Source organism: Bos indicus x Bos taurus, chromosome 9 (assembly GCF_003369695.1).
Source record: "Bos indicus x Bos taurus breed Angus x Brahman F1 hybrid chromosome 9, Bos_hybrid_MaternalHap_v2.0, whole genome shotgun sequence".
Lineage (NCBI taxonomy): Eukaryota > Metazoa > Chordata > Mammalia > Artiodactyla > Bovidae > Bos > Bos indicus x Bos taurus.
Window position 1 is genome coordinate 76,941,851 of NC_040084.1, and position 72,089 is coordinate 77,013,939.

At 39.6% G+C, this 72,089-nt stretch overlaps 1 protein-coding gene across 3 annotated transcripts; it reads right to left on the bottom strand.

The window, feature by feature from the left end:
- Positions 1-1,332: 1,332 nt before the first annotated feature.
- Positions 1,333-57,828, bottom strand: TXLNB (taxilin beta). 3 transcript variants are annotated; one of them, XM_027551714.1, is made up of 10 exons: positions 57,690-57,828; positions 54,516-54,968; positions 43,764-43,855; positions 38,084-38,254; positions 28,719-28,913; positions 26,700-26,819; positions 22,243-22,317; positions 10,643-10,735; positions 6,021-6,116; positions 1,333-4,791 (listed from the first exon to the last, which is right to left on the bottom strand). In XM_027551714.1, the coding sequence occupies exons 2-10, from the start codon at positions 54,952-54,954 to the stop codon at positions 3,856-3,858; spliced, it is 2,217 nt and encodes a 738-aa protein (XP_027407515.1). In that variant the 5' UTR covers positions 54,955-54,968; positions 57,690-57,828; the 3' UTR covers positions 1,333-3,855. The 3 variants fall into 3 exon arrangements, with proteins under 3 accessions (XP_027407515.1, XP_027407517.1, XP_027407518.1); XM_027551716.1 differs by lacking the exon at positions 10,643-10,735; XM_027551717.1 differs by lacking the exon at positions 54,516-54,968 and having other exon boundaries at positions 57,690-57,827.
- Positions 57,829-72,089: the final 14,261 nt, after the last annotated feature.

Below are 72,089 nucleotides of genomic sequence, written 5' to 3' on the forward strand. Positions count from 1 at the left end.
AATGTTTCTATCAAATATCCTTATTCATGCAGGAAATGATTCCTTTTTATACTTTGTCCAGGAAAAATGATGCTAAGTATCCTTTGAAAATACAGGTGCAAAGACTCACCCATAGGAACAGAATTAAATCTATATCAGTTTTATACATGTGTGCTGTGTGTGTGTGTATTCACACACATCTGCATCAGTGGATGCCGATGGAACTTCTATCTGTGGAACTTCTATCAGGGGATGCCACCAAGGAGACTCAACTTTAGGTATTGAGGATACAACTGAACAGTGCTAAGGAAAACCTTTCATGCTATCATTTGTGAATGTTTCTATTCTCATGGCATGCTCTCATGGATAAGCTAATGATAACTTTTAATTTTCAGGTTCAGAAATGACAATTATTTAAGCCTTGTGCAAATTTAACCCATATACTCTACTTGCTCACTTCCTTCCTAAATCCTACTTGCCAGCTTATGATGGGAACAAATTTTAGAGACCAGAGTTATCATTTTTATTTCATATCTTCTTTTAGAGAATTCTTTACATTTTAATTACTTTTATTTTTTCTAAATACTGGATGTAACTACTGGTTAGAGAAGGGGCTAAGGAAGTTTTCCTGAAATGATCTCTCTCCTAATGGTATATCTTAGCCTTACTGAAAAGCAGCCTCAGTTTTGCAATGAACACATAATACTTTCATCATTTCAGAAAAAGGAGATATTTTAAAAGTGTGTATCTATACAATACAAAAAGGGCAAGGTTTAATCTTTCTTTGCATTCTAGTTAAGCAATCCTCTTCTCCAAGTGTGCTAGGAAATGCCATGTTCAAGAAGCCCCTCCTGGATCAAGATGGGTTGGGGAGAGGGAATAAGCAAAAGGCAGAACAATGGGCCTCTTCTGGTCTTACTAGAGAAAATGCTTAAGGCAGTTAGAGGAACTGGGTAGAGAAAGGAAAATAATCTGACACCTTTGTTCACTCCCTCCCTCAGGGTATTTCAGAGAGGGCATCTTACAGAGAAACCTGTGGAAACCTAGTCTCAGGGGAGATTGGCACTGAAGTGGATAGGTCTGAGGCAGTGATGGACACCCACTGGGTTCTTTGTTCTCATTATACGTGGGTCGTCAGGTTCTCTCCATCTCCCTTCCTCCCTCCCTCTTTCCTCTCTCTCACACACACAAACCAAGATTTCCAAAGTCTTCATGTACATCCTATTCATAGACTAAAAATTCAACCAAGAGAATATAACCACAATCTGTGTTAGGTAATACTGAAACACAGGAGTAACAAAGGTAAAAATAAATATAAATAAAAAATTTAAAAAGAAAACCACTACTGGAGCATGTGGGAAGAGAGGTACCTTTTTAATAAATACATAAATTATAGTTATTTAATTTAGAAACCACCAATAACTCCAGTGTTTCTGGAACGCAGACTTATCACCTCTAGAATCAGTTACATGACCTTGATAAAGGAGAGAAATTCCTTATTCTTTTGGGTCTTATGAGTTATTGTTATAATTAGTAAGGCCAAAGGACTATAATAAAGCATTCTTTGAATATTAAAATAATTATTTCAAAGCCTATATTAAGCCTTGCAAATTTTAGGCAAGTTATTGTATCTGAAATTTTGCCTAAGATATACACTGTCGTGAGTAATGTGTTGCCATGAAAGCTTTTGGATTAAAAAAATGAACTTTAGGTATTAGAATATTTGATTTACTAGATTTTGGCTCCTCTCCTGCCTCTTCCTCTTGCTAAACATTCAGACTGAGACTTTACTATGATTATCTAATCTTACCCATTCTTGGAAGTTCAGTTGCTGAAAATAAAGAGGAAGGAGACCCTCCTAGATTGTTCTAGTGCATATTTGGCTCTGAATTAAATGAACATTTAAATCTCGAAGATTTTCAGTTAATGTTGAATTTGGCTGGATATCCTGTGGTTATAACATCTTAAGCCTTTAAAAATACATGGGTTCTCAAATAGCGATATGCTTTTTTCCTGATTTTTTTCCCAACTAGCATTTTGTTATGACTCTCACTGTCTACATCAAACAAATTTTATGCAGTTTACAATGCTTATAGCATACGGTTGCCACCTACAAGTACTCTGTGTGCCTTAGCAGACAGCCACGTGCAACACTGAAGAACGATTTCTTGGATGAGTAGTAGAGAATCTTGCTTCTATCCATTTTTCTACTTTCAAGGTAGGACTGGGCTAGATGTTTTTTCTTCTTCCTCCCTTTCTCTCTTCCTTTTTCCTACCTCCCTCTCTTCTTATCCTATTTCTCTGTTGCAGTCTCTCTTTACTACAGATACAGTAATTCATGCTGTCAGTATTATTAGAGGTTCTTATTATGCAATGATAATGTCATACTCATGTAGACAACCCCAGGTGTTTCTAGCTTTTGCATCTCCTGAATCTTCACCTATTTTTCAAATCATTTTGAGTAGGAATCCATTTGTCTTTTGCTTTGTACTTCTGGCTGTACAGTATTCATTAAAGCAGAAAATGTGTTAGCTTGTACACCTTATCACTCATATTGAGACCCTGTGTAGGTTTCTGTTTCAGAAGAATAATAGCTTTTACTAAGCCATAATTGAGATGAGGGCTGAGTGTAATTTTCTGCTGCAAAGGAGAGGATTGGAAAGAAGGAGCAGAAGCTCTGAGAATTTAGACCACAAAAGTGACAGCAGGAGGTAGTGGGGAACCCTCTGGAGAGAGTGGTAGACACTCTCTCAGGGAGGCAACTGACGAGTTGGCAGGGTCATGTGAATATGGTCTCTTGAGACCTCTAGCTCAGAGTGGGGGAGGGGGGAGCGGGGATCAGAGCATAGCGTCTCAGTCTGAGGGCCCTCAGTGCCTCCACCCCCTAGTTCCCTTTCCCACTTCCAACTCTTTCCTTGTAGGAAGCTGCCTCACCACATGAGCACATTGCAAAGCAATGGGCTGAGTTGTGTAGGAGAAGCAGATGGAAGAGGTGAGCAGTCCACTACTGTGATTGTTCCCCCCCTTTTAGGGCCTCTTTTGGCTATCTTTGTGTCCACACACTCTCTATAGCCTTGCAGTCTAACTCAACTGCTGTTCTGTCACTTAATCCGTTGGCTGAATTTATTGACCTATCATTGGGTTACTTATTTTTACCCAACATTACATGGCCTAATATTTGTGTTCTGAACCTATTTCTGATTCACAGAACATTAATCTACTGTAGTCCCAAGTGCAAGTAAGAGATAATTTTTTTTGATTAGCATCTAAATATTTTGCATGAGAGAAAGCCAAAAAGAGGTAAGAGAAATGTGTATGCAATATTTGCTTGCATACATGTATATAAAATATGCATGCATATATGTGCATAGACACATATATGTATATATTCACACATATACATTATAAGCATACATACATATGCATATATTATTATATGTATATAATGTCTAACTGGAAACTGATCATCCATTTAACTTACTGTGGAACTTACTAAACTCTATGGAAATAAAGCATTACATTTTCAGTATTTATGTAGTGGAAGTCTTTAAACACCAAATCTTACTGTTGATTAAGAAATTGAATTCAGTACCATCTTAATGGCAAATTAATATAGATTTGCTATGCTGTATGTTTTGTTGTCATTTGCGAAAATTATACTATCAACCAACGTTAAACAGAAAAGCTCCAAGTCAATTATAAATTGAGAACAAATAGCAAAGGCTGCAGATACTTTACATAATATTTAAAACTGTATTGATTCTAATTAAGCCTCTTCCATTAGACCTCCCTAGCCCTTAATGCCTCCTTCAGGAGATAATCCGTTACCACGATGATGGAAAGTCAGGAAGAACAGCCTCCAAAGGCAGAGGAGTCTTAGTCTACTCCTTCCAGATTGGTGTCAGCCACTTTGGGCAGTGGGGGTCCACCTGAGGCCCCTCCCGGCAGCCCCTCTGCTGTTGGTGGGGGCTGTGTCATGGGCTCACATCCAGACTCCCTAGCTGGCAGGTGTGCTCCCACTGCAGGTGGTGGGGCGGAACATTTGGCCTCCATCACACATAAGAAGGTCTCAGCTGGGGGCTCCAGGGCTTGACCGGAAGTCGCTGCCTCAGGCTTCCGGGACTGCCCGTTCACTTCCATCACCGGTAGCGAGGCCTCGGCTGTGGGCTCCTGGGCCTGACCTGAAGCTGCCTCCGGCTTCCAGGGCTGCTCATTGGCCTTCACCACCGGTAGGGAGGGCTTGGCTGGGGCCTTCGGGGCCTGACTGGAAGCTGCTGCCTCTGGCTTGCGGTTCTGCTGATCAGCCGGTGCTGCACCAGGGAGACCATCGTCTTGGGCCTCAGCTCCTGTCTCTGCTCTCAGGGTAGGTTCTGTCTCACTGACTCTCTTGCCCTCAGCTTGAGGATTTGGGGGAGGCAGGGGTATTTCTGAATGGCATGCGGGACTCAGAGGAGCTTGTTCCAGCCCCCTGAGGGCCGTGTCGCAGTCCCCTGGAGGACTGTCGACCTCTGGGTGGATTTCTTTGGATACGTCAAGGGTTGACTCTGGACAATGCATTATCATGAAGGCCGCCGCGAGATTTTGCACAGCCTTGTGAACGTTGTTGGCTTCCTCTGCGTCAGCCTCTTCATTCACAGAGGTGTTTGGCTCGTCATCAGAGGTGTGCTGACCTTGATCATCCTTTTCAGGCATTTTTGCTTCTCTGATTTTTTTATAGAGTTCATTTCTCTCTTCTTGTAAAGCTCGACAGAGGTTCTCTAACCTTCCAATTTTCATCACGAAGCACTCATATTCTTTAGCTCTCAATGCTTTCTGTGATTTAAATACACACAAACAAAAGGGTAGGAAAAGTAAAACTGCCAGGTTTTACTGGAGTAAAGTAAAATGCTCTCTGGAGACAATCAAAATCATTAATCCAGGAATTTGTCTGTTAGGCTCTGACCACAGGGTGGTGGCTGAACAGATCCTTGGTCAGGGACATCACTTCTATTTTTGCATTATGTTGGAGACTTTGATAGAATTTTAATCCACTTTTTTTTTTTAAGGAAAGAAAGATAGCAAAGCTTCTTTCTGCTTCAGTCTAAGGCTTCTAAAAATCTTAAAATAGATGCATTTTCTGCTTCTAAGACTTAGAAGGAATAAGCAGAGGCTTGCGGCAAAATGACTGAGATGGACTGGGATTTGGCGGTCAGCAACGCCTTATCTGTCCCATAGATAAACGGCTATATGCTAATCCAGCAACTGTTTGATTTCTGTTTATGAATAATAAGCACATCTCTTTGGAATTGGTTGTAGTTTGGGATGAATTGTTAAAATAGTAATTATATCCAGAGAAAGTAACCACACTCTTTCATGATGCTGCTCAAACTATTCAGTTCTCCTTTTCTCTAGAAATGTTGGTGTGTTTGTGCATGGAATCATCTTACTTCTCCACCCCGCCCCCCCACCCTTCTGCTTTGTGCTACTCTGTACCTTTTAAGACTTTTTTTTTCACCTGTAAGCCCTGCCTCTCATGTTAAGGGTCATGTATCTTTGCTTTTTATGATCTCAAAACCTCCAGAGCCTGATGTAATATCAGTATTTAAATGCCTGTTGGAGGAATTAAACAATGCACATGCACATCTGTCTGTAAATTAGCACATACCCTGGGTGCTTGGGCTGGTGTTTTCTCTCAGTATGCTTGAATCAATTAATAAATTTATTCTGCATATGTTATGTGTCCGGCACCACGGAAATTCAAAGACAGGTAAAACACTCATCCTAGCTTTGAGGAATTCACAGTCCAGCAGGTGTGGTGCTGTCTTGGGCACAGCTTTGGAATCAACAAGTAGGCATGTGACTTAGGGTCACAATGCTCTTTGAGTCTGGACCCAACTCTAAATTACTTTTGCTCTGATTATTTTTTATTAGAGTATCATATACCACACCCTAGAAAAAACTCAGCTCTTCAGAGGTCATCATTTGTGCTATTAGGGCATAATTATTTTCTGAGTATGAATGTATTGACAAGGGATGATAAGCAAAGGGAAAAAGTTCCTCACCTCTTCAATCATGTCCAACAGAGCTTTGTTACAGTTCTCAAACCGAGCTTTCCATGTGGCTGTGTCCTTTTCCAGCTTCTTCATTTTCTTAGTGGTCTACAGAAATTATAGTGTTTTCATGTTAATTCTGAACAGTTAATATATCAGAGAAACTATCAGTTCCATATGTGACATCAAGAAAAAGTCCTTTCATTACTAGGTGCTGAAGCAAGCAAAAATCCAATGTCAAGGAATGAAGATTGAGTGGAAAGAGTCATGATTTATTTCTGAAGCATCTAAGTCAGTGGTGAACAAACTTATTTGCACCAGAGCCAGTTCAGGAGAAAGAAAACTACTTAAGTCCTTCCTTTTTTGTCATTGTGTTTTCTTTTGTTTAAAAGTAAAAATAACTTTATTGAGTTCCAAGAATAAGCTTGAAATTTAGATTATTTACTGTATTGAATGCAAGACTGTTAATGAGAAAGTTGGACCAGCTTTTTTGCTATTAAAATGTTGATAGTATCTGGGCACATTTGAGAAGTAGCCACAAAAAGGCAACTTTCAGTTTTCTCAGCTTTTGTATTTGCAGAGTGCAGTAAGATTCACAGAATGTGATTACATGCATTATTCATTTCATCCTTGAGACAGTCCCCCAAGGAAGGTTGTTTTCACCTCTACTTTATAAATGGGGAAACTAAGGTTCAGAGAGATGGAGTAATGATTCAGGTGAGTTTTCAGAGGAGTAGGGCTGGAGTCATTTCCATTTAATGCAACATATGCAGAGTGCCTGCTGGTGGCTAGGCAGAGGCTGGGTGTAGGGTATACAGAAATGAATAAAATGCAACCTAGCTTTTGCAAATCTGAAACTACTCTGCATTCCTGGTTATAGGATCTCCTCTCTGTTTGGATGATGGGAAGGACAGGGCTTGTATTCAGGGACAGTTACCCTGGATTAACTACACATGGTCACTGGTTGCTTCATGCTAAAAAGCCTAAGGTTGGGTCTGCTTGGAGGCCCAAGTTATTGGCTTCTGGGCTCTGTAGAGAAACTACATGAGCCTCCAGTGCTTTTTTATTTTCATCATTTCTTAACTGAGTTAATAGTTTATTAACTTTTTTAATGTCATCAGCCCCTTTAGGAATTTAATGAAATCTATGAAAAGTAGAGAAGGAAATGGCAACCCACTCCAGTATTCTTGCCTGGAGAATCCCAGGGACAGGGGAGCCTGGTGGGCTGCCATCTATGGGGTTGTGCAGAGTCGGACATGACTGAAGCAACTTAGCAGCAATAGCAGCATGGAAAGTGGAAGTGAAAAATAGATTCCAAGGGATTAGATCTGATAGATAAGAGTGCTTGAAGAACTATGGGTGGAGGTTGGTAACATTGTACAGGAGGCGGTGATCAAAACCATCCCCAAGAAGAAGAAATGCAAAAAGACAAAATGATTGTCTGACAAGGCCTTACAAATAGCTGAGAAAAGAAGAGAAGCTAAAGGCAAAGGAGAAAAGGAAAGATATACCCATCTGAATGCAGAGTTTGAAAGAATAGCAAGGAGAGATGAGAAACCTTCCTCAGTGATAATTGCAAAGTAGAGGAAAACAATAGAATGGGAAAGACTAGAGACCTCTTCAAGAAAATTAGAGACACCAAGGGAGCATTTCATATAAAGATGAGCACAATAAAGGACAGAAATGGTATGGACCTAACAGAAGCAGAAGATATTAAGAAGAGGTGGCAAGGATACACAGAAGAACTATACAAAAGAGATCTAATGACTCAGATAGCCGTGATAGTGTGATCACTCACCTAGAGCCAGACATCATCGAGTGTGAAGTCAAGTGGGCTTTAGGAAGCATTGTTTTCCTCTACGAACAAAGCTAGTGGAGGTGATAGAATTCCAGTTGAGCTATTTCAAATTCTAAAAGATGTTAAAGTGCTGTACTCTATGCCAGCAAATCTGGAAAACTCAGTAGTGGCCACAGGACTGGAAAAGGTCAGTTTTCATTCCAATCCCAAAGAAAGGCAATGCCAAAGAATGTTCAAACTACCTCACAATTGCACTCATCTCACACACTAGCAAAGTGATGCTCAAAATTCTCTAAGCCAGACTTCAACAATACATGAACCGAGTACTTCCAGATGTTCAAGCTGGATTTAGAAAAGGCAGAGGAACCAGAGATCTAATTGCCAACATCTGTTGGATCATGGAGAAAGCAAGGGAACTTCAGAAGAACATTATTTTTGCTTCATTGACTATGCTAAAGCTTTTGACTGTTTGGATCACAATAAACTGTGGAAAATTCTGAAAGAGATGGGCATACCAGACCACCTTACCTGCTTCCTGAGAAATCTGTATGCAGGTGAAGAAGCAAGAGTTAGAACTAGACATGGAACAATAGACCTGTTTCAAATTAAGAAAGGAGTACGTCAAGGCCGTATATTGTCACCTTGCTTATTTAACTTCTGTGCAAAGTACATCATGTGAAATGGCTGGGCTGGATGAAGCACAAGCTGGAATCAAGATTGCTGGGAGAAATATCAATAACCTCAGATATGCAGATGACACCCCCTTATGGCAGAAAGTAAAGAGGAACTGAAGAGCCTTTTGATGAAAGTGAAGGAGGAGAGTGAAAAAGCTGGCTTAAAACTCAACATTCAAAAAACAAAGATTATGGCATCCGGTCCTATCACTTCATGACAAATAGATGAGTAAACAATGGAAACAATGAGAGACTTTATTTTCTTGGGCTCCAAAATCACTGCAGATGGTGAGTACGGCCATGAAATTAAGACACTTGCTCCTTGGAAGAAAAGCTATGACCAACCTATACAGCATATTAAAAAGCAGAAGCATTACTTTGCCAACAAAGGTCTGTTTAGTCAAAGCTATGGTTTTTCCAGTAGTCATGTATGGATGTGAGAGTTGGACCATAAAGAAAGCTAGCACTAAAGAATTGATGCTTTTAAACTATGGTGTTGGAGAAGAAGACTCTTGAGTATCCCTTGGACTGCAAGGAGATCAAACCAGTCAATCCTGAAGGAAATCAGTCCTGAATATTCATTGAAAGGACTAATGCTGAAGCTGAAGCTCCAATACTTTGGCCGCCTGATGCAAAGAACTGACTCATTAGCAAAGACCCTGATGGTGGGAAAGATTGAAGGCAGGAATACAACAGAGGATGAGATGGTTGGATGGCATCACTGACTCAATGGACATGAGTTTGAGCAAGCTCTGGGAGTTGGTGATGGACAGAGAAGCCTGGCATGCTACAGCCCATTCGGTGGCAAAGAGTCAGACATGACTGAGCGACGGAACTGAACTGATGGGACTACACCTAAAGATGCAGTATGCATATCATTTTTTCTTTTTTTGCTAATTCTACTAAAAGTCTATAAATGAACTTCAGATAAAAATTTTTGCTCTAATATTTAACTTAATCTTAAAACTATTTAATTTTGAAATAATATTTTTCTACTCTAATGTTTATTCCAAATTAAAACTCTGTAATTAAAAAAAATTTTTTTAAATGGTTGAATCCTTTCTGGAATGGGAAAGTTGTAACTTTTAAGAAATGTTGACCTATTAAGTTTGCTTGTGAATGGTGAAATTTATCATATATGTTTGTGAAATTTTTTTTTAAAAGAATGTTTTCTACAACTTAAAAGAGGTTAATGCTAGTTCCTGTTCAGAAAAACAGTTCTGATGCTGATTTTGTTTTGGGAAAACAATGAATTAAATAAAATTTAAACATTATGTCCAATAATAAAATTAGCAACTTATATTTGTAAAAGTGGACTTCCCTGGTGGCTCAGTGGTAAAGAATTTGCCTACCAATGCAGGAGACATGGGTTTGATCCCTAGGTCAAGAAGATTCCCTGGAGGAGGAAATGACTACCCACAACAGTATTCTTGCCTGGAAAATCTGTGGACAGAGAAGCCTGGTGGGCTATAGCACATGGGGTTGCAAAAGAGTCTGACATGACTTAGCGACTAAAACAACAACAAACAATACAATTTGTAAAAGAGTTTTAAAAAGTTAAAAATCCTTAAAAACACACTAACTTATTTGAACTTCACAATCTTGTGACATAGGCAAGAAAAAATAGCATTTTAATAAGGGAGAAGTTAAGTGAATTGTTTACTGCTACTTGATGAGTAAGAGCATGCCCAGAATTTGAATTCAGACTTCTCATTAAAGATTGTCTTAGTTATATCATATTACATATATTCTCTTCTGAGAATATTCTATGAAATGGTATTTTCTACTCTAACATTCTGTTCTTGCATATTTGTATGAAAGTTTTTTTTAATCATTAGAAGATTTGATATTTTTATTTCAGCATAAACAACATAATATTATATTGCTAGCTCTTTTCTTTTTAAACCTCTCCATGGACTAGAAAAAGAAAATATTCTTCCTCAGGGTGAAAATGTATCCTGGTGTTTTTTGATTCTTCCTAAAATTAATCTGCCAGATATTTAACCAATAAAATACAGCCCAGATCTCATTTGCATGTATAAATGTTTCATTACTTCATGAAATGCACTGAAATATCTTAGTGAGAGAAAAATGAACCCAAAGGAAAATTGCCTGTCAAAATAGAAAATGTCAGTATTTCATGGGAGATAAGCAATACTCACTTTATCCATTTCTTGTTTGAAAGTGGCAAACACCTCATTGCTTTTTGTCAGTGTGCTCTGAAACTCTTCAAACCTTCCAGAGTAGAGAGTAAGCTGTAAACAGGGGAAAGAGTAGGTTTGTTTTAGGCCTGCTTTCCTGTTTTAGGAATGCTTCCAAAACAAAACCACCTGTCGTTGTTTGTTATTTGAAAAGGAAAATGATTTAAGAGAATTCTCAATACAATGTTAGTGATATGTTCAATTCTTTTTACTTTGCGATCAGCCTAGGTCAGTGAGTATGACTGAGGTACTTCTTTAAAGAAAAATGACATAATAAAATGTATCATCACCATTTCATTGTATCATAATTTTTACCAACAAACATTTATTGAGCTCTGACTGAACATAGCAAGGACTATTATGTACAAAAGCATTTAACCTGTATCTGCTGTTTTTGAGGGAATCCCAAAGACAACTTGATTACAGAACAGTGAACACAAAGTACCAAAGTAGTTAAGTACTGATCAGAGAATGAGATAAATGTGGCAGGTGATCATATAAGTCACATTTTTGTAGAGAAGGTGAGCCTTGGGCTTGGTCTTGAGGGAAGGGAGATATGGGCCAGATATGGACTAGGGATACTGCCATTATGTGGTTGTGCCATTATAAGCACGTGTCATTTCCCTTTTTGACATTGTGGTTTTGTGTGTTTTTGAATACAGTGTTCTAGCCAATAGCAGTTAAATGTTCCTTTTCAAGGAAATGAGTTTATTATACCAATTTTTAATAGAAATTATCATTGGAAGGACTGATGCTGAAGCTGAAGCTCCAATAGTTTGGCCACCCAATGCAAAGAACCAGCTCATTGGAAAAGACCCTGATGCTGGGGAAGATTGAAGGCAAAAGGAGAAGGCGGCAGAGAATGACATGGTTAGATAGCATCACCGAGTCAATGGACATGAATTTGAACAAACTCCTGGAGATAATGAAGGACAGGGGAGGGGCCTGGTGGGCTGCAGTCCATGGGGTCGCTAAGTCGGACACGACTGAGCAACTTCACTATCACTTTTCACTTCCATGCTTTGGAGAAGGAAATGGCAACCCACTCCAGTGTTCTTGCCTGGAGAATCCCAAGGATGCGGGAACCTGGAGGGCTGCCGTCTATGGGGTCACACAGAGTCGGACACGACTGAAGCGACTTAGCAGCAGCAGCAGAATGGTTCATTCTCACATGATTCAGAATAGCAGAGGTTTTACTGCAGTACATGGGCTTCCCTTGTGGCTCAGCTGGTAAAGAATCTGCCCGCAATGCGGGAGACCTGGGTTTGATCCCTGGGTTGGGAAGATCCCCTGGAGAAGGGAAAAAGCTACCCACTCCAGTATTCTGGCCTGGAGAATTCCATGGACTGTATGGTCCATGGGGTCGCAAAGAGCTGAGCAACTTTCACTTTACTGCAGTACACGAGAACAGTAAAATAACATAAATCCTTTCATAAGAAACAGATTTTCCAAAGAAAAATCAAAACAACAGCTCATCAGCATTTTGAAATCAGTCATTAACAATGTGAATAGGTGATAAATTTGGGGTAACTCTAGTGGCTTAAAAGTTTTCTCATGATTCCTTGCCATACAGACTGAAAAAGACTGGGTACCGTGTCATCAGGGAATTCACGGCCAGGAAAGCTTTCAGACACATAGTTCAAAGAACAACACAGTTAACCCTTGAACAAAGCAGGGGGTTAGGGGCATTGACCCTCCATGAAGTGCAAAATCTGTGTATCATATATAGTCAGCCCTCTGTATTCCCAGTTCCTCATCTCTGCAGTTCCCTATCCATAGATTCAGTCAATGTCAGATACTGCAGTACTATAGTATTTGCTATTGGAAAAAAAAATCCATACATAATCATCTTCACAGTTCAAATATGTGTTGTTCAAGGGTCAAAACTAACTCATTATGTGCAATGCACTCTTGACATATTCTGTTTAATTTAATAAATCTGTTTCATTTTCTCCACAGACAAGTGGCTAGGATTCACTAAGTTGATTTCAGGGTGCATGAATAAGTCAAGTCCCTCAGTTTGAGGATAAGCCCCTGTGGGACTGCCTGCCTGTGGGAATAACTATCCCAGCTGATCTTCACCTATCACAAAATCCATTCATTTGCATTTTGGACCCAGTCTCCTGTTAACTTCTTTTCCTTACTCTCCTCTTTCTTTTCCCAACTTTTCAGTAATTCCATTAGGATTACAGTGGTTGTATAGATGTGGTCTCCTGAGCTGGTCCTCCCACCCTCTCTTGCAGTCCTATAGCTGCAGGCTGCAGACAAGAGGGGAAGGCGGGCCATGTGTGCTCTGTTTCACCTGCGCAGCCTTGACAGGGGACTTCCCTGGTGGCTCAGCAGTAAGAATCCGCCTGCAACGCAGGAGACGCAGGAGACATAGGTGAGATTCCTGGGTCAGGAAGATCCCCTGGAGAAGGGAATGGCAACCTACTCCAGTATTCTTGCCTGGAAAATTCCATGGACAGAGGAGCCTGGTGGGGTACAGTCCATGGGGTGGCAAAGAGTTGGATATGACTGAAGCGATTGAGCATCCATGCATGCATGCTACCTTGACAAGATCAGCGGGAGCAACCACACCCTCCCCGGCCAGCTATCTTCTTCTTTGGGCTGAGTGTTCTTTTGATGTATAAACTGGGCGGATTTTGTTTTCCTCCTCTATGTTTTCTGTGTCATGGAGATGACAGATACACCAAAGTTCGAGGGATTAGTGTCTCACTTCATCACCACTTTGGCCTTTTTCTAGTGACCCTCAACTTTCTTGTCTTTTAAATTGGGTAAAATACATATAACATTCACTGTCTTAACCATTTTAAGTGTACAGTTCAATATTGTTAAGTAAATTCACATTGTGCAAATGAATTTCCAGAAATTTTCATCATGCAAAACTGAAACTCTGTAACCCAGTAAATGATAGCTCTCCATTTCTTCCTTTCCTTCTAGTGATTTTTTTATATCCGCTTTTCTTTCTGTTTGACCTTTTTGTCATAGGTGGCAAAATCTGTGTGAACTATACTTTTCTCAGGTAACCAACTCTGACACTCTTTACTTATATACTAACTAAAAATGTACACTTCCTGTTTCCTTTATGGATATTTGGTCGTATTTTCCTTCTCACTTTTATGTTGACATGATGCGTGTCTGATGTGTCATATTCCCTCTTTCACTGTGGTATATCAGAGAAGCATGGAAAGAACATCCAGAGGTCATCCTCAGGATTCCTACCAGAGGCAGAAATAGAAACAAACTACTCTACGGTTAGTAACAACAACTCCTGCTCCAATATTTCACTTTTAAATGGGCTAGGTGGCACATGCATTCTTTTAACTGAGCACAAATTTTGATTCCAACATCACAAGAGAAGACTCTACACATGGACATCACCAGATGGTCAATACTGAAATCAAATTGATTATATTTTGCAGCCAAAGATGGAGAAGCTCTATACAGTCAGCAAAAACAAGATTGGGAGCTGACTGTGGCTCAGATAATGAACTACTTATTGCCAAATTCAGACTTGAAGAAAGTAGGGAAAACCACTAGACCCTTCAGGTATGACCTAAATCAAATCCCTTACGATTATACAGTGGAAGTGAGAAATAGATTCAAGGGATTAAATTGGATAGACAGAGTGCCTGAAGCACTATGGACAGAGGTTCGTGACATTGTACACGAGGCAGTGATCAAGACCATCCGCAAGAAAAAGAAATGCAAAAAGACAAAATGGCTGTCTGAGAAGGCCTTACAAATAGCTGAGAAGAGAGGAGAAACTAAAGGCAAAGGATAAAAGGAAAGATATAACCAGCTGAATGCACAGTTTGAAAGAACAGTAAGGAGAGATAAGAAAGCCTTCCTCAGTGATCAGTACAAAGAAATAGAGGAAAACAATAGAATGGGAAAGGCTAGAGATCTCTTCAAGAAAATTAGAGACATTTCACGTAAAGATGGGCACAATAAAGGACAGAAATGGTAAGGACCTAACAGAAGTAGAAGATATTATGAAAAGATGGCTACGATACACAGAAGAACTATACAAAAGAGATCTTGCTGCTGCTGCTAAGTCGCTTCAGTCGTGTCTGACTCTGTGCAACCCCAATGACTCAGAAAGTCATGATGGTGTGATTACTCACCTAGAGCCAGACATCCTGGAATGCGAAGTCAAGTGCGCTTTAGGAAGCATCACTACAAACAAAGCTAGTGGAGGTGATGGAATTCCAGTTGAGCTATTTCAAATCCTAAAAGATGATGCTGTGATAGTGCTGCACTCAATATGCCAGCAAATTTGGAAAACTCAGCAGTGGCCACAGGACTGGAAAAGGTCAGTTTTCATTCCAATCCCAAAGAAAGGCAATGCCAAAGAATGTTCAAACTACTGCCACAATTGCCTTCATCTCACACACTAGCCAAGTAATGCTCAAAATTCTCCAAGCCAGCCTTCAGCAATACGTGAACTGTGAACTTCCAGATGTTCAAGCTGGATTTAGAAAAGACAGAGGAACCAGAGATCAAATTATCAACATCTGCTGGATCATGGAAAAAGCAAGTGAGTTCCAGAAAAAGATCTTCTTCTGCTTTATTGACTATGCGAAAGCCTTTGACTGTGTGGGTCACAACAAACTGTGGAAAATTCTTAAGGAGATGTGAATCCCAGACCACCTGATTTGCCTCTTGAGAAATCTGTATGCAGGTGAAGAAGCAACAGTTAGAACTGGACATGGAACAACAGACTGGTTCCAAATAGGAAAAGGAGTATGTCAAGGCTGTATATTGTCACCCTGCTTATTTAACTTCTATGCAGAGTCCTGTATATTGTCATTTGCTTATTTAACTTCTATGCAGAGTACTCATGTGAAATGCTGGGCTGAATGAAGCACAAGCTGGAATCAAGATTGCTGGGAGAAATATCAATAACCTCAGATATGCAGATGACACCATCCTTACGGCAGAAAGTGAAGAACTAAAGAGCCTCTTAATGAAAGTGAAAAAGGAGAGTGAAAAAATTGGCTTAAAATTCAACATTCAGAAAACTAAGATCATGGCATCCAGTCCTATCACTTCATGGTACATAGATGGGGAAACAATGGAAGCAGTGAGAGGCTTTACAAAATCACTGCAGATGGTAAGTGCAGCCATGAAATTAAAAGACATTTGCTCCTTGGAAGAAAAGCTATGACAAACCTAGACAGCATATTAAAAAGCAGACATTACTTTACCAACAAAGGTCCGTGTAGTCAAGGCTATGGTTTTTCCAGTAGTCATGTATGGATGTGAGCATTGGAGTATAAAGAAAGCTGAGTGCCGAAGAATTTATGCTTTGGAACCGTGGTGTTGGAGAAGACTCTTGAGAGTCCCTTGGACAGCAAGGAGATCAAACCAGTCAATCCTGAAGGAAATCAGTCCAGAATATTCATTGGAAGGACAGATGCTGAAGCTGAACCTCCAATACTTTGGCCATTTAATGCCAATGACTCATTAGAAAAGACTCTGATGCTTGGAAAGATTGAAGGCGGGAGGAGAAGGGGACAGCAGAGGATGAGATGTTTGGATGGCGTCACCCATGTGATGGTCATGAGTTTGAGTAGACTCCGGAAGTTGGTGATGGACAGGGAGCTTGGTGTGCTACAGTCCATGGGGTCACAAAGAGTCAGACACGACTGAGCGACTGAACTGAACTGACTGAAATTTTAATTACAAATGTTCATAGCATATATGAAACAAAGTTGTCTAGGAATTGTCTTAGCCAACTTAGGTTATTTGGCTTGGAAAGTAATCCAATTATTATTATAGTTGTAGAGAAATCTCCTCTCATCTTAAATAGATACAGTGAGGTCTTCTGAGATTAAAGACTGTGATTACCTGTCTTTAAGAGTTGACTCACTGATCTTTCCCCTTGGATAGTATTTTATGTCTGCAATGCTGTGCTGTGTTGATATTGCTGACTTTCCACATCTACTACCATCTTCAGCCTTATTGATCCAATGAACACTCTATTTGTAGCCACAGTTGTATTCCATTGATCATCTCTGACATTTACTCTATTGCCTTGGTTTGTATAATTGAAAGTCAGACGTCTCTTCCCTAAGTGAGAATCATGCCCCAGACTGGCAAGCTATTGTTTAGGACTGAAAAGTGACTTCCAGCTAGGAAAACACAATCTGTCCTTTATATTGTCTTTGCTCAGACCATAGAAATGGGGACTAAGACGTCTTCCTCCTACTAACCCACTCTTTTAATTGTCAAACCAAAGGACGTGTTTGAGTGCTTTGCAAAATCATCTGTGATAGACTTTGTTTAAGCTGGCTTGAAACTCAACATTCCAAAAACTAAGATCATGGCGTCCAGTCCCATCACTTCATAGCAAATAGAATGGGAAAAAGTGGAATCAATGGTAGATTTTATTTTCTTGGCTCCAAAATCGCTGCAGATGGTGACTCCAGGGATGAAATTAAAGGATGCTTGCTCCTTGGAAGCGGAGATATCACTTTGCTGACAAAGGTCCATCTAATCAAAGCTATTGTTTTTCCAGTAGTCATGTATGGATGTGAGAGTTGGACCATAAAGAAGGCTGCATGCATGCATGGATGTGTGTGAGCTCAGTCGTGTCCAATTCTTTGTGACCCTATAGACTGTAGCCTGTCAGGCTCCTCTGTCCATGGAATTTTCCAGGCAAGAATACTGGAATGGGTTGCCATTTCCTCTTCCAGGGGATCTTCCCAGCCCAGGGATGGAACCCGTGTCTCTTGCATCTTCTACATTAGCAGGTAATTCTTTACCACTGTGCCACCTGGCAAGCCCATAGAAGAGTGCTGAAGAATTGATGCTTTGAAACTGTGGTTCTGGAGCAGACTCTTCAGAGTTCCTTGGACAGCAAGAAGACAAAACCAGTCAATCCTAAAGGAAATCCATCCTGAATATTCATTGGAATGACTGATGCTGAAGCTGGAGCTCTAGTACTTTGGCCACCTGATGTGAAGAGCCAACTTACTGGAAAAGACCCTTATGCTGGGAAAGATTGAGGACAAGAGGAGAAGGGGATGACAGAGGATGGGATGGTTGTATCGCATCGTGGACTCAACGGACATGAGTTTGAGCAAACTCCGGGAGATTGTGAAGGACAGGGAACCTTGGGGTGCTGCAGTTCATGAGGTGGCAAAGAATTGGACATGACTTAGTGACTGAACAACAACAGACTTTGTTTTTCAAGGTTTAAACTTTAAAAAAATATAGTGTTGATACTTTTCAATAGAAGCTTGTTAAAGCATTATTACATGTAGGGATTCAGGGCCTCCATATTCTTCTTGATGTTTAAGTAATTATTGAAGTTGTGAAAATGCCTTGAAGACAAAAGAGATAGACAAGAGAGGGTCCTTGCAGAGAGAGCCAAGCACCATGGAAAGCAAAGTGATGAAGGAGGCAGGGTTAACTCAGTTTAGTACCATGCTTCTACAGCCCTGGAAATTCTCTGTGTTCATGAACTAGAGCTGAACAGGGTCCTGAGATCATCTTTTCCAGTGGTTCTGAAGCTTTTTGGTAACTAAAGAACTTCTTTGTCTCATCTATCAATAGGTGTGTCCTTAGCCATGAGATAAGAAAGCCTTCCTCAGCGATCAATGCAAAGAAATAGAGGAAAACAACAGAATAGGAAAGACTAGAGATCTCTTCAAGAAAATCAGAGATACCAAGGGAACATTTCATGCAAAGATGGGCTCAATAAAGGACAGAAATGGTATGGACCTAACAGAAGCAGAAGATGTTAAGAAGAGGTGGCAAGAATACACAGAAGAACTGTACAAAAAAGATCTTCATGACCCAGATAATCACTATGGTGTGATCACTCACCTAGAGCCATACATCCTGGAATGCGAAGTCAAGTAAGCCTTAGAAAGCATCACTACGAACAAAGCTAGTGGAGGTGATGGAATTCCAGTTGAGCTCTTTCAGATCCTGAAAGATGATGCTGTGAAAGTGCTGCACTCAATATGCCAGCAAATTTGGAAAACTCAGCAGTGGCCACAGGACTGGAAAAGGTCAGTTTTCATTCCAGTCCCAAAGAAAGGCAATGCCAAAGAATGCTCAAATTACTGCACAATTGCACTCATCTCACAGGCTAGTAAAGTAATGCTCAAAATTCTCCAAGCCTGGCTTTAGCAATATGTGAACTGTGAACTTCCAGATGTTCAAGCTGGTTTTAGAAAAGGCAGAAGAACCAGAGATCAAATTGCCAACATCCACTGGATCATGGAAAAAGCAAGAGAGTTCCAGAAAAACATCATTTCTGCTTTATTGACTATGCCAAAGCCTTTGACTGTGTGGATCACAATAAACTGTGGAAAATTCTGAAAGAGATGGGAATACCAGACCACCTGATCTGCCTCTTGAGAAACCTATATGCATGTCAGGAAGCAACAGTTAGAAGTGGACATGGAACAACAGATTGGTTCCAAATAGGAAAAGGAGTACATCAAGGCTGTATACTGTCACCCTGCTTATTTAACTTATATGCAGAGCATCATGACAAATGCTGGGCTGGAAGAAGCACAAGCTGGAATCAAGATTGCTGGGAGAAATATCAATAACCTCAGATATGCAGATGACACCACCCTTATGGCATAAAGTGAAGAGGAACTAAAAAGCCTCTTGATGAAAGTGAAAGTGGAGAGTGAAAAAGTTGGCTTAAAGTTCAACATTCAGAAAACGAAGATCATGGCATCTGGTCCCATCACTTCGTGCCGAATAGATGGGGAAACAGTGGAAACGGTGTCAGACTTTTTTTGGGGGGGCTCCAAAATCACTGCAGATGGTGACTGCAGCCATGAAAGTAAAAGATGCTTACTCCTTGGCAGGAAAGTTATGACCAACCTAGATACTGTATTCAAAAGCAGAGATATTACTTTGCCAACAAAGGTCCGTCTAGTCATGGCTATGGTTTTTCTAGTGGTCATGTATGGATGTGAGAGTTGGACTGTGAAGAAGGCTGAGTGCCGAAGAATTGATGCTTTTGAACTGTGGTGTTGGAGAAGACTCTTGAGAGTCCCTTGGACTGCAAGGAGATTCAACCAGTCCATTCTAAAGGAGAGCAGTCCTGGGTGTTCATTGGACGGACTGATGCTGAAGCTGAAACTCCAATACTTTGGCCACCTCATGCGAAGAGTTGATTCATCAGAAAAGACCCTGATGCTGGGAGGGATTGGGGGCAGGAGGAGAAGGAGACGACAGAGAATGAGATGGCTGGATGGCATTACCGACTCGATGCACATGAGTTTGGGTGAACTCCGGGAGTTGGTGACGGACAGGGAGGCCTGGCGTGCTGTGATTCACAGGGTCTCAAAGAATCGGACACGACGGAGCGACTGAACTGAACTGGACTGAGCCCACAAGATAACACTAGTATTAACTCATACACTAACTAGTCGTTAGCATTTTAATTAATATCATTGTTATCATTAGATTGTGAGTTTAATTAGGCAGGCATTTTTGGTTCTTTTATTGAGTAGTATATCTCTAACATGTAGAGCCATGTCAAGCACTTAGATGCTCAGTAAATATTAGTTGAATTAATTATGCTTATTATGGGGCAGACACTGAATTAAGTGCTTTGCATGCATAACCTGAAAACAAACTGCATATATTACATAGACTTATTTTCCTTTTATAAACTGAATCAACTATACGAATAGCTACCATCCATGCTGCTAAGCGAAGCTGTTATATTGTCAAAAACAACTACATTTTACACAGCAGCTGCTGCCTCATATGCTGTTATGTTTTGGAAATACTGAAAAGTAATAGGCTTCCAAGAGGTCAAAGGACTCCAGCTTGGGATCTTAGATACATTGCAGCATCCTTGTTTTATAGACCAGGAAGTTTAGGTCCAGGGAGGTTTAGGTGAATTGTACAGAATCAGACAGCTTCTCAGCAGAAGAGCCATCTGGTCCCTGGACTCAGCCCAGTTTTGAGGATTGAACAAGGAACACTGGCAAGTCTAGACCTTGGTTCCTTCTTTTTCAAACTTGAGGGAGTGGGAAATTAAATCATACCTTTCAGGTTATTAAAGGCCTGTTTTCTGATATCTGCTGAATGAAGCACTCTCTAGCCCAGAGTCTCATGGTATTAATGTATTCTTCATTTAGCATAGAAGAGTAGAGATTGCTTATAACAGATGTTGTGAACACTGAATAGCTTCAAGTACTGTCTGCTGTATACTTCAAGGCTTTGTGCTGTGAATGGGACAGAGATAGAGCCAGAAGCCCTGACTTGATGCTCTGGATTCTCCCCTCCTACCAACCCCTGCCCCCCTACAGTCAGGTCACACCTCCTTCCCCCTGCCTACTTCTGGCTCGGGAACTGTCTCTGCCTGCCACCCACCCCACACCGTGAAATGATGTGCTCTGTGACTGCCTAAAGGGTGATCTTGAGTTTGTAACTTTATAGTTTAATGTTTTAATTCTGAGTCCTTTGAATCTATTAATAGTGAAAAAATATATTTTTCAAATTTCTGTGTAATTAATATTTTAAAACTGTTTGGTATATTAGTGGGGAAACAAGTCATCATTGTGTTTGGTAAACACATTGGAAAAGTGTTCTTTAGGAAGGTTAGAAATCAAAATGTTATCTTTGTTTTTGTCTATGCAGTGATGTAATTTGTGATTTTGCTTCTTTTAAATTAAAAAAAAATGTACAAATATTCATTGAACTTGTTCATTCATACAATGAATAATTTTTTAATATTTACAATGGACAAGTATTCAGCAGTCAGAACATTAACATTTATAAGTGAAATATTCAAATCTTAAATTAATGCTGCCCTTTTTCTCGCTTTTGGTGAATTTTCACTGTGTGATTTTATAGTCCCTTTAGCAAGTGGGCATTTCTCCCAGCTGGGGAACTAGGACTCTGTGGCTCAGCCTGTGGCACGATGAGCAGAGCCCCAAGGGCCCCAGAAAGATGGGAGAAGTCTGGCTTTCCTCCAGAGCCAGCTGTTGCATAACCTTTATTTTTGAGCCTGCAATACGAATTCCTATAGTCTAATCAAAATACACTCATAACAACATGAAACCAAATAAAAATGATTTCTAACTTGTCCACCATTTCTAATCATTCAGCACTGGCAAGGCCAGCACGACTCTGTTTTGCTGACTCTATTTTTCTAATTTCCTTTTATTGTGAATAATATCAAACAAGTAAGGACATTTTCAGTATTGGGAATTATAGATGGTGCATTTGAACAGGTTCCATCAATCCTTACCTTCACAGGTTAATGGGGGAGGAGGGAGAGAGGACCTGTGAACAGATGGGTGAGGACCTGGCCACCAGCCTATCCTGGTTGACCCTCATTTGTATGTCAGCAGACCTTTTGACCAGAAGTTGTTGGTGCAGAGCATTTATTTTTCTTAGATATAACATTGTGCCTTTATTTTTACTTAAAAATAGTAAATATGAAGTTATTCTTCATTTCTAACTCCTGCCCCCACTTCCCCTCCCACGTGGAAGGCCTTGTGTGGACTCCCTTTGGTTCACAGCAAGGAAGACACACTGCATGCACTGTTGTACCCCTACTTCACCTGAGCCTGCAGGACTGTCTCTTGTTCCTTCAGCACTTTAGCCTGAAGTTTCCACTCTGCTGCCTGGTTCAGCAGCTGTAAGGAGAGAGAAGGCATGGAAAGATCGTCAAATTGTCTTTTAAATTACCGTTTATTGTGACTCCTGTGTAAACTTAATTGCTTGCTAAATAATCTTCTTAAGTAATTTTTGGGGAACTTTATAATCTCAGAAAACTAACAAAACAACTAGTTTTAAAGGTCTTATTCTCAGCTAAAAATTAGTGATTCTAATGGGAAGAAAAAACAGGAAAGAAAGTCTCCAACTCAAGCATGAATCACACAAAATTCTGGACCCCTCTGTAGCAATTCTGCCCAGCTATCATTCAACCTCTGCTTGAACATTTTCAGATTATCCTTACCTGGGGCATTGTTGTGAGCAACTGTTCCTTTGTATTAAACCTAACTGTTCAAGCAGTTAGTTATTGTTTTTTTAAAAAAAACAATAGTGCTAGAACTGGAAGACCTAAGATATTTAATTTGTAAAGCAGCTTGATTGGATAATCCTCTTGAGTTTTACAACTTTCTTCCAGTCTTTTATATCTGCTTGCATCCAACTTGACAATTTTTTTTTTTCTATTTGCCTACATCTAGGCTTTCAAAGCATTAAAGCATAGTTTTTATAGAAACAACTTTTTGACACTTATTTCATGAGTTTATATATTATTCTGTTGATTCACATAATGCAAAACCAAGGATAACTGGGAAAAGAGTTGGGAGCAAAGATCTGACTCTTGGTCTTCGCTTAGGCAACCATCTTCAGATACTGCAGAGTGGCTAACTCACCCCAGGATCCAACATGCTGTGGGCCTCTGTCAGTATGCTTACAGAGAATGGTGAACGTCATGGATAACCCAGTCAGTCAGTCAGGTGGCTGTCAGTTAAGAAGTTTCTATTTTATTTCAAGATAGGCTGATAGAAATTTTTTCCTTTTTGTTAATCCATATATTTAAAAAAATGTCCATTTTTGTTATTGGAACCAAAAATAATAAAATCATTATTTTTAAAAACTTGGAGGCATCTTTTCCCTTATCCGAGTTAGTCTTGACCTCTCCATTTATAAAAGGGGGTTATGGTACGGACCTAACAGAAGCAGAAGATATTAAGAAGAGATGGCAAGAATACACAGAAGAACTGTACAAAAAAGATCTTCATGACCCAGATAATCACTATGGTGTGATCACTGACCTAGAGCCAGGCATCCTGGAATGTGAAGTCAAGTGGGCCTTAGAAAGCATCACTACGAACAAAGCTAGTGGAGGTGATGGAATTCCAGTTGAGCTCTTTCAAATCCTGAAAGATGATGCTGTGAAAGTGCTGCCCTCAATATGCCAGCAAATTTGGAAAACTCAGCAGTGGCCACAGGACTAGAAAAGGTCAGTTTTCATTCCAGTCCCAAAGAAAGGCAATGCCAAAGAAAGCTCAAACTACTGCACAATTGTACTCATCTCACACGCTAGTAAAGTAATGCTCAAAATTCTCCAAGCCAGGCTTCAGCAATATGTGAACCGTGACCTTCCAGATGTTCAAGCTGGTTTTAGAAAAGGCAAAGGAACCAGAGATCAAATTGCCAACATCCACTGGATCATGGAAAAAGCAAGACAGTTCCAGAAAAGCATCTATTTCTGCTTTATTGACTATGCCAAAGCCTTTGACTGTGTGGATTATAATAAACTGTGGAAAATTCTGAAAGAGATGGGAATACCAGACCACCTGATCTGCCTCTTGCGAAATTTGTATGCATGTCAGGAAGCAACAGTTAGAACTGGACATGGAACAACAGACTGGTTCCAAATAGGAAAAGGAGTTCGTCAAGGCTGTATATTGTCACCCTGCTTATATGCGGAGTACATCATGAGAAACGCTGGGCAGGAAGAAGTACAAGCTGGAATGAAGATTGCCGGGAGAAATACCAATAACCTCAGATATGCAGATGACACCATCCTTATGGCAGAAAGTGAAGAAGAACTAATGAGCTTCTTGAAAGTGAAAGAGGAGAGTGAAAATGTTGGCTTTAAGCTCAACATTCAGAAAATGAAGATCATGGCATCCAGTCCCATCACTTCATGGGAAATAGATGGGGAAACAGTGGAAACAGTGTCAGACTTTATTTTTTGGGGCTCCAAAATCACTGCAGATGGTGATTGCAGCCATGAAGTTAAAAGATGCTTACTCCTTGGCAGGAAAGTTATGACTAAACTAGATAGCATATTAAAAAACAGAGATATTACTTTGTCAACAAAGGTTCGTCTAGTCAAGGCTATGGTTTTTCCGGTAGTCATGTATGGATGTGAGTTGGACTATAAAGAAAGCTGAGTGCCGAAGAATTGATGTTTTTGAACTGTGGTGTTGGAGAAGACTCTTTAGAGTCCCTTGGACTATAGGGAGATCCAACCAGTCCATCCTAAGGGAGATCAGTCCTGGGTGTTCATTGGAAGGACTGATGTTGAAGCTGAAATTCCAATACTTTGGCCACCAGATGCGAAGAACTGACTCATTTGAAAAGACCCTAATGCTGGGAAAGATTGAGGGCAGGAGGAGAAGGGGACGACAGAGGATGAGATGGTTGGATAAGCATCACTGACTCAATGGACATGAGTTTGGGTAAACTCCAGGAGTTAGTGATGGGAGGCCTGGCACGCTGCAGTTCATGGGGTCGCAAAGAGTCAGACACGACTGAACTGAACTGAACCTTTCTGTGACTTATATCTGCTGTTCTGCTAAATTGCTGCAGGAAAAGAGGGCATCATTTTAGTTTCTTGGTAAGATCGAGTTACTCCATGTCTGTCCCCTAGTCTCTCTCACAAGAATCTTTGCCTGATTGTTCCTCTGTTGTGCCTCATATATTAAATCCAAAGGTACTGATGTTCTATAGGAAGCATAGTTTACCTGAGGATAATTACATCTAAATAATAAATAAATGCTTTATTTCTTACTTTGAGAGCTAGATTGTAAATGGATTTAATAAATTAATCTTTAAGAGCACATGGAGATTTGATTGTAATTATGCAGTGCCCACCAGGTTATATTTTCCAAAATCCATTCTTTTGTTGTCATGTTTGAAAACCAAAGTTTAAAAAAAATTACTATTCTGACAAACTGAAGTGATTCCAGTCTGATTTTAGGTAAACGCAAGGCTTGTGATCAGTTGTTAAATGGCCAAATCTGAATGACTGGTTGGTTGTCTCTCCCCAGCAGCAGATACATGCTTTAACTCATGCCTCTGAAACACACCTCTGAGTGTGATGTACTATCACAGAGCTTGGGATCTGGGGACAGATGTACTGGAGATGTGGCCAGCATACCCCGGTCACTTAGCAGTGTGTGACCTTAAGCAAGTCACATATCCTTTTATGGGCCTCAATTCTCTCATCTGTTTTGGAGTGTTTAGGGTTAATAAGATATCAGTAAAAGATACCACTTGGTTTCTTAAACCAAAACTCAGGAGTCATCCTTGATTCTTCTGTTTCTTCACTGTCACCATCTTCCAGTTCAAAGCATGGCTTGTTGGTTTTATGTTAAAAACTTAACTTTTATCCATGTCCAGCTCTTCTTCTCCACTGCCACTTCCCCAGTCAAAGCCATCATCAGATCTTGCCCAGATTGCTGCCTAGCTGTCTTGCCCTTCTCTAGTTCACTTTCTACCTATCAGCCAAAGTCACTTTTTACAGATGCAAAGCAGATCCTGTCACTTCCTTTGCTAAAACTACCCAGTACTTTCCCATTATATTTAGAATAAAATTCAAACTATATGTCAAGCAATACAGTTTGCCCCTTGCTTACCTCTACAGTTTCATTTTGAAATTTTCTCCCATTGGGGCACCTACTCTTGCTACCCTGACCTCCTATTTCTGGAGGATGTCAAGCTGGTTCCAGCATTAGGACCTTCGTCTCTGCTACAGACACTGCTGCTGGGGCCCTCGTCTCTGACTCCCTGATCATCAGGAAGGGAGCAACTCAAGCATCCTCTGCTCCAGGAGGCCCACCAAGTCACCCAGTCTAAAGGAGGCCTCCTCTTTCTGCCCCTTTGAGATTCTTCGTTATTTCCCTAGTAGCACTTATTATCTGAAATTATCCTTCTTTGTTTGCTTGCTTATTTATTGCCTTTTTCTTCCAAGTTAGACTCTAGTCTCCATGCTGGGATGTGGACTTCTCCATCTTGTTCACCACTACACGCCAGCACCTAGAATGGAGCATAGCTCATGAACGGTGCCTGCCAAAGGTTTGGTGAATGGATGCATGATACAGTGTTACAGTGATAGGTACAGTGTTTCCTCCTGGGCCGGCCAGTGTCATTCTCCAGGGAAGCTTAGGCTCTTCCTCCATCAGTCTAGTGCTCTATGACCATTACCAAAAACATCTCAGGGGTTCTCTGACCCCAAGACAGACCAGACAAGCACATAGATGCATAAGATAAATACATATTCCTTTTCGCGTTTGTGTCGCTCCTCTGCTTCCTTCATCATTTCTTGTGCCTGCTCAAGTTTAGCATCCACTAGCTTCTGCTGCAGTTCTCTGTGTTTAAATATTTTGTCGAGGTGCTGAGGAAAAATAAAGTGCACATATCAAGTTGAGTTACTGTGCTGACAAACGTGTGTAAAAAAGTAATATTGATATAAACATGCGTTCTCTAGGTTTTAAGAGTTAAAAAGAGGGGGAATAAAGGCATTGGCATCACTTATGCTTTTATACAAAAGTCATAAATTGGTGGAGTCTCCTGCATTTTGCACTACATGAAAGTAGCTACGAAAGGTGGAGGTGCCAGAGTCCAGCAATGCAACGCCAAAAGGTCCCAACAGTAGTTTTCTAAATGTGCCAACTATTAGATGTGGCACTAGTTATTACTCTAGGCTCCAGAGACAGTGATGTATATCACAAGGGCTGTAGCAATATCACTTGGTATTCTGGCTCTTTCTGTGAATATAAAATCACATTTAATCACAATATGAATTCAGTTTATCATGGTGAATTCTCTGCATGCTTGCCTCAAGGGTGTGGGGAAGCCTTGAGGTAACAGCCTGTGGCCCTTTGTCTGGGACTGAGGCAGGAGCCCCCTGACATGAACTCTGTTGCTGTGGTGGGCAGGCAAGGCTCAGGTTTGCAGATGAATTGATATGCAAATGTGCTACTGCCTCCTCCACACCTTTTGACCTGTTGACTACCTTGGTAAAATGAAGCTTCCAACTCCACCTCAGGGTGGAGAATTTCTTGGTCATTAGGGGGTCCCACTGGCAAGAGTACATGTGGAATTATACCTTTGGGCCTTACCCAGAACCAGTCCTAGGAATATACAGCTGGTCTACCAGGTCATTCCCATACGTGATCTCTCTGCAGAGTATGGGCACCTTTTTTTTTCTTTTTTTCTTTTTTTAGCTCTTTCCCCTTTTTTTCTTGAACCTCCACTTTGGAGCAGGATTGATCTTTGTGACAAGATAAAATGGTAGCATGGAATTATGGCCTACTGCGAGAAGTTTCTTGATTTACCGAACTGCTATATCAGTTTTTTTTTTTTTTTTTCCTTGATTAAAGCTTAGCATGTTGCCAGCAGAGCTCCTTTGACTATGTTATATTACATTTTAAGGCAGAGATTTAAAATTTTAAGTGAGATGGGAAAAGGGATATGACATATCAAAATCCAGAGGGGGGCATCTGGAATCTTCAAAACATATTAAATATTAAAGTATAATCTTGGGATAATGAAAGATCTTTATAGTCCCCCAATGTAAACTATTGATAACAAACTCTTTTGGCTTTTGTGATTGTGGATACATGATTTAATCTTGTAGCTTCTGCTTCACATCTATAAAATGTGGATATGTTATTATCTAGTACATAAGATTGTTGAGACAGTTAAATGACATACTGTATGTAAAGTATAATACTTAGCACATTGTTTGGCACAAACTAAGTATAAATAACAATACCATTATTACTATAATTATTATATATATACTATATAATAGTATATATATTAGTAATATAGTATATGTATAGTAATATATAGTATATTATATATATACTATATAATAGTACATATATTATTATTTGTGCAGTATATACAATGCAGACTTTTAATTTCGATGACATGCTAATTCTTAAGAGGGCATGCATGAAGTATTTCTTGGTTCTGTAGAGAGAGTTTAAAAAAGGCTGAGAAATATTATTTTTTATTTTCAAGGATAAATCCATTCATGTTGTACCCCTTGTTTATTGCCTCTGCTTTGCAGTGATTCTAGTTTTGAAGAAATCCTCTGTGACTTTCAGCCAGGTATTTTGTAATATCATTTGTTTTTATTTTGGCTAGTAAAAGAAGTCCAAACCTAAATATTAATCACTTGAGAAGGCTGATCATAACTTTGTTATTAACCGACCTCCCAACCTTCACAAACCAGACCCAGATCTATATGCAGTATTTGTAAATTGTCTGATGTGGTTCTCACCTCCTCTCTGAGCTCATACTGATCAATGATGCTTTTTAGTTTCTCTGCGAGCTCTGTGTTCTCCTGACAGAGCTTCATGTTTCGCTCACTCTGCTGCTCAATCTGGGCCTGGATATCCGTCAGGGTGTTCTGGAAATGACTTGTGATCTCCTTCCTTTTCTCTTCTTCCTCACGTGCCCGCTGAAGGGTTTCCTCCTGTAGAGAGAATGCACGCTCTCGTTATGCTGGTTTATAAGTCCCTAGGTTTACAGAACTCAGAGTTTGGTCGATAAAGGGAGAATAGTGTGCAGGCTAAGTAGGATGTATTTCCTCAGTTCCCTAGAGGTAACATTGCTCAGCCCCAACATAAATGTTTGAGCAAAGGTTTCAACTGTGAGTACACGGTTACTCAGAGCAGGTGCGGCAAGGGCCTTGAATTTGATAGCTGGCGATAAATAAACTTGTTTTAAAGTCAACAGGTCCTCTGCTGAGTAAATAAACTGCAGTGTTTCCTAACAGACATGCAGCCTGAAGGTTCTATCTCTTGGTTGTAGCCTAGGAAAAAGGATACTCAGTCTTACTGATTGATGGGATAGATCACGTGTTCCCTTAGTTTGGTACAGAAAGAGGAACAGCAGATCTTATGTTCCTCTGTAAAAATGATGGCATTGTATTCCCCAAGTTTTGTAACTATAAGTGATTACAATATATATTTTTTCTTATTAAAAATAAATGTCATCCAAAAGCTTTTGAAAAGAAAACTAAGATAGCCATATATTAATTACAGCAATTCAAAAGTATCAAAAAATTTTAGAAAATATGCTGGGTATTTTTTGAAGGAACAATCATCCCATGAGTCACACAGAGTAATTGAAATATTCAGTGTAAATTTTAAATCTGAAAGCAATATGACGTTTCAAATCTTCCTTAACTCTAAAATGAAACATCTAATTTCCCCCTCTTCCACTTTGTTAACATTAAAGAATTGAAAATTAACTTTTATATCATTTCTGTTCTCTTTTCTCCTAAATCAAAATTCCCCTTTCATTGCTAACTACTTACAATGTACCCAAATTTCCCCCGTATCTATATTGAGAATTATTTGCTTTGTGCTTATTCCTGTCATTCTTTTAGAATAAAAGGGTTTAATCTTCTACATACACCAAAGATAGAGACTCTGCTGACAAGTGATACAGACATTTTAGGATCCCTTTAGTTCTGATTAATTTTATTATGAAAGCTTTCTTCATTGTTGGCAAGTAAAATTATACTGCATTTAGTTGCCTATCATGATCAAATTATGTAACAGGATTTTTAAAAAGAAATACTGATTGAAACAAGTAATTGTGCAAGTCTTTATTATGATAGTAGAATAATGTGATCAAAATAAAAGCTGATGCTGGAAATACATGCTCTGGAAATATTTTAATTTATCATTAGATATCCCCTTTCTTCTACAATATTGATATATTTTCTAACTCTGACTCCTGGTATCGGAATCACAATTTGTTCATGGTATAAACATTTATTGAATGGAAATTTCTTCAGTTCAGTTCAGTTGCACAGTCGTGTCCAACTCTTTAAGATCCCATGGACTGCAGCATGCCAGGCTTCCCTGTCCATCTCCAACTCTTGGAGCTTGCTCAAACTCACATCCGTCGAGTCAGTGATGCCATCCAACCATCTCATCTTTGTTGTCCCCTTCTCCTCTTGCCCTCACTCTTTCCCAGCATCCGGGTCTTTTCAAATGAGTCAGCTCTTCATATCAGGTGGCCAAAGTATTGGGCTTCAGCTTCAGCATCAGTCCCTCCAATGAATATTCAGGACTGATTTCCTTTAGGATTGACTGGTTTGATCTCCTTGAAGTCCAGGGGACTCTCAAGAGTCTTCTCCAACACCACAGTTCAAAAACATCAATTCTTCGGTGCTCAGCTTTCTTTATGGTCCACTCTCACATCCATTCATGATTACTGGAAAAACCATAGCTTTGACTAGACAGACCTTTGTTGACAAAGTAATGTCTCTGCTTTTTAATATGCTGCCTAGGTTTGTCATAGCTTTTCTTCCAAGAAGCAAATGTCTTTTGATTTCATGGCTGCAGTCACCATCTGTGGTGATTTTGGAGCCCAAGAAAATAAAATCTGTCACTATTTCCATTGTTTTCCCATCTATTTGCTATAAGTCATGGGACCGGACGCCATGATCTTAGTTTTTTGAATGTTGGGTTTTAAGCCAACTTTTTCACTCTCCTCTTTCACTTTCATCAAGAGGCTCTTTAGTGCTTCTTCTCTTTCTGAGGTATATGTCTTAGGAAATTTCTTAGAAAGAAATTTAGAAGAAATCTACACTTCCTAATCTGGAGAAATTAAATATCAGAGATGTTATTTCCTTGAACTTTGAATGCTAACACTTACTATATATATTTCACTAAAAATGATTACAGCCATCTGTTAAAGAGTTGTTGAATATACATATGATAGTGATTCTGTCCTTATTGTTCCTGATTAACTTAGAAGTCAACAATCTCCTAGTTAGAATTATAGTCCATGATTTGGATATTATTTGCATTTATAACTATTCCATCCATGAATGAATGAGTAAATGAAGGGACCATCCCATGCTACCCAGCAAGTCTGAGTTTTTCACTGGCCACTGGCTAGAAAAAGAGGGTATAGCTGTTAACATGGCATTTAACACATGTCAAACCATAATAGCACCCAATCCTGGCCCATAGAATGGCATCTTGCATTGTACATTACACTGTTTTTCAATGAGAGAAAAATAAGTCTACTGAAATCATAAAATTTGATTCTACTAATAAATAAAACACAATCATTTGGGCAGTGTCTGAGGTAGAATTTTCTTTATCATACACAAAATTCAAAGTGAAAATTAATAATGCAAAAAGAAGATTGAGGGACAAAATCTGAAATAACTAAGAAAACAACTTTTCAGAAATCACTGTGCCTCTTAAAACCAGTGCTGTGCCTGGCACACAATCCATAGGTATTCTGTAAATGTTTATAATGAGTCAACAGATTTCATTAATTTACATGCAGACATATGAATAGCTTGGATCCTATAGTCTTTTCCACATTAAAATTCAGTGATATTCTGATAACAAACCCTGCTTATTTCTTTACTAAAATTATATTGCCTGAGACACTAATTTCTTACAAGGTGGGTCTTTTGGTATAATTTGAGGCTCAAAATACTATGTTCATTGATAAAAAGGAAAATATCTCAATAAAAAGACAGGAGCTGTCAGGAGAAAAATAATCTATAAGAAAGAACAAAGTGGAAATTTTAGAGTTAAAACTTACAAAATATGAAATGTAAAAACCACTGGGTGGGCTTACACAGCAGAATAGAGATAACAGAGGACAGAGTCAGTGAATATGAAGATAGGTCAGTGTGAAATATCTAAAGATCAAGGAGAAAAAAGATTGATGAAGTACATGAAGTGAGACTCAAGGACCCGTGGGACAATATCAAAAGATCTAACCCACGTGGAGTTAAAATCTTAGAAGGGGAATGGGGGAGAGAGAGAGAATGGGGCAGCAAAAAAAATATTTAAAGAAATAATGACTGAAACTTCCTGAAATTTGGTAAAAGACATAAATTACAGATACGAAGTGAAAGTTGCTCAGTCACGTCTGACTCTTTGTGACCCCATGAACTATACAGTCTATGGAATTCTCGAGGCCAGAATACTGGAGTGGGTAGCCTATCCCTTCTCCAGTGGATCTTCCCAACCCAGGAATTGAACTGGGGTCTCTTGCATTGCAGGCAGATTCTTTACCAACTGAGCTATCAGGGATACAGGTATAAGAAGCTCAACAAATCCTAAGTAGGATAAATATGAAGAAAGCCACACTTGGGCATAAAACAAAATTCCAAAAGCCAAAAATCCATAGAAAATTCTTAAAAGTAGTCAGAGATAAATGACATATCACACCAGGAGAACAATAATTCAAATTATTGTTGATTTTCTCAGAAATTGTGGAGGCCAGAATACAGAATCTATAAAAGACTGAGTAAGAGAAAGAAAAGGAAAAAAATTCTTGTCAAGCCAGAATTATTTATCCAGTGAGTATAACCTTAGATCATAAAGCAAAATAAAGACATTTTAAAGATAAAAAGCAAATAAGAGAATTGACCTATACTATAAGAAGTACTAAAGAAGTTCTTCAGGCTGAAGGGAGTGACACCAAACAGAAATGTAAAGCTTCAGAAGAAATAAAAAGCATCAGAAATGGTAAAATCTGGGTTTGAGAAAAGACAGTTTTGCTTGAATTTTTAAAGGACTATATGAAATTGTTTAAAGTAAAAATTATAGCATTGCCTCAGGAGTTTTATAAATTATATAAAGATAGGGAGCAATAACGGGACCTTCTATTTGTAATGTTTCTACATATTATATGAAGTGATACAGTTTTAACTCCAGGTAGACTGTGACAAGTTAAGAATATCTATAGCAATCATAGAACAACCACTAAAAATGGAAAGAGATATAATTAAAAATCCAAGAGATGAGATAAAAAATTTTAAAAGTTTCCAGTAATCCAGATAAGGCAGGATAAAAGCAGAGGAAGAAAAAACAGATGTGACAAATAGTAAATAAATAATAAAATGGAAGACATATCCAACCACTCCAATAATTACATTATGTTAATGGTTCCAAATAGGAAAAGGAGTACATCAAGGCTGTATATTATCACCCTGCTTATTTAACTTATATGCAGAGTACATCACGAGAAACGCTGGACTGGAAGAAGCACAAGCTGAAATCAAGATTGCTGGGAGAAATATCAATAACCTCAGATATGCAGATGACACCACCCTTATGGCAGAAAGTGAAGAGTAACTAAAAAGCCTCTTGATGAAAGTGAAAGAGGAGAGTGAAAAAGTTGGCTTAAAGCTCAACATTCAGAAAACTAAGATCATGGCATCCGGTCCCATCACTTCATGGGAAATAGATGGGTAAACATTTTGGGCTCCAAAATCACTGCAGATGGTGACTGCAGCCATGAAATTAAAAGACGCTTACTCCTTGGAAGGAAAGTTATGACCAACCTAGATAGTATATTGAAAAGCAGAGACATTACTTTGCCAACAAAGGTCCGTCTAGTCAAGGCTATGGTTTTCCCTGTGGTCATGTATGGATGTGAGAGTTGGACTGTGAAGAAGGCTGAGCGCCGAAGAATTGATGCTTTTGAAGTGTGGTGTTGGAGAAGACTCTTGAGGGTCCCTTGGACTGCAAGGAGATCCAACCAGTCCATTCTGAAGGAGATCAGCCCTGGGATTTCTTTGGAAGGAATGATGCTAAAGCTGAAACTCCAGTACTTTGGCCACCTCATGCAAAGAGTTGACTCATTGGAAAAGACTCTGATGCTGGGAGGGGTTGGGGGCAGGAGGAGAAGGGGACGACAGAGGATGAGATGGCTGGATGGCATCACTGACTCGATGGACGTGAGTCTGAGTGAACTCCGGGAGTTGGTGATGGACAGGGAGGCCTGGCGTGCTGCGATTCATGAGGTCGCAAAGAGTCGGACATGACTGAGCGACTGAACTGAATTGAACTGAATGGACTACTACTCCAGTTAAGGGGCTTCCCTGGTGGCTCAGTGATAAAGAATCCACCTGCCAATGCAGGAGTCCCAGATTCCATCCCTGGGTCAGGAAGATCCCCTGGAGTAGGGACTGGCAACCCACTCCAGTATTCTTGCCTGGGAAATCCCATGGACAGAGGACCCTGGTGGACTACAGTCCGTAAGGTTACAGAAGAGTCAGATATGATTTAGCAACTAAACAACAACAACAGAAATTACTCCAGTTAAGTGGCAGATATTGTAAGAATGAAAAGAAAGAAGGCCCAACTATAAGAGATGCATTTTAAATAGAAAAACATAGAAAAACCCAGGTTGAAAATAAGTGGATTGAAAAAGATTACTCATTGCAAGCAATGAGTAAGAAAGCTACAGTGGTTAGATTGATATCAGATAATGTAGACATTCATATTGGTAAAAGTCACTTTATCAAGGAGACTTAGAAATAACAATAGTATACACATGTTGTACTAATGCTTCAAAATATTAATACATGAATCAAAAATTGACATAATTGAAAGAAGTAGGCAATTTCACAATTATAGTTGGAGACTTTTTTATACCCATCCCTCAGCAATTGATAGAGGAACAAGTCAAAAATTCAGTAAAGACATAAATACTCTAGAGTTAATTATTACTTATATAGCATTACACGTAACTTCTGAAAAACAGACATTCTTTCCAAGTGCATTTAGTATGTTCATCAAGATAGACCATATAAAGGGGCCATAAAAATTAAACAATGCTTCTAAATAACCCATGGATCAAAGAAACAATCAGGAGGGAAATCAGAAAATGTTTTGAATTTGAGTTCTGATTTTGACAAAATATTCATGACCTTAGACAACTGATTTTGATTGCTCAGTCTCAGTTCCTTCAATAAAATGGAGATACTAACTCATGGCTTTTGTGAAGATTGGATAAAATAACATATGTAAAGCACTCAGCACAAGTCCTGGCATAGTGATGCTACTTAATTCCATTGTCCACAACTGGAAGTCATTACTGAGGGTGTGCAGATATATGTACAGGGTCTCCTGCCACTTCCGTCGTTCTGTCTTTGAATGCTATCCAAAGAAACTACACCACATCATTCCATCCACATCATCAAAGGAGATTTAACTTTTATCTCCTTATGCTACAACACTCCTGAAAGCTGGGAGGTTTATGTAGGTACAGAGTGCTATTACTTGATTACATATCTGAAGTTGAGGATAATGCCCCCATTCCCATCTAACCTGGGTTTTGATGGTCCCAGAGCAATGATTAAAGAGATGCCAGAAGTCCATCTTTTACAACTCATAATTTGAGAGTTAAAGTTCATCACCCTAGCATTTCATTTCCCAAATATCAAAAACTGACTGTGGGGGTGGGAAGAGGCTCAAGAAGGAGGGGATATGTGTGTGTGTGTGTGTGTGTGTGTGTGTATGTGTTCAGTTCCTAAGTCATATCCAACTCTTTGCAACCCCACGGACTGTAGCACATCAGGCTTCCCTGTCCTTCACTATCTCCTAGAGTTTGCTCAAATTCATGTCCACTGAGTTGGTTTTGTCAGAACTCTCCACTGTGACCTGTCCATCTTGGGTGGCCCTGCATGTCATGGCTCATAGCTTCATTGAGTTAAGCAAGCCCCTGTATCATGATGAGGCTGTGATGAGTTGTGAGTGATTCATGATGTTGTATGGCAGAAACCAACACAACATTGTAAAGCAATTATCCTCCAATTAAAAACATGTGAGAGATTAACAGACTATGTCAAGAATTGTTTGAAATTTTAGTGACCTAAGCTTTTAGTGACCAAAGCAGGGAAAGCAGTGGAGATGGTAAGAGCTAAAGTCAGAGAGGTAATCAAGGGCCATGTAGGACCTCATACACCACACTAAGGATAATGAAGAGCCACTGAAATGTTTACACAGGAAGATGGCTAGATTGGCATTTTAGAAAGATCATTGTGGCAGATGGATTGGAGAAAGCAAGACTAGAGGCAGGGAGACCGCACCTCTGAAAACTGATATCAAAATGAATAATTTTCTTTTTCTACTTCAAAAAGCCCCCAATTTTGGAATGTGAGGAGCCATTATCCAATTCTATTTTTCTTCCTAATTCCATTGTACAAACTCAGCAATGATATTAATCTCTCTGTTTCTTAAAGTATCTCCTTTTAAACACAGGTAATAATAACTATATCACAGGAATATTGCTGTCTAATTCTTGTTTGTCAAAAGCTTTAGCATCTTCAGCTGGAAAGGGGATTGTGGCTGCATGCAGTACTATCTTGGAGAACTCTGCATCTTGCTTCATTGAATGGAGCTAGTGTCTGTGTGTAATCAAATTAACCACACTGCTACAGGCTTCAGATCAGATCAGATCAGTCGCTCAGTCATGTCCAACTCTTTGCAATCCCATGAATCGCAGCACGCCAGGCCTCCCTGTCCATCACCAACTCCTGGAGTTCACTGAGACTCATGTCCATCGAGTCAGTGATGCCATCCAGCCATCTCATCCTCTGTCGTCCCCTTCTCCTCTTGCCCCCAATCCCTCCCAGCATCAGAGTCTTTTCCAATGAGTCAACTCTTCGCATGAGGTGGCCAAAGTACTGGAGTTTCAGCTTTAGCATCATTCCTTCCAAAGAAATCCCAGGGCTTATCTCCTTCAGAATGGACTGGTTGGATCTCCTTGCAGTCCAAGGGACCCTCAAGAGTCTTCTCCAACACCACAGTTCAAAAGCATCAATTCTTCGGTGCTCAGCCTTCTTCACAGTCCAACTCTCACATCCATACATGACCACAGGAAAAACCAAAGCCTTGACTAGACGAACCTTTGTTGACAAAGTATGTCTCTGCTTTTGAATATGCTATCTAGGTGACACCACCCTTATGGCAGAAAGTGAAGAGGAACTAAAAAGCCTTGTGATGAAAGTGAAAGTGGAGAGTGAAAAAGTTGGCTTAAAGCTCAACATTCAGAAAACGAAGATCATGGCATCCGGTCCCATCACTTCATGGGAAATAGATGGGGAAACAGTGGAAACAGTGTCAGACTTTATTTTTCTGGGCTCCAAAATGATTGCAGATGGTGACTGCAGCCATGAAATTAAAAGACGCTTACTCCTTGGAAAGTTATGACCAACCTAGATAGCATATTCAAAAGCAGAGACATTACTTTGCTACAGGCTTATGCTGTGATTAATGAAGCCCGTGCAAACTGACTGAAGTGATCAGTCTATTATTTTTAGATTGAATAATTAAGCTTAGAGAGCTTCAGCGTTTTTTCGAGTAACTTCTTTTTTCAGATGACTGTTGACATTTTAGCTCTCAGTCTTCCCTTTTTCTGTCAGTTAGCTTTGTGTCAATTTGTTTCATGTCACGCAGATTTCATTTTTAGTCAAAAAATGTTGAATTTTTATAAATTTGTATGTTAAAGAGTAGAACTAAGGCCTACCTTAAAAAACAAAACAGAACAAACTCAACATAAAGAGGAATAACACACATTTTACCAAAGTTCTACTATTCATTGAATACTGCATCAGCACCTTACATATGTGGTCTCATTTAATTTTTTCCTGACCACACAGTGACATTGGTATAATCCCCATTTTATGGATGAGGTAACAGGCTTGGGTGGTAAAATAATTTATTGCAGGTCACAAGTGAGCAAGTGGCAGGGCTAATATTTGAACCCAAATCTCTCTGATTCTAAAACTCACAGCACGAATGGCAGAAGCCTGTGCCTACAAAGTGTGCAAGAAAGTGTGTTATTTGGGGCCTTGGTGACACATACCTTCAGTGTCTTGTTGTGTCTCTGCAGCTCCCGGCACAGACTCTCCAGTTTGCTTCTCGCAAGGATAGCTCTGCTGTGTTCACCTTGTAGCTGGTCCTTTTCTTTTTGGATCTGTGCCTGTTTCTTTTGTAGGAGTTTTAACTTCCTTTGCTCAGTGCGATGTTCATCCAGCTAGATGTGGGGGTGCACATGTGAAAAAAAAGGGCAGGAATCTCTGTTGAGTTGATAGGAGCAGAAGAGGAAATGCCTAAAGACCACCCTCTGGTTGTTTGGAAAATTTGTTGCTATCATCACTGCCCCCTCTGGAGTCAAATGAACTTCACGCGTGTTACCATGGCAATATTTGTAGATATGATTTAAAAGCATAACATTTATAGGTTTTTCCTTTATCATTATTATTCTTGATCTCTTTTACTTTGATCTTCTTTTCAGTGGTCTAGAAACAATTTTATCTTTTGTGAGTCTAATGAAGTCAGTCAGTATAGAAAGGCATGTTTCAGAATTCACAATAATGCCTTGCCTTAGGAAAATGGTCAGTGGTGTGTCTGCTTGGTTTACATTTAAATTTTCACAATTCTTTCTCAAAACAAGCTTTAGCAACTATTTTAAAAAGTAGGAAAGCGAAAAGCAGCTAGTAAACAGAAGGTGAAGCGTGTGGATTATGAGAAAGGGGGAGAGGAGCATGTACTCCTTGACTATTTAAGGATTGATGATCTGTCACCAAAGTTTCCGAAATAGCCACTGCACAACTCAACAGCACACAAGGGAAGTGTCTGTAACAAGCCTTGCTCTCTGCCCATCCCCCACAGCCTCCGTGCTTATGGTGAATGAATCATGACACTTGTTTCTGCTGAGCACAGGTGGGGCCTCCTCTCACAGCAGCCAAAGCTAAAGTATCGAGGGCAACATGGAAAATGAAACCAATGGACCCCTGGACTTTCTGTCTCATGATGCTAAAGTTCTGAGCTAGGGGTTGCCAGATAAAATGTAGGACACCCAGCTGAATTTCAATTTCAAATAAATAGAGAACAAGTTTTTAGTAAAAGTAATTCAAAGTATTGCCATTTGCTCTTGGTTTACTTGAAATGCAAAGGTAACTGGGCATTCTTTATTTTTGTTTGGTAAATTTGGCAACAAATATTTGTGGAATTCTAGTTGGAATGGGGGAATGTGGGTTCAGCCTCCCCTATTCCAACTAGAATCCCATAAATATTTGTTGATATAAATTAAGCCTCCAGAGATGGCATACTAGGAGTAGGACTGGGATCTGACAGTGACCAGGAGCAAGCTGGAGCCTTTTTTTCAGAGCTGTTTCCTCCACTGGACTGAGTTCCCTTAGAATCTGAATGGTGTGTAAGCCAGGTGGGTACTCGCTGTGATAATTATCTTGTTGGCTAATGAGGAGGAAAAGGCCTGGAAGCTCATGGGTTCTTTGGACTGCAGGTCCCTTGGTGCCTCTCAGAGCCAGATACAAATGGGTACACACACTGTAAGCCCTGATATATGTCTTAGTTTGTTACCTTAATTTCTTATCTTGAAAAAGCATTAGTTCTTTCTGAGTTAGATGAACAGGATTGTCACATTTTCTTCAGTTCACATCTTATTTTAATTCTTTCCTCCCTCCCTCCCATTACACTGAAATATCCATGATAAACCTTTGCCAGATTAAGCTGGGGATATTCATTCATGATATTCTATCTTCATACTTATGTATGTTTTTACTTATTAGTGAGTGTTAGCATCAGGAAAAGCTAGGTCCATATTATCCATATTACTATAAATATTAATTGAAATTGGTATCTTTCTTGAGGTTCAATTGGAAAATCAATGATATTTTATTATATATTTATCATGCTAACTTCATTTTGCACCATAGTTATTAGATATGGATGAAACTTCTTGTCCTTGTGTGTGGACTTTAAATGAACTGTTGTCCTTTCTTGAAATTTATATGTTGTTATTACTGCTATTGCCATTTTGGTTTAGACTTTTCCTTTGGAAGACTAAACAATTTGTCAGGGTTTCTCAGCCTTAGCACCTTCGACATTTGGTGATAGTTCTTTGTTGTGGGGGTCGTCCTGTGCATTGTAGGCTATTTAGCAGATGACCCCTACCCACTAGAGACCAGTAGCATCCCCAACTGTGATATCCAAAATATCTCCAGAGACACTGCATGTTGTCCCATGCTTGGCAAGACTTTCCCTCTTTGGGGGAACACTGCCCTGTGTGGATTTATCTGAGCATCAGGAGAAGGATACTTTGCTTATGTTTCATAAGTTGGAAGAGATGATTTGTGCTTGCTCACTGAACATTTAAATGTTCTAGTTTTACTGAAGGATCATACACATTTGACATATAGCTACGTCTATCTTGCTTTGCTCTAACTAAAACCCCTTAACTTTCTGACAATTTTTTTTAGAGTGTGACTAATTTTGTTCAACTACTTCAAGTTTATGTGATTGCATATGGTGTTTCTTAATGGATGAAAGCAAACATTATAACGGAGTCAACTTCAGTCAAATGCTGGCTCTGTGATTTAGTGATACGTTTAGATGTATACCTTCTGTCCAGTTCTAACAGGCATATAGGATTTTTATCTGCAGTTTCTCTTGTTCTCTCTTTCTTTTTATTATTAAATTAAAAAAGTAAAATTAATGCCAAGTAGTTTGTGATGTTGTAACTACTTATAAATTGAGGAAATTTGCAAAAATATTTCTTCCAGGTCATTTCTTAATTTAGTCATGAGGTGTCCTTATTTATTTATGAACTTATTCTTATTTATTAATAAAATACAGTTGTTGATATTACAGGATTTAGAATCTGTAAGGGTGAGTGAACTTGAGTAGCAATGAATTTTGAATTTAATAGTTTTTGAATTTAATAATTTATTCTATGTTAACACTTAAATTCCAGACACTCACTATATTAATTTCTGAATCAGTGAGTAGGGAAATAGCTTTTAGTCTCCAAGTAAAAGGTTGAAATTCTTCATAATTTTTACTTTCTGAAAAGGATATATAATAGGGTTTTGAGGTCAATTTTCTCCTATTTATTTTTTCTAGAATGATCTTTTTAGTTTAAAAGTTTATTATGGGATATGATACAAATGCCAAAGTATAGTAAGACTGAGCTGAGTAGAATTTCTGGAAAAAATAACCTCTGTGGGATTGACTGCTTGACTAGTAGGGTGAGTGGGTTTGGGAATTCTTGGAGACCAGGGTGAACAGCCCTGGCTCATAAGAAAGATCTTAGGCAGACTGGATAAGTGATTCTTTTCTGATGTACTGCTGTGGGGCTACAGCAACATAAAGACTAGTAGTCTGGAAGATGCCCAGTTCATCTAAGCATGGGACATGGTACTAGAAACTAAATATGAAAGGCCTTGGTGTGAATAAGTAAATTGAAGGGTAAATTAAAGGGAAATCAATGTAGTAATTATTGAAAAGAGCAAGGACGGACCAGTGAGGATGGGGTCAGATTTGGGGGAAAAATATTATTTTTGACTGTTTTATGGTGCTGAAATTGTTCATGAGTGGTTAACAGGCAATATTAAACAAGTTGCAATAAAATTGATACACTAATACTTGCTTTAGAAATTTATACCATTCTTTTGGAAAACAATATGGCCATTAAAAACATTTATACTGCTTGATTTAGTAATCCCAATTCTGGAACTTTTCCCTGGGATCATAAAAGAGAAGAAACAAATCTCATGCATGACGATGTTCACTGCACCAATATTTGGTAAAACAAACAGTGGAAAGAATATAAATGTCCCCAAACTAGAGAACCAGTAGAATAAAGTCAATTAATGGAAAATTTCATAGCTTTGACAAAATATAATTATGAAGAACACATGTGAAAATGATTGTCACATGAGCCAAAAAAATGTATTAAATTCTATGCACCTAATGATGGTAGCTATGCAAAAGGTATCTTTGTATAGTAGAACTGAAAAGGAAGACAGTTAAGTCAGTGTTCATGTTTTAGACTGTAGGATTAGAGATATCTTTACTTATGTATTCAGCATTTTCCTTATATCATTGTGATGTGGTTTATGTGATTAAAAATAATTTAAAAGCATTGTTGGCAGAGTTAAACAGTCACTAGTCATTCAGGGTTTCAGAATTTCTTTGAGGCTGTGCTGTGATGTGCTGTGCTAAGTCTCTTCAGTTGTGTCTGACTCTTTGTGACCCTATGGACTGTAGCTTGCCAAGCTCTTCTGTCCATTGGATTCTCCAGGCAAGAATACTGGAGTGGATTGGTGTGCCCTGTTCAAGAGGACCTTGCTGACCCAAGGATTGAACCTGAGTCTCTTATGTCTCCTGCATTGGCAGATGGGTTCTTTACCAGTAGCGCCACCTGGAAAGCCCCTTCTTTGGGTCTGTTTTATGACAGTTCAGCATAATGGTGTACATGAATGTACAAGGGAGAAAGCAAAGACTACACAGGGATCACAGGACTAAAATCAGAGTGAAAAAGAAGGTAAACAAGCCACTCATAAACTCTACTTCATCAACAGGGATAAGATGCAACCAGTGACCTGAGTGGTTTGTGGGTCTCAGTTTTGGAGACCTTCTTTAAAAAAAGAAGATTAAAAAAAAAGAATCATCTTCAGGGCTTCACAGGTGCCTATGCAAGTGAGAGGCCCTGACTCAAGCTTTTTTGATATGAGGTAAATCTGCCTTCAGGGGCAGTCTGACCTACTGCCAGGAGGAACTGTTTTGTTGGGTAGGGGGCTGTCACTGCTTCTCTGAAAGAAATAAGTAAGTGAAAAAAAATGAGGAAAAGAAGAAGAAATGAGAATGAGGTGGCGTATTGCCCAGCCTCACTTGAGAGGACGCCACATCTCCACAGTGGGTCTTCTACACCTCAGGGCTGGTGCATGGACCTCAGGTGCAACTCCTTTAGTCAGTTTTTGCGAGGCCTCACTGAAACTAGTGGTGCTGGCTTTGCTGAGCCCTTTTCTTTCTTCCAAGTGGACTATTGTAAGAGTACTGGTGAGGAGACCATCTACTTCACGAGTTCTCTGAAGTCTGGGAGTGGCTTCTCTTCCTGCCACGGGCCCTAATTTGTTGAGAGGGAGACTGCATGTGGAGGATCTATAACTGGAAACAAAATCCATGTCAAGTGCTTTGCTATTGTGTGGGACAGGAGAAGAATGTAGATCATGGAGAATAAATGAATGAATGAATGAATGAATGGATGCATTCATCAGGAATAAATGAGAATGTTTCACAAACTGAGGGGTGGAATTAAGTCAACCTCTGCCTTATTTGAGAAGACCATTCCCTTAAAAAACCTGTGCTTAAGAACCAGTTGAAAGTTTACTTTTTATTTCTAGTGTACTTCTGTTTCATTGAAAAGCCAAAAAGAACTTTAAAATTTTCACAACTTTTAATTATCTCTAATTTGCTGTTCCATCTCTCAAATTATGCACATAATTGAAGGTGGAGTGATTCCAACTCTGTTCTCTTTCTTCCTTTTGCTTTTATTCCTCAGTTTTTCTGTTTCTTTCTTTCCTTTTTAAAAACTCTGCCTTTGTGAAGTCTGATTTTGACTTGCCTGAGGTAACCAGCTATAGTCTATAATGAGGTACCTGAAAAGCTAACAACCTCCTTTTCTCAGCTCTAACCAGAGCTTAAATCTTTCTGGCAAAAGGGCTAATCAATGAACTTACCAATTCAGCATATTTCTTGAATAAAAAATCAAACTTTTCCTCAGGAGTTTGCAACTTGTTCAGATTTTGCATTAGCAGGTTGGCTTCTTTGCCTTAAAAGAAAACAAAAACCATAAAGACATTTTAAAAATTAAGAGTTGAACTTGAAGTCAGATGATAAGGGCTGGAATCTCAGGTGGTCTACTTGCGCTAAGTTGCTTTGGTCATGTCGACTCTTTGTGACCCTATGGACTATAGACTTCCAAGGCTCCTCTATCCATGGGGTTCTTAAGGCAAGAATAGCAGAATGAGTTGCTATGCCCTTCTTCATGGGATCTTCCCAACCCAGGGATTGAACCCACATCTACTTGTTAGCTGCTTGCTATCCAGCCTTGGGCAAGTCACTTAACCTGTCTGAGATGCAGATGTAAATTTTTTTTTTCCCTTTGAAAAGGAATGACACCTACTTTGCAAAATAAGTGATTAATTGAGAAGTTTATAAAAATGTGTGGTACAGTGTCAGGCTCATGGTAGATTTTCAATAAATGTTGACTATAAGAGTAGTCCCTAAATTTCCATCCTAAGAATTCGTTCTTAGTTACTTCCCCTTATACTCTAAATATTCCAGGGAATTGTGAACATTCTGAAAATATTCAGAAGACTAAAAAACCACAGACTTTATGGAAGAGTAAATCATCCACTTCCCCATGTTAATTGTTAAAAAAAAAAAGAAGAAGAAGAAGCAAACCAGCCTATATCTGACTACTATAAAGCAGCTGGCATTAATACCTGGAGCTGTAAAAAAATTCCAGCCCAAAGCAGAGAAACTTGATAGTTTAGTCTGCCCATGTTTTTGGTTTTGTTCCTTTAGTGCCTCTTTCTTTTTTGGGGACGGAAACCAATTGTCTTGTTTCTGTGTGTGAGCCCATTTCATGCAGTTTTTGTGGGAATGACTCTGATCGTATTTCCTATCAGAGAATAAAGTCAATATATAGAGAAAATGGACCCAAGACACTTTTCCCCAGGCCTTTTTGTGTCTCTTTGGTTACAAGTTTAGCCTCCCCGGGTCTTCCCTTCTCCCACCTAGACCTTAATCTCTGGTGGCAGTTTCATTTTCTGTTCCCAGTTGGAGTTTGTGTTATGTTTAAAAACTCATCAGTTTATGATTATTTGATAGTGAGCCTTTGATTCTTTCTTTTCTTTCCCCATTGTTCTTCCTTTTTGTCTTTTGAGCTCAACCTCCCAGATAGCCTTCCTGAGATGACTGGATCTTTGGTATCCACAGGGATACCTGTAGATCTTTCAGTATCCACAGGGTTGAGGGTTGCAGGCAAGAGCTGGACCCTGAGGCTCACACACATGTACCATTGCACTGTCTTTGCCAACAGTTGGGTCAAGGTGGGGCAGCTTCCCCATCCTCACCTACCTGTTATACCTGCCCTGTCTATCTGAATAGAGAGGTCAAGCCACCCAGTGGAGCCTACATTTCCTGATATAAATCTGCTTGAGAATGTTAACAATTTTGACAACCTCTCCCACAAGAACAAGCGTTTCTCCTTTGCTGGAATTTTTATTTTCATCTTGGAGAGGCAAATATATCATGGAATTAGGGTTTCCAGGTGAAATATAGGACATGGGACACTCTTATACTAAAAAACAATGGTGTCTCTGAAATTTAATGTTCCTTGGGTGGCTTGTATTTTCACACTTGCTAAATCTGGTAACTCTAATGGCATCAAAGAATTTTAGGTTTAGAAGGAACTTCAAAGAGCACCCAGACAACTGGTTAATTTTATAGATTAAGAATAGAAAGCCCAGAGAAGCCCAAAGTTATGTAATTAGCACTGGCAGAGCCAAGGCTTGGATCCAGGGTTTGTCTACTTGTTCCAAATCACTCCACTCCCATGTGGAATTTTGATGCCAGGGAAACCTAGAGAAATAAAAAGAAGCTTCTTTTGAAAAAAGAAAAAAATGACCTCATGCCTAACAGCTGGTTTCATCTATCTTTGCCCAGTGAGTCAGTTCAGATTAGAGACATGATCTGAGACGGGGGAGAGGGTGGGGGTGAGTGGTGCCCGGCCAGCAACCCAATTATGGCCTATGGCATAACATTACCTTTAAACTGATAAACTCTGCTGTCCCACCCCAACCAGGCCTGGCTTTGAGAGATTTCTGTAGTAGCAGGGATGGCTTGTGTTGGTCTGGCCATCCCTTCACCCTGGTCTTCAGTTTGTGGAAGGCGCTCATGTGATGACTGCTGTCCTGGGTTAGAGGATCACCCATTAAAGGCAGGAGACTGTACTGTTGATCATGTCTGGCCTGGAACCTCTTATAGTGTTTGGTCCATGGCAAGTGTTTAGTGAATCTTGGTAATAATGGAACTAAACAGAGCCAACCTGTGCACACGAATATCTTGTAAATCAAATAAACACTGTCCAGAAAACAACTTTGTGATCAACTGGAGGAAAGACACCTGTGACCTTTAATGTATGCTTAGCATAGCTCTCAATGTGAGTATCAACCAGAAAACCATATCATGTTTCTTTTGGGAAAGATAGAAACACTTGAGTGAGGCCAGTGAGTGAGGATCTCTTTTTCTGTGTTCAGTATCTTCTCTCCCTTTAGTTTTTCTAACAATGAGAACAGTTTTTTGTTTTTTGTTTTTTTTAAATTGACACACTTGCTGAGGTCTTTTTCTGCTCTCATATTCTTTTATTTTATTTTATTTTATTTTTTTTCTAATTTTATTTTATTTTTAAACTTTACATAATTGTATTAGTTTTGCCAAATATCAAAATGAATCCGCCACAGGTATACATGTGTTCCCCATCCTGAACCCTCCTCCCACCTCCCTCCCCATACCATCCCTCTGGGTCGTCCCAGTGCACTAGCCCCAAGCATCCAGTATCGTGCATCGAACCTGGACTGGCAACTCGTTTCTTACATGATATTTTACATGTTTCAATGCCATTCTCCCAAATCTTCCCACCCTCTCCCTCTCCCACAGAGTCCATAAGACTGTTCTATACATCAGTGTCTCTTTTGCTGTCTTGTACACCGGGTTATTGTTACCATCTTTCTAAATTATTTTGTATAGAAGTTGAACATTCAGATGCATCAGTCCACCCTTCAAAAATGATTTCTACAAAAAAAAATCCAAGAAATTGGAGACAAACATGTACATAATCCATAACTTTGTAACATGAGAGAGCTTAGTTTTTACATGTCCATTAAATTTTTGCCGGACTACAGTGCTGTGTGCGATTGTGTGGAGGAGGGATTAGACCAATCATCTCATAAGAAAGGCTGTCATTACAATTTTAGGAAATGGGGTCATTAGGTGACAGTGTCAGACACAAGAAGAAAAATCAGTTTTATGTGTTTAAACTACTAGCAGTTTCTTAGCTATAACTATAAAGAAAGCTTTCCTAAAAAGAAAAAAAACTGAGCCTAATAATGAGATTAGCAAGAAGAGATAAGAAAGTCTTCCTCAGTGATCAGTGCAAATAGAGGAAAACAATAGAATGGGAAGGGCTAGAGATCTCTTCAAGAAAATTAGAGACACCAAGGGAACATTTCATTCAAAGATGGGCACAGTAAAGGAAGAAACGGTATGGACTTAACAGAAGCAGAAGATATTAAGAAGACGTGGCAAGAATACACAGATCAGATCAGATCAGTCGCTCAGTCGTGTCCGACTCTTTGTGACCCCATGAATCGCAGCACGCCAGGCCTCCCTGTCCATCACCAACTCCCAGAGTTCACTCAAACTCAAGTCCATCGAGTCAGTGATGCCATCTAGCCATCTCATCCTCTGTCATCCCCTTCTCCTCCTGCCCCCAATCCCTCTCAGCATCAGAGTCTTTTCCAATGAATCAACTCTTCGCATGAGGTGGCCAAAGTACTGGAGTTCAGCTTTAGCATCATTCCCTCCAAAGAAATCCCAGGGCTGGTCTCCTTCAGAATGGACTGATTGGATCTCCTTGCAATCCAAGGGGTCTTCTCTCAAGAGTCTTCTCCAACACCACAGTTCAAAAGCATCAATTCTTCGATGCTCAGCCTTCTTCACAGTCCAACTCTCACATCCATACATGAATACATAGAAGAACTATACAAAAAAGATCTTCGTGACCCAGATAATCACGACAGTATGATCATTCACCTAGAGCCAGACATTCTGGAATGCAAAGTCAAGTGGGCCTTAGGAAGCATCACTACAAACAAAGCTTGTGGAGGTGATGGAATTCCAGTTGACCTATTTCAAATCCTAAAAGATGATGCTATGAAAGTGCTGCACTCAACATGGCAGAAAATTTGGAAAACTCAGCAGTGGTCACAGGACTGGAAAAGGTCAGTTTTCATTCCAATCCCAAAGTAAGGCAATGCCAAAGAATGTTCAAACTACCACACAATTGTACTCATCTCACACGCTAGCAAAGTAATGCTCAAAATTCTCCAAGCCAGGTTTCAACAGTACATGAACTGTGAACTTCCAGATGTTCAAACTGGACTTAGAAAAGGTAGAGGAACCAGAGATCAAATTGCCAACATCCGTTGGATCATGGAAAAAGCAAGAGAGTTCCAGAAAAACATCTACTTCTGCTTTATTGACTATGCCAAAGCCTTTGACTGTGTGGATCGTGGATCACAAGAAACTGTGGAAAATTCTTAAAGAGATGGATGTACCAGACCACCTGATCTGCCTCTTGGGAAATCTGTATGCAGGTCAAGAAGCAAGAGTTAGAACTGGACATGGCACAACAGACTGGTTCCAAATCAGGAAAGGACTACATCAAGGCTGTATATTGTCTTCCTCCTTATTTAACTTACATGCAGAGTGTGCAAAATGTCGGGCTGGATGAAGCCAAGTTGGAATCAAGATTGCTGGGAGAGATATCAATAACCTCAGATATGCAGATGATACCACCCTTATGGCAGAAAGAGAAGAGGAACTGAAGACCCTTTTGATGAAAGTGAAAGAGGAGAGTGAAAAAGCTGGCTTAGAGCTTAGCATTCGGGACTCCCCTGGTGGTCCAGTGGCTAAGACTCTGAGCTCTCAGTGCTGGGGCCCTGGCTTTGATCCCTGGTTGGGAAACTAGATCCCACATGCCACAACTAAGACCCTGTGCAGCCAAATAAATAAAAATAAATATTAAAAAAAAAGAAACCTCAACATTCAGAAAACTAAGATCATGGCATCCAGTCCCATCACTTCATGGCAGATAGATGGGGAAACAATGAAAACAGTGATAGACTTTATTTTCTTGGGCTCCAAAATCACTGTAGATGGTGACTGCAGCCATGAAATTAAAAGACGCTTGCTCCCTGGACGAAAAGCTATGATCAACCTAGATAGCATATTAAAAAGCAGAGGCCTTACTCTGCCAACAAAGGTCCATCTAGTCAAAGCTATGGTTTTTCCAGTAGTTATGTGTCGATGTGAGAGTTGGACCATAAAGACAGCTGAGCACTGAAGAGCTATGATTTTGAACTGTGGTGTTGGAGAAGACTCTTGAGAGTCCCTTGGACTGCAAGGAGATACAACCAGTCCATCCTAAAGGAAATCTGTCCTAAATATTCATTGGAGGAATTGATGCTGAAGCTGAAGCTCCAATAGTTTGGCCACCTGATAGGAAGAACTGACTCATTGGAAAAGACCCTGATGCTGGGAAAGGTTGAAGGCAGGAGGAGATGGGGATGACAGAGGATGAGATGATTGGATAGCATCACTGACTCAATGGACATGAGTTTGAGAAATCTCTGGGAGTTGGTGATGGACAGGGAAGCCTGGCATTCTGCAGTCCATGGGGTTGCAAAGATTTGGACACAGCTGAGTGACTGAACTGAACTGAACTGAATAATGAGATTTTTCCAGGGAAAACAAAATAAAACAAAACTTTACAATAAAAAAGAAAAAATTGGAAAAAGCAGTAAGAAATAAATATATCAATTTCCAACTTGGGTCAGAAGAAAGTACTAATCATTTTACCCCAAACAATTATTTTTCCCTTACTTCACTTACTCCTCTAAACCCTCTTCTCTTTTCAGGATCTGACCTAAGTTTGAGCATCCCTATGCATCTGTTCATGAACCCTTCAGTCTCTGTGGATTCCTTTCTCCCCTAAATTCCTCTGGTCTTCTACCATTTCTTCCAGAAAATTTAGCATTTGTTTCAAAGCTACAGTTTGTTTCCTTCTCAGAGTGAAACTAGAAATCAAGCTAAAATCTTATAAAATAGACCACCTGTGAAGGTGACCGTTCTAAGGCAGAGTAAGTCAATAGCTGTAAAGACTTTAGAAAGCCAGTGTCCTAGTCAAGATGCTACTCAGAAGGTAGAACTGAAACTCCCCTGTAACTGGAAAGATGAAACCCATTAAACTGAACTATAGCTCAGCTAAATGCTTCTCAACCGACATACCAATTAGTCTATCTTTGGTCCTGAACATTAGTGACTTTAGGTCTGCACTTTGCTTTCTTTATGACTAATCGCACAATCACATCAATTAGTTGAATAACTTTTGGGGGCAGACTTTAAAACTCTCTAGGCTTTAATTTTCCTATCTAGAAATTGATACATTGACTAGATAAATTCTGAGCTCATAATAGACCTGTGGATCAGCTTTGTTTTTCTCCCAGATTTATGCTTCAGACCCATGATTCCCTACTCAATCGGTCATCAACCTGATTATCAAAAGGGAGATTACATTTATCATTGTTTTGTGCTTCTTACTATGTGGTACTTGTGCCACTCACATAGTGTTGATAGAGAAGAGATGAATAAGACACCTGTGAGCTGGAGGATGGGGTGAGGGGAGGAAGGGACATACTTAGACGTTAACAGGACAGGTCATAGTGCTGTCTAGTGGGGAATCTGTTTTTATTTTGTTCAGTGCCAAGGAGAAAGTGACTCCACCAACTAAAGAGATTTTAGTGTTCCCTCAACTGCTCTGGTGTACAGTGTGTTACTAGTGGGAGGATATGCAGCCTGTAAAGGAAAAACAAGTCCTGGGTACTTGGATTGTAGAGACATTTCCCAGATATTAATCAGTGTTCTGTGAAAGATGGATGTTTTTGGTCCAATAAATTTAGGAAATATTATAAACTATGCCCATTACTCTTGGAGATTTTCACTGTTGTGTATGTTAAAGGTCAGAGAATTCTGGCAGTTGGGAAACTATCTTGGTCTGAAATTTCAAATATCCCTAAGCATATACTTCGGAAAAATTTGGGTTAGAGATTCAGAACATTTCAGTATCTCAAAAATATCAATAAAGCAAATGTTATCTGACAAACATACAATAATTAAAGATTGGTCTTTGATCAAATAAGTAAGCAAAGACTAAGGATATGTCTTAAATATGGATTGAATGACATACTCAAATTCTGTAAAAGTTCTGAATAGTTTCTAAAAGAAGACTACAGCTGGGACTTTATATTTTTTCCAGAAAGGTAGAGGAAGCATTTTCTGAAGCATAAAACCATTGCTTCCACAATCTGTTTGTGTCAACATTACCCAGAGTGCCTTGGCCCCAATCCAGACCTACCGATTCTGAATCTCTTTGCTCAGGAATGGCATTTTTGACAAATTCTGTATTTGATTCCAATGCATAGTTAAGTTTGAAATCATTGGTCTAGACCATTGTTTAAATGACATAATAATGTCATTTAATTGATAAAGAGCCAAGCAGTTTGTTGAAGCCACTTGCAGGCAATTGAAATGATGTTTAAAAAGGTGGTTACATATTTAAATTAGCCTAAAAATACTGTTTAACTCATAATGTAGCTGAAATAGTACAGTGTTTAGAGAATATACCAACAGTCTTCAGAGGAACAGCTTGAAAGTATCAGCGGCTTATACACATGTAATTAGCGTGCACCCATGTGGGCATTCTGATCACAAACATCGGTCCTGATAAACACATTCAATTGAACTTTGTTAATTTATATATAATGACAGAATTAGTTGTGAAATTTTCTTCTTTCTCTAAATTTTTTTGATTATTTGGTAAAGGAAAGTGTGAAGTCACTCAATCATGTCTGACTCTTTGTGACCCCATGGACTGTAGCCCTACCAGGCTCCTCCATCCATGGGAGTTTTTAGGCAAGAATACTGGAGTGGGTTGCCATTTCCTTCTCTAGGAGATCTTCCCAACCCAGGGATTGAACCCTGGTCTTCCACATTGTAGGCAGACGCTTTACTGTCTGAGCCACCAGGGAAGTAAATATGTGGTTAATACACTTCCCAGTGCATCTGTGCAGTAAAGAATCAGGTAAAGAATCCTGCTAGTACAGGAGACCCACGTTCGATGCCTGGATCAGAAAGATCCCCTGGAGTAGGAAACGGCAACCCACTCCAGTATTCTTGCCTGGAAAATGACATGGACAGAGGAGTCTGGCAGGGCTACAGTCCATGGGGTTGCAGAGTTGGACATGACTGAGCTACTGAACACAGCAGCACCTGAGGTTAATACAGATTTTGAAATAACTCGTGGAAGACAGAGTAGAAACCAAAATCGGTCATCTTTAACTTTACCCCTGCTTTCTTCATACCTATCCCCCATTATAACACACACAAATTCCTATGTAGAAGTAGTTTTAGAGTGATAAAGCCAAAGGTCTTTCCTGGTTAGAACCACTTGAAATCATTCACCTTTGCAATGTGATTTTATGGTGGCTCAGAGGTTAAAGTGTTTGCCTGCAATGCAGGAGACCTGGGTTCGATCCCTAGGTCGGGAAGATCCCCTGGAGAAGGAAATGGCAACCCATTCCAGTATTCTTGCCTGGAGTATCCTATGTACAGAGGAGCCTTGTGGGCTACAGTCCATGGGGTCGCAAAGAGTTGGACACGACTGAGCGACTTAACTTTCAACAATGGAAAGTTTAACAGTGACTAATGCAAAAGCTTATTTCTGAGATGCCTTGGATAGAGAACAAAAAATACCTCTATAACACAGCGCAACTTTATTCTCTTTCCCGAAGTTCCAAACACTAGAGTGATTCCAACCTTGCACTTTAGAACTTGGTATTATCTGAGTTAATCTTTATGCTGAGTAGGTAAAGTAGCTGTTTGAATGTGTCTTTTAGCCCTTCTTGAAAGCATTACCAGCAGTGGTTTTAAATCTCATAGTGAGGTCCTATGCCAGCACAGACATACTTTGGGGTTTGCACATAACCTGTTCACTGAAGTCTGAACCCAGTTCTGACTCCAGTGCCCATGATCTTTCACTCTGCCACACCGGCTTCCAGAAATTAGCAAGATGTGACCACTATCTCAATAGATAATCTCCCTCCAGCTTGGGATACAGGTATATAAACAGATGATTGCTGCAGAAAGTTTAATGGAGAACTACAGAAGATGATGCTGACTCTACCTGGGCATGTCAGGGAATGTATCACATAGGAGGTGGTGATTGTAGTGAGTGTTTCAGTGAAATTTCACCAAGGAAGACAGGCAGAGGACACTCATATGTGTAGTAACATGCCCTCACTCATAGCTAAAAAATTAACTCTCTCACCCTTCTTGTAGAGCCATTTTCGGTGTTACCAAACCCCCTATCCCATGCTCTCCTAACAATTTCCTGTGCCTGTTCTAGCACTTATCCTACATAGCAGTTAGTGTACATGTCTACTTTCTCTCTAGACTTAGAGTCCTTAACCAAAGATCTTTTTTTTTATCTTTGTGTACCTCATAAAGACTAGGCATTAGTAAATATTTGCTGAACCAGTGAACTAATTAGAGTGAAAGTATTCTTTGCAATTTTCAACATTCTATAATTAATATATTTCTGAAGTTTTATTAAAATAAAAAATACTTTATATATGTAGTAATGGAAATACTCAAGTGATCCAGTGACAATCATTTTATATACAAAAGCATCCCTATATTTAGACTTTGTTTAAATCTAGATTCCACTAGCTTTGCTTTGAACAATTTCCTTTTCATTCACTCACTCACTCATTCATCCTTACAACAGATATTCAGCATGTATTCATTGAGCACCTAGCACATGTCAACCACTGTTCTAGATGCTAGACATCCAATGATGTCCACATACACACATTGCCCCTGCTCTTGAGATAAAAGAGCTAGTGGGGACGAGATGTATTAATCAAATAATCACAAAAATAAATGTATACTCTCAAATGTAAATGTCAGGAAAGAAAGATACATAGTACAACTGAAATGGAAAACGAGAAGACTTCAGGTTGAGACTAGGAAAATGCCATTTAAGTTGTGAGCTAAGTGATGAGTTAAGTGCTGAGAGGGCAGAACTGGGAAATGGGGAGGGATTTCTAGGTAGAGAAAATAGAATGGACATGGGCCTGTGGGGGAGTGGAGCATGGCCTGTTGAAAGAACTGAAAGAGAAGATGAGAATGACCAACTACTGGACGGCGGTGATGACAGTAATGGTGTTAATCAGGACAGCGTGTTCAGAAAAGAGGCTTTGGGGGTAACTTGATGAGAGATAAAGCTGGTTGGGGTTAGATATTAAGGCCTGAAAGACAATGTTAAGAAGTCTGGTCTTTGTTCTATGAGCAGTGGGAAAACACAGGGGACAGAGAGTAGATGGGTAACATACTGAAAAGTTCATTTTAGTTCTGTTGAAGGGGAGGGGGCTGGGGACAAGTATAGTAAGAGAAGATGTAGGGCGATCCCGAAGGAAGCTATTGTGTTAAAATCCAAGTATGAGGTATGGCTTTTAGCAAAGGTGAAGTGCCCCATTTTAGGAATAATTCAAAGAAAAATCATACATTAGAATGTAACTACTTGCCTAATCCTTTTAGAATTTTCTTCTCCAGTTTTTGCTCTTTGTTGCTGGCAGGCTCTTTGGCTGTGGATGGCTCTCCAGTGGCTGCAGGTTCTCTCTCCACCTCTTCAGGGGCCTCCTCGCAGTCTCCATCCTCATTGTCAGGGGGGTCTGTGTTCTCAGGCTGCTCCTTGACCATGGTGGTCCCCTCCTTCCCTGCCGCGCCGGCAGTGGACCCGTACGTGTTAATGATGTCTTCCAGTTGTCGGTTCAACTCTTCAGAGATATCGTGGGGTCCCCGTTCCAGCTGTATACCTGCCGCCTGCTCTGGTGCTGGGAGTGGGGTTGAGCAGTCCAGATCGTTTTGCTTCTCCAGGCCATTTTGACTGGACAGTGCTGAACTGTCCCTCACAGGTGTTGATGGTGGCTCCCCCGACAGCTGCCCAGGCTGATTGCTCTCCATACTGGGAGTGGTATCTGGTGGTAAGCACAGCCAGGGTTGATGTAGTTAACCCAGTTACAGGCACATGGTAAGGCTATCCCCACACTGGTACCTACTGATTACAGTCTCTAACACAGAATGAATATCTGTTCATTCATATTGCATTGATATTGCAGTTAGTTGGGTAGGAACAGTGAGAAGCATTTCCAAATTAAGTCATACTGTTAGCATATGTTTGATTTTGGTCTTTAATTTCCAATAGTATCTCCTATTATTGACATTAACAGATTAATTCAAGGTATTATTTTTCATGGTCATATCTGTCATTTGCTTAGAATAACCATTTTGTGTTACCATTCTCATCTATAATTCTATGTAGATTTACAATAATTGGAAATACTTTAATTTAATGTTTAATCTACATTTAATGTCTAAATTTAAATTGATACTTTTCTCCTAAAGTTTAAACATTGAATATAAGAGCCACTGACCTTACTAAAATCACTCATAATAGTTAACAGTCTAAACTCTATTTTAGTGCATATTGATTAGTATGAGCCCATTGTGTGTTAGTCACTCAGTCGTGTCTGACTCTTTGTAGTCCAATGGACTGTAGCCCACGAGGCTCCTCTGTCCATGGAATTCTCCAGGCAAAAATACTGGAGTGGGTTGCCACTTCCTTCTCCAGGGGATCTTTTAGACCCAGGTGTTGAACCCAGCTGCATTGGGGGCAGATTCTTTACCATCTGAGCTACCAGGGAAACCCATGAGCCCATTAATATAGATCAAGTATTATACTGGATACAGGAAATACTTGCTTTTCTGGTATTTTCCCTTTCCCAGATGAGCAACATGTACTTATTAATCAGAAAAAAACACTTTTTTGAGATTCAAACCAGCATCATTTTTAGAATAAGACTGCATGAGGAAAGATGTAGATTAACTAATGAACGTGTATGGAAACATGGTGATACTCATAATGAAAATTCCTTGAATTTCTATACCATTTTGTTCCAATGAGGGCTTCCCTGGTGGCTCAGTTGGTGAAGAATCTGCCCTCAATGCAGGAGATCTGGGTTTGATCCCCTGGAGAAGGAAATAGCAACCCATTCCAGTACTCTTGCCTGGGAAATCCCATGGACTGAGAAGCCTGGCAGGCTACAGTCCATGGGATTACAAAGAGTCAGATGCAACTGAGCAAACATTCTGTCTTTCTGTCGTTTGTTCCAATATAAAAACTGACTTTCTTTTAGGGGTAAAAACACCCCAATATATTACGACTTTCTCATCTCAGTCAAGAAGCTCTAGGATAACAATAATTTTTAAGAAGTAGAAATGTCTTAAAAGCAGGGAGGGAATGAACCAGGGAAATAATCCAAGTATAATGTAATAATCCCAAGTAATCCCTTTGGAAATAGGGAGTGAGGGATGGGCTGAATCAGGCTTTCTAGGGTGGCTGGCTGTCACCATTTCTAGAGTTGCAATATGTTTGGCTTCTGCCTTTAAGTTGTGGTGCATTTTACTTGTGAATAATAATTAATGGTGGTGCTGCTAATTGGCAGCATGAAATTATGACAGGGTCCTAATAATCTGCAGGTTTTGCTGTTGGCATGAAAGTGAAAACAAAAACACACTGCTCCATGCACTATACAGCTTCCTCCTCCCCTTCTCAGGGCAGGTGAAGTCAAATGCTCCAGTGCAATAAGAACAGAAAATTCAGTGTCCAGACATTGCCACCCACCTGCGGCCCTCACCAATTTTGAAGGAAGTACTCACTAATTTTGAAGGAAGAACTGTTTTCTCTCATTTATTTTAATTCACCATCTTTCTTATCAAATGATGCAGTAAACAGCTTCATTGTCTTCATCACTGGAATTCTTTATCCTGACCCCTGCTTGTTGGGTGCACTCATCTATATATAACTTACGCTTCCCCTGAACTTGGAGAAAGATCCATGGCACCTGCTGTCCAGCCAGTAGTTATTTTAAGCTTTTCTAAAAGAAGCCCCTGGCCTTTAACACCTCATCTTTAGAACTAAAAGAAGAGAATATTTTTTAAATCAAATTGAAAACAGTAAACATTGATTGGTTTAAACCCATACATGGGTTTTAAAGTATTAGGGGGGCTTCTGAGGATGAAATAAAATCTAAAGTAAACCAGACTTCAAAGCAATGAGTTTAAAATCAGCTGTCCAGAGGAGTTTTAGTGTGGTTAGTTTGAATACAAATGTTTTGTTTGTATTTGATTTATTCTTCATTCATCAGAGGCCATAATCATTGATGTTTTTTATATTAAGTGCATGATCTCCTTTAAACTCATGCTCCACATTTACTTTAAAACAGAATAACTGAGTCATTGTAAACCACAGAACAACTCATTTTCTAAAAGTAGCCTCAACAAGATCCCAAGAGGACAAAAAAAAAAAAAAAAAAACTCTTGTTATTTGTAAATTGTCTCTTTCTTTATCAATTAGTTTTACAGCAAAAACTTATTTCTAAGTTTTATCTTCTACAAACTTTATTGCCCATCTTTTGCCTCCTCTGAGAGAGAATTTTATTTTTCACTTGTCCTGGCAGTCCCGTTAGATGACCACACTCACACACACATCCCTTCCTGAGCAACACATTTTACTTATAAATAAAACAATGGAAAGTTCTTCAGCAGTTCACTGGCAGTCTCAAAGTTGCAAGTTTCGAACACCACAAACCGCACCCTACATCTCACAGGGCTCGGGGGGGAGTGTTTGTCATACTTACCAGAATGCAAGGAGCTAAGCAGAAAGAGAAAGGAGAGGCAAGAGGCAGCAAAAGCTAGTCAGAGCAGCAGCAACAGCAGGAGCCCAGCGGGCAGCTGCGCTCTTACAGTGTAGAGAGAAACCAAACACACACGTACACACGCGAGCAGTGGGAGAGCAGAGCGGGGGTGGTGGGGGGTGGGGGGAGGAAGAACATCCTGTGACACAGCCAGAGAGAAATACACCAGGCTTTACTAGCAGTCTCCTGGGCAAATGTCCTAGGAAAAAGAAGCGGCTGGTAGATCTTAGCAGACTCCTAGTTTTGTCCTTTAAAAAGTTTAAACTCTCAGTACACATGCCCATTGCTAGTGCAGTTTTTCACTATGGTTGTTCTTTGGGGCAGAGATCAAGTTTTCTTATTTCTTGGTTTATTTCCAGTGTGCCCTGTGATTCATCTTTTTTTCCCCCTCCTTCATATGCTAGCTTAATTAGTGTCAAGTTTCTAATAGGAATCAAGGAAAAAGAGGAACAATGGCATAACGGAAAGAGGTAGTAGAAGTACTTTAATTCTGATGTCATTATTTAGTTTCATTGTAAAATTTGAATATAAATTTAGATGGCTCATTTGGCAGTGGGTTTAGTGCATCTTCATGTACATGCTAATTGGTATGACCTCCAACCCCATGTCTTACTCAGGTAACTGCCTTTATTCAAATAAGCCTCAGGGAAGCAGTTGCTTTTTCTTCTTTAGTTGCAGATTTTCCCATTTCCCACAGTGACATTTCCAAGTCTTTCCTCCCTTCTCAAATCCTGAACCTGTTGCTTAATCCTCAGAAAAAGAACTTCCTCTTCATTGAGCATATAACGGTTCTTTTTCTTAACCTACGTCCATTCCCCTTTTCTCCTGTTTCTGGAGAATGTGTTCCCACACGTTTCCAAATCGGATTCCTCCATCAGAGCTTCTCCTCTTGAGACTGGCTGACATACCGATACCCACTGTGTTAGGCAGGATCATGCCGCTAGAAAGGCTTCCACACCCTAATCTCAGGAACATGTGAATATGCTGCTTTACGTGGTGAAGGAGACTTTGCAGATGTGATCCACTTAAGGATCTTGAGATAGAGAGATTATCCACAATTACTGGATGGTTCCCATGTAATCACAAGGGTCCTTAAAGATGAGAGAGGGTCAGGTCAGAAAAGTAGACTTGGTGATCTAAGCAGAGGTCAGAGTGATGGAGGGACACAAGCCAGGGAATGTGAGGAGTCTCGAGAGGCTGGGAAAGACAAGGAAGCAGATTCTTCTCACAGTCCTGCAGAAGGGATGCAATTCTGCTGACACCTGGTTTCAGCCCAGTGAAACTCATTTTGTATTTCTGACCTTCAGAACTGTAAAAGAAGAAATTTGTGTTGTTTATAAGCCACTAGATTTGTGGTAACTTGTTTATGGCGGCAAAAGGAAACTAAAATATCCTACTCCCAAACTTTCTCACCCCTTTCTCTGAGTTCAAGGGAGGCATTGATTATGTATAGATGGATACCTAGTAAGTGGAGGTCAGGATAAAGAAATCCCAGAGAGGAAGACAATGATGCTGTCTATTGCATCATTTGATAATAAAATTGATGAATTAAAATGAGTGAGAAAAAAGTACTTCCTTTGAAGTTAATGAGTGCTTGGTGAGGGCCATAGTGAGTGATACTTCATATTGGATTGTAGCAAACCATTCCAGAGCGGTCTCTCGGTAAATAACAAACAATATTTCATCAGTGCTTCTCAAGTATAAGTAATGTACATATTCTCTTAACAGAATAACTTAATGTTGAAATTAAAGGAAGAAAAAGAACTCACTATGACTGAAACAAGTTATTGCATTATTACTTGTACCAATATATACTGATATAAAAATAGGTATAACCTTCTGATATTTAATTATTATATGATAGAATTTTAAAAAATATTACTTTGAAAACCATACGAAAACAATAAATACAATTCATACTAACAACATTACTTGCATGTGACACATAATATTTTGCTGAACCCGAGTTGTTACTTGCAATGTGAATACTGGTCCTTTTGAGTTCATGGTATTCTTTTACAATGTGCTTTGTAAAATGACTCCACTTCATCAACTCTTGGTCCATTCAGATTACTACATAAGTTTCATTCATATGACCTGCCATAATTTCAATCGGACTTCATTTGATACGAATACACCATTTACTGCTCTTTCTCATGTTCCTGCAATTATTAAAATAGTGCTGTTTTGAGCTGATTTAACTAGATATGCACATGATATTGAAGACACAAAATGAAAGATACATGTGTTAACATGGATATGACAGCTACCCAGAAGACCCAGAATTGGCTTATACAGGCATACCTTGGAGATATTGCAGTTCAGTTCCAGACCACCAAAATAAAGGTAATATTGCTATAATCAAGTTACATGAACTTTATAACTTCCTAGTGTATATAAATTATGTTAGCATTGTTCTATACTCTATTAAGTGTGCAATAGCATTATCTTAAAAAATGTACATAGCTTAATTAAAAAAATACTATTTTGCTAAAAAATGCTTGCCATCATATGAGCCTTCAGTGAGTTGTAATATTTTTGCTGAGATAGAGTCTTGCCTCAGGATTGGCTGCTGACTTATCAGAATTGTGGTTGCTCAAGGATGGCTGGCTGTGGTAATTTCTTAAAATAAGACAACAGTGAAGTTTGCCACATTGATTAGCTCTTCCTTTGACAAGTGATTTCTCTGTAGCATGCAGTCCTATTTGATAGCATCTTACCCACAGTAGAGCTCCTTTCAAAATTAGTCTTTCCTTCCAAGCCTGCTGCTGTTTTATGAACTAAATTTATATAAAATTCTAAATTATTTGCTGTTATTTCAACAGTTTTCACAGAATTTTCATCAGCAGTAGATTCCATCCCAAGAGACCACTTTTCTTTGCTCATGCATAAGAAGAAATTCTTTGTCTGTTAAGGGTTTTGTCATGAGATTGCAGCAATTTAGTCACATCTTTAGGCTTCATTTTTAATTCTGTTTCACCTCTGCAGCTACTTCCTCCATGGAAGTCTTCAGTCCCTCAAAGTCATCCATGAGGTCTGGAATCAACTTCTTCCAAACTCCCATGAATGTTGATATTTTGACCTCTTCTCATGTTCTTAGGACTTCCCTGGTGGCTCAGATGGTAAAGCGTCTGTCTACAATGCGGGAGACCCGGGTTTGATCCTTGGGTTGGGAAGATCACCTGGAGAAGGAAATGGCAATCCACTCCAGTACTATTACCTGGAAAATGCCATGGACAGAGGAGCCTGGTAGGCTACAGTCCATGGGGTCGCAAAGAGTCGGACATGACTGAGCGACTTCACTTCACGTCTTCACTTCATGTTCTTAAATGCATCTAGAATGGTGAATCCTTTCCAGAAATTTTTCAATTTACTTTGCCCAGATCCATCAGAGGAATCACTATCTATAGCAACTATTGCCTTAAAAATGTATTTCTTGAATGATAAGACTTAAAAGTTGAAATTATTCCTTGATCTGTAGGCTAAAGAATGAAATTGTGTTAGCTGGCATGATAACAACACTAATCTCATAGTGTATCTCCATCAGAACACTTGGATGACCAGGTGCTTTGTCAACAAACAACCATCTTTTGAAAGGAATCTGTTTTTCTGGGCAGTAGGTCTCAACAGTTGGCTTAAAATATTCAGTAAACGCTGGGCTGGAAGAAGCGCAAGCTGGAATCAAGATTGCTGGGAGAAATATCAACAACCTCAGATATGCAGATGACACCACTCTTATGGCAGAAAGTGAAGAGGAACTAAAAAGCCTCTTGATGAAGGTGAAAGAGGAGAGTGAAGAAGTTGGCTTAAAGCTCAACATTCAGAAAACGAAGATCATGGCATCTGGTCCCATCACTTCATGGGAAATAATAGATGGGGAAACAATGGAAACAGTGTCAGACTTTATTTTGGGGGGCTCCAAAATCACTACAGATGGTGGTTGCAGCCATGAAATTAAAAGACGCTTACTCCTTGGAAAGTTATGACCAACCTAGATAGCATAGCAGAGACATTACTTTGCCAACAAAGGTCTGTCTAGTCAAGGCTATGGTTTTTCTAGTGGTCATGTATGGATGTGAGAGTTGGACTGTGAAGAAAGCTGAGTGCCGAAGAATTGATGCTTTTGAACTGTGGTGTTGGAGAAGACTCTTGAGAGTCCCTTGGACTGCAAGGAGATCCAACCAGTACATTCTAAAGGAGATCAGTCCTGGGTGTTCTTTGGAAGGATTGATGCTAAAGCTGAAACTTCAATACTTTGACCACCTCATGCGAAGAGTTGACTCATTGGAAAAGACTCTGATGCTGGGAGGGGTTGGGGGCAGGAGGAGAAGGGGATGACAGAGGATGAGATGGCTGGATGGCATCACTGACTCAATGGACGTGAGTCTGAGTGAACTCCAGGAGTTGGTGATGGACAGGGAGGCCTGGCGTGCTGCGATTCATGGATTGCAAAGAGTTGGACACGACTGAGCGACTGAACTGAACGGATGTTGTAAGTAGATGTGCTGTCATCCAGACTTTGTTGCTCTACTCGTAGAGCATAGGCAGAGTAGATTTAGCATAATTTTTAAGGACCGTAGGATTTTTGGAATGCTGAATGAACACTGATTTCAACTTCTCTTTCTAACAAGAGAGTCAGCCTGTCCTTTGAAGCTTTGAAGCCAAGCATTGACTCTTTAGCTATGAAGATCTTAGATGGCATCTTCTTCCAAAATAAGACTGTTTTGTCTACACTGAAAAACTTTTTAGTGTTGCCACCTCCATGAATTACGTTTATTAAGTCTTCTGGATAACTTGCTGTAGCTTCTACATCAAGCACTTGCTGCTTCACCTTGTACTTTTATACAACGGAGATGGCTTCTTTACTTAAACCTCATGAACCAATCTGTGCTAGATTCATGCTTTTCTTCTTCAGCTTCCTCACCTCACTCAGCCTTCATAGAATTGAATAGGGTTGGAGCCTTGTTCTGGATTAGACTTTGGCTTAAGGGGATGTTGTGGCTGGTTTGATTTTCTATCCAGACCACTAAAACTTTCTCCTTATTGGCCAGAAGGCTGTTTTGCTTGTCATTCATATATTCATTGGAATAGCACTTTTAATTTCCTTCAGGAACATTTACATTCATAACTTTTGTTGCGTAAGACTTAGCTTTTGCCCTGTTTTGGCTTTCAACAGGTCTTCCTCACTAAGTGTAGTCATTTCTAGCTTTTGATTTAAAGTGAAAAATATATGACTCTTCCTTTCACTTAGAAGCCATTGTAGGGTTATTATTTGGCCTAATTTTAATATTATCATGTGTCAGGGAATAGGGATGCCTGAGGATAAAGAGAGAGACAGGGAAACAGCTGGTTGGTGGAGCAGTCAGAACACCAGCAGCACTTAATCCATTAAGTTTCCCATCTTATATGGGTGTGGTTTGTGGTGTTCCAACAAATTACAATAATAACACCAAAGATTACTAATCATAGATCACCATAAGAAACATAATAATAATGAAAAACTTTGAAATTTTTGGAGAATTACCTAAATAAAGTGACACAGAAACATGAAGTAAGCAGATGCTATTAGAGAAAAAATGGCACCAGTAGACTTGCTAGATGTAGGGTTGCCACAGACTTTTAATTTATAAAAAATGCAGTATCTGTGAAGCACAATAAAACAAGTCAGTAGAATGAAGTATGCCTGCATGTATTAATTACAATTAAAATGAATACAGACACAGTAACCAAGGGCTCCCAAGAATATATCTGTAACCTGATAGAGACCCAAAGAACTGGAGTAGGTAACTAAAAAGACAAATTAATAGAGCTCAGTGCTGTATTATAAAATCAATATTTGAAGAATAAAAATTAAATATAAGGAATAAATTAATTTTTTGAAAATAACATTGTTCTGTAAGTATAACAAGAAAATAGTTGAAAGTCAAATGATGCTAGAAAGCTTATCACAAGAACCAATATTCTTTTGCTCTTCCCATTACCTCTTCCTCTAACTTTGCCATGCTTCTCAAAGCTCCCCAGGTAAAAATATTGAACTATTACAGATATTGCTTCTGTGATTTACTTTTTCATTTGTAAATAAGATGGCTATATTGGTGTCATATGCCTATATTGATATCCATACATCAGTTTTTGACATTACCTATTATTTTCCCATAATGATAGATGAATTAAATTATTTACACTGCTTTCCTTTTCTTTTTCCTTATTTCTTGAGAAAATTACATATCAATTTTTAATTCATATTCTATTAATTATTGAAATAAAACTCACTGCTAAATCAGATAGAACACTATGATTATAGTTCCTTTCTTTTGCAGCTTTCTGTTTTTCTTGGAGTTAATGATAGCCTTTTCTTTTATTTGTTGAGTATTAAGAGCACTCAGTCTTCCCAAACTGTACAAGAACTCTGTAAAATACCTCTGTATGCAATGTCATCCAAGATCAAATCTATCAGGTAATCTATATTAATACATCCTAATATTTTCTTGGGAGATATCACTTCCACATACAAATACCCTGAGAGTCTTGACTTCTTGCTCTGTTCTGGTTTGGTGACTTTCTTGGTCTGCTGCACAGCTGTGGTCCTAGCACTTCCTTTGCTGTCATCCTGGGAATTCCCTTTACCTCTCTCATGTTTCCTGATTTCCATTCTTCCTCTTTCTTGGTTTACTTCCTCATTTAGTGAAACACATTGTCTTTTGGCTTCCTGAGAAGGCATTTGTGGGAAATTTTTTATGTCTCAAATGTCTTTTTGCTACTCTCGTACTTAATAGTTTGGTTAGGTATAAATCTTTTTACAAAATGTAAAAAAAAATTTGGATAAAACTTTTTTTTACATCTCTATCAGAGTATTTAAGGCATTGTTCCCTTGTCTTTTCGTTCTCAGCCATTGTTCTTAAACTTTTATTCCTGGTTCTCTGTGAGATCTACTTTTGTTTTTCTCTCTGGAACCTCTTAGGATCTTCTTTTTAACTCTGATATTCTGAAGTTTCACAGTAGTAAAATTTGATGTGAGCCCTTTTTCATTTATTGTGATGGGTACTTAATGTGTTTTTTAGTCTGAAGACTCATGTATTTAACCTCCTTCCCCCTATGTAATTTGTTCCTCATCTTGTTCTCCTCTAGGCCTCATATCCCTGAATCCAGAATCTTTTAGTTAAGTTTCTCACAGAACAATCCTCAGGTATCTCAAAAAGGTGGAAAGACATTGTTTGACTTAGTGATTTGGAGTTGGGGACCCTTGGGTTTACTGCTAAGTCTCCAGTTGTGTCCGACTCTTGTGACCCCATAGATGGCAGCCCACCAGGCTCCCCCGTCCCTGGGGATTCTCCAGGCAAGAACACTGGAGTGGGTTGCCATTTCCTTCTCCAATGCATGAAAGTGAAAAGTGAAAGTGAAGTCGCTCAGTCGTGTCTGACTCTGTGCGATCCCATAGATGGCAGCCCACCAGGCTCCTCCATCCATGGGATTTTCCAGGCAAGAGTACTGGAGTGGGGTGCCAGTGCCTTCTCTAAAGTCTGCATATTGCAATAATATTGAGTTCATCTCTGCAAAGTCCCTCCCTATTGCACTGCTGAATGCACCAGTGACCTAGGAGCATGGAAGTTGTGTCCTGCCTTGTTCATACAAAATGTCTCCATTGAGGATAGGGTTGAGTTTTCATGGCCACCAAGGGCTGCAGCAATGACATTCCCCTGGAACAGGCTTCACTGTTCTAACCTGCTGGCAAGGGGGCTGGAAGACCATACGGCTGAAACATGGCAGTGTTTCTCTGCTTCCTCCTATCAGTGCCTGTTTCACCAGCACTTTTTTCAGCACAGTTTAGGATACTGTTTTGGATAGTGGTCTACTTGATGCTGCGGATCAACAGGAAAAGCCTGCTGGCCTTTGAATACTCTAACATAACCCTGGGGGTAGAATTGCTGAACTCCAGGGTTACAGTCACTTCATGGTGTCCCACTTCCTTTGGCTCATGTTCCCCACAGGAGAGTTGGGAAATATATCCTTTTGAAAGAACTCTAGTCACAAGATACCAAAATTAATGACAAGAAGGTAATGATATAGAGTGACTGAAATGTCAGTTGCTGATGATCCCAACTTTGAGGTTGCCAAGCCACCTGTGGTTTTACATTGGGCCCTTCCTGTCAGATGTATTTCTTTCCTGCATCCCCTTTTTCCATTCCTATTTATTCTGAGTTTGACTGCTATAGTGGCATCTGCAGAATCTTAGCAGGGGAAGGGATCTCACAGATCATCTTCTCTCCTCCCTTGAACTCAGAGGTTCTGTCCAGAGCCACCCTGACCCATTGTCAGGTAGATGACATTTGATGAAAAACAATCAGTTCAGTTCAGTTGCTCAGTTGTGTCTGACTCTTTGTGACCTCATGGATTGCAGCATGCCAGGCTTCCCTGTCCATCACCAACTCCCAGAGCTTGGTCAAATTCATGTCCATCAAGTTGGTGATGCCATGCAACCATCTCATCCTCTGTCATCCTCTTCTACCCCTGCTTTCAATCTTTCCCAGCATCAGGATCTTTTCCAGTGAATCAGTTCTTCACATCAGGTGGCCAAAGTATTGGAGTTTCAGCTTCAGCATCAGTCCTTCCAGTGAATATTTAGGACTGATCTCCTTTAGGATGGACTGGTTGGATTTCCTTGCAGCCCAAGGGACTCTCAAGAGTCTTCTCCAACACCACAGTTCAAAAGCATCAATTCTTTGGCGCTCGGCTTTCTTTATAGTCCAAGTATCACATCCATACATGACTACTGGAAAAACCATAGCCTTGACTAGATGGACCTTTGTTGGCAAAGTAATGTCTCTGCTTTTGAATATGCTATCTAGGTTGGTCATAACTTTTCTTCCAAGGAGCAAGTGTCTTTTAAGTTCATGGCTGCAGTCACCATCTGCAGTGATTTTGGAGCCCAAGAAAATAAAGTTTATCACTGTTTTCATTGTTTCCCCATCTATTTGCCATGAAGTGATGGAACTGGATGCCATGATCTTAGTTTTTGAATGTTGAGGGTTTTTAAAAATATTATTCTTATTTATTTATTTGGCCTCACATGGTCTTAGTTGTGGGATGTGGGATCTAGTTCCCCAACCAGGGATCAAACCCAGGGCCCCAGCACTGAGAGCTCAGAGTCTTAGCCACTGGCCCACCAAGGGAGTCCTGAATGTTGAGTTTTAAGCCAACTTTTTCACTCTCCTCTTTCACTTTTATCAAGAGGCTCTTCAGTTCCTCTTTGCTTTTTGCCATAAGGGTGGTGTCATCTGCATATCTGAGGTTATTGATATTTCTCCTGGAAATCTTGATTACAGCTTGTGCTTCATCCAGCCCAACATTTCACATGATGTACTCTGCATATAAATTAAATAAGCAGGGTGATGATATATGATCTTGATGTACTCCTTGAAAAAAAACTTGAACGTACTCCTTGAAAAACTTGAGGTACCGATTGAAAAACAATCAGTCCTTCCTAATAAGATAGCACTGCTTGGCAAGAGGAAATAAAGGAATCAAGTCTCAAAAAATGATAGATCCATGGTGTTTTACCACTTGAGCACTGTGCTTCCTTTCAAAGGTTTGCCAAAGGCATATATTTCTCTTTCAAAAAGCTTTTTTTTTTCTTTGTGTTTATAGTTAAACTCTTTGTGAGTTTAACATTATATATCAGTTCTTTTGACTTTCTTCCCTAAGGGTCATGAGTTCTTTCCCCTACCTGAGTGTCATGAGGCCTGACTTTCGCTGCTAATCACAAAGACTTTCTAAGAAAGGGTCTAAGGTTGAAATTGTGTTTTAAGGAAAGCCTGTCATTTTGATGTGTTAAAAAACAGGAGTGTGGTGGTCACCTCGTTACAATCCAGTAAGTACTCTTTTCCTTCCTTCTTGCAATGCAGTTCTTTTTTTTTTTTTTTTGCAATGCAGTTCTTATCAAAGAGTATGGACCTATTTTTAAATTCTGTGTCATTTTTTTCTCCACAAAAATTTGATGTGATTTTGATAGAATCTGGGATATCACAAACCCTGAGAAGGCAGAGGTGGTCAGCAGAATAGGAGGGAGTGAGCAAATGGTTAAACCTCTGTTCCTTTATTTTCTAATCCTCTTTATTGTGTCTCCTTCTTATCTCCCTTCTGTAGTGCACAGATGCCTAGGCTTTTTTTTTTCCCACAACAGACCAGTAACTGAGTTTGTCTGTCTTCCTGTCTGGTCTTTAAGATCCCTTTCCTGCTCTAAATATCTTTATGTGCCTGGTTGTCCCTGTATGCATGTACGCTCAGTCACGTCTGACTCTTTGCGACCCCATGGACTGTAGCTTGTCAGGATCCTCTGCCCATGGGATTTTCCAAGCAAGAATACTGGAATGGGTTGCTGTTTCCTCCTCCAGGGGCTCTTCCCAACCCAGGGATCACCTGCATCTCTTGTATCTCCTGCATTGGCAGGTGGGTTCTTTACTGCTGTGTTACCTGAGTTGTCCCTAGATTAGATTAATTTACCATGTATGGATCTTGATTCAAGTTTAAGAACTGGAAAGGAAACACCTCACCTCCTCCATATGTCTTTAAACCATTTTGCAATCCATTCTGTATCAGTTTGAATTGTGCCAAATTAATCTTGTGAATCAGTTGATCTTGCTAATCAGTTATGATCCCAAATTGTAGCAGAGTCCTGACAGAGCTGCCTTGTTGCCTAACTTCACGGGTCACCCTTCAAACAAAATAAATGTGGGACCCAGTGGTTTTGGGAGACATGATGGTCTTAGACTCAGCATGAAACTACTGCCAGATGGAGTCATGGTTTTCTTGAGAAGGACAAATTCCCAACTTCCATCCCCTCAGATACCCAAAAGAGATCACAAAATCATTAAAAGCATGAAGGAAAAATTCAGAGGAATCCTCTTAGGTATCTGTATGGTGCCAACAGGTGCAAATACAACTTCTTCAAAGACATTCCTGTGGGGAAATGGAACTGTTATTAAAAAGTAATGAAAGCCCAGCTGTAAACCTTCACTCTTAGCCCCAAATCTGCCTTCCCATGAGGTTCCCATTGGTGAAAAGAAGTATTTTGTAGGTTGTCTGGAAATAAAATTAAGTTCCTGAGATGTGATCACTACCTGCCCATGGGCTAGAAGACACCAGCCAGAAGTAATGGGTGCTGATCCTCTCCCGAGGAAGCGCAGTCCTACAGTGTCCCACCCAGAACCGGACAAGGGCCTCCCCAGAAGTCTCTTCACAGAAGTCAGTACTTCCATGCCTGAACCTTGCTTTTAAAGTCACGGGATATAGGTAAAAATGGACTACTATATTTAAATATGTGTGATCATCAGCAAGTGTGTGTGCGTTAGCAAAACAGAAAAATACAAGAAATGGAAAAGCAAGACAAACGACACTGGGCAGACTACTAATGTATTTTTTAAAAATTCAGAATGTAAAATTCAGAGATCTTAGAACCTAAAGAATGAGAAAATGGGCTTCCCAGATGGCACGGTGGTTAAAGAATCAGCCTCCCAATGCATGAGATGTGGGTTTGATCCATGGGTTGGGAAGATCCCTTGGAGTAGGAATTGGCAAACCATTACAGTATTCTTGCCTGGGAAATCCACTGGCTACAGTCAATGGGGTTGTGAGGAGTCAGATACAACTGAATGATTGAGCATACACACATAAAGATTGCGCATCTTTTGTGGGGGTAGGAAGGCAACAATAAGCAATTAACTTTAAAAAATCCATACACTTATTGAAACTATGAAACTTTATTGGTTAGAAGCACATATGAAGAATGTGAACATTTTGCTTGAGTGTATTTTGTATATTTAGCTAAAAAATAGAATGATATAAATTTATGTATGTAAAGGTAAATATTATATGAATTAAGCTGTTTTAAATGAGTACTTTTTTATATCAAAGACTGAAACTCAAGAAGAGAAATTTAACTTTGTACTAATAAGAAAAAAATAAGGTCATGGAAAAGATAGACATCTTGGGCCTGAGTCTAAGAAGGGAAAAAAGTGAAAGGTTTAAATCTGTCCTAAATATTAATAATAAAAGTCCCAGTTCTAGAAAGCCAGGATTGAAAAATAGCAACAACAAAAATTAATGTGGTGAGTTTTTAAATATTTATTCCAAAATTTGATGATCATTTTTATTTAAAAACCTGTTAGATTTCAAAGGTAACTACTCCTATATTGTATAATGCAACTGGGAAATTAAATGTGATTTTGTGTTTTTTCTCTATAAGGATAAAAGACATAAAAATTGAAGTGAAAATATGCAATTACTTTAACATAAAGTAATTGCATATTTTCACTTCAATTTTTAATTGAAATATATTTATGTAAATATACATAAAGTAACATAAAGAAAAATAATATTTCTGTTGCACTGCCTCATTTTGATATAGTCTGCTTATTTTCTGATATTCTGAAGTAGTTTTTGGAAGATTGAATTTATAACATAGTAAGGAATACTTTTATTTATCCAAAGACCCATGAAAAATTGAAGTTCTACATCAGTGTCATCTGTAATTGGAGAACGCAATGGCATCCCACTCCAGTACTTTTGCCTGGAAAATCCCATGGATGGAAGAGCCTGGTAGGCTACGGTCCATGGGGTCGCTAGAGTCGGACATGACTGAGCGACTTCACTTTCACTTTTCACTTTCATGCATTGGAGAAGGAAATGGCAACCCACTCCAGTGTTCTTGCCTGGAGAATCCCAGGGATGGGGAAGCCTGGTGGGCTGCCATCTATGGGGTCGCACAGAGTCGGACACGACTGAAGTGACTTAGCAGCAGCAGCAGCAGCATCTGTAATTAAATTAAAGGATAAATATGTTTTTGATAAATGAAAATTTATCAGATGATATACTCAGAATAAATGAATCTTGGATCATGAGCCAAGGGGAAGACTTTCAGTTGAAACATCAAAATTGAGTTTACATGTAATGTTCAGTTGAGTTCAGTTCATTCGCTCAGTTGTGTCCAACTCTGCAACTGCATGGACTGCAGCACACCAGGTTTCCCTGTCCAGCACCAGCTCCCAAAGCTTGCTCAAACTCATGTCCATTGAGTTGGTGGTGCCATCCAACTATCTCATCTTCTGTCATCCCCTTCTCCTCCCACCTTCAATCTTTCCCAGCATCAGGGTCTTTTCAAATGAGTCAGTTCTTCGCATCAGTTGGCCAAAGTATTGTTGCCTACATACAATCCCAGATGGCTCAGTGGTAAAGAATCCACCTGCCTATGCAGGAGATGTAGGAGACGCAGGTTTGATCCCTGGTTGGGATGATCTTCTGGAGGAGAAAATGGCAACCCACTCCAGTATTCTTGCTTGGAAAATTCTGTGGATGTAGGAGCCTGCCAGGCTACAGTCCATGGGGTTGCAAAGAGCTGGACACAACTGAGCATGAGCATGCAAAAAGAAGAAAAGGAAAACAGAAAATTAAACGCTTTGAACTTGTCTGATGCTAAATGGAAGTGGTACTCACTGGGACAATCACTGGATCATAAAATGCAAATAAAACATTCCATGATATATCAGGTTGCTAAGGGAATGAGAAAATGTGTGGTATACACTAGGAAGTGCTTTTAGCTTAGGAAGGAGATTCAGATATATTTAAAGAGTTTTATGATAGGGCAAAATTTAGGAGAGATAAGTTTTAAATTACTTTACTTACTAGAAATGAAAGAGAAGCGGGAATCACTTTGCCCAGCAATCCCTTGGATAAATGAATTCATATTTTTCATTGTCGACGACACAGGGAAACTTTCCATCCTCAAAGAGTGAACTGAATTAGCTGTGGGACTCCCTTCCAAAACTATTTATTAGAACTAAGAAGAGCAGTGACCCAAATCTTGCACTTCTGAGAATACTGAACTGGCTGTGAAGAGGATGCCAAAGACCTAGACTCAAAACCAGTTGAAAAAAGTGAAGCAAACCACCTATCAAACAAACACCATTACATAGCTATGGAGAATGAAGGCTGAAGAATGAATCTAGAACCAAGTAGCTGGAATACACATCCCTTCTGGGCTCACTGCTCAAAACAAAAGTGACTAACCAGAAAATACTGGGCTTTACTCAGTATTTTATTGTCCATATTGACCTTGAGGTGGATATCTTAGAACTCATAGTTCAATAATGAAAATAAAAATTATTCTTGCTTGTGTCAGAGAAAAAAGTGCTGCAATTGTAGAATTACTCAAATTAAATAGGACTATTGTACTTCTAGAACAGAATTAGAAATATCAATGTAAGCTTTAAAAGAAAACTTTCGTACCTTTGACGATGCAATAACCTAGGAACAACGGTACTCCATTTGCACTCTATCACCCTGTTCTTG

Coding starts and splice junctions, on each gene's coding strand:
- TXLNB (XM_027551714.1), bottom strand. CDS start 54,954: ATGGAGAGCAATCAGCCTGGGCAGCTGTCGGGGGAGCCACCATCAACA. Junction 28,914..38,083: donor GACACAACAAGACACTGAAG/GTATGTGTCACC, acceptor TTCTCTCTACAG/GAGGAAACCCTTCAGCGGGC. Junction 4,792..6,020: donor TGTTGGACATGATTGAAGAG/GTGAGGAACTTT, acceptor TTTAAATCACAG/AAAGCATTGAGAGCTAAAGA.